The sequence below is a fragment of the Halichoerus grypus genome, chromosome 2, assembly GCF_964656455.1.
Source record: "Halichoerus grypus chromosome 2, mHalGry1.hap1.1, whole genome shotgun sequence".
Taxonomy (NCBI): domain Eukaryota; kingdom Metazoa; phylum Chordata; class Mammalia; order Carnivora; family Phocidae; genus Halichoerus; species Halichoerus grypus.
This window is the reverse complement of record NC_135713.1, coordinates 34,163,542-34,235,630: the sequence shown is the minus strand read 5'-3', so window position 1 is coordinate 34,235,630 and position 72,089 is coordinate 34,163,542. Positions and strand designations below refer to the sequence as shown.

Here is a 72,089-nt window from a genome sequence, read left to right as displayed (position 1 = left end):
CCCTAAGGTCAGGAACACGGCAGGGATGTCCACTATCACCACTGCTATTCAACATAGTATTGGAAGTCCTAGCCACAGCAATCAGACAACAAAAAGAAATAAAAGGCATCCAAATCAGCAAAGAAGAAGTCAAACTCTCACTCTTTGCAGATGATATGATACTTTATGTGGAAAATCCCAAAGACTCCACCCCAAAACTGCTAGAACTCATACAGGAATTCAGTCAAGTGGCAGGATATAAAATCAATGCACAGAAGTCAGTGGCATTCCTATACACCAACAACAAGTCAGAAGAAAGAGAAATTAAGGAGTCGATCCCATTTACAATTGCACCCAAAACCATAAGATACCTAGGAATAAATCTAACCAAAGAGGCAAAGGATCTGTACTCAGAAAACTATAAAATACTCATGAAAGAAATTGAGGAAGACACAAAGAAATGGAAAAACGTTCCATGCTCATGGATTGGAAGAACAAATATTGTGAAGATGTCAATCCTACCTAGAGCAATCTACACATTCAATGCAATCCCCATCAAAATACCATCCACTTTTTTCAAAGAAATGGAACAAATAATCCTAAAATTTGTATGGAACCAGAAAAGACCCCGCATAGCCAGAGGAATGTTGAAAAAGAAAAGCAAAGCTGGCGGCATCACAATTCCGGACTTCCAGCTCTACTACAAAGCTGTCATCATCAAGACAGTATGGTACTGGCACAAAAACAGACACATAGATCAATGGAACAGAATAGAGAGCCCAGAAATGGACCCTCAACTCTATGGTCAACTAATCTTTGACAAAGCAGGAAAGAATGTCCAATGGAAAAAAGACAGTCTCTTCAACAAATGGTGTTGGGAAAATTGGACAGCCACATGCTGAAGAATGAAACTGGACCATTTCCTTACACCACACACAAAAATAGACTCCAAATGGTTGAAAGACCTCAATGTGAGACAGGAGTCCATCAAAATCCTAGAGGAGAACACAGGCAGCAACCTCTTCGACCTCAGCCGCAGCAACTTCTTCCTAGAAACATCGCCAAAGGCAAGGGAAGCAAGGGCAAAAATGAACTATTGGGACTTCATCAAGATAAAAAGCTTTTGCAAAGCAAAGGAAACAGTCAACAAAACCAAAAGACAACTGACAGAATGGGAGAAGATATTTGCAAATGACATATCAGATAAAGGGCTAGTATCCAAAATCTATAAAGAACTCATCAAACTCAACACCAAAAGAACAAAGAATCCAATCAAGAAATGGGCAGAAGACATGAACAGACATTTTTCCAAAGAAGACATCCAAATGGCCAACAGACACATGAAAAAGTGTTCAATATCGCTCGGCATCAGGGAAATCCAAATCAAAACCTCAATGAGATACCACCTCACATTAGTCAGAATGGCTAAAATTAACAAGTCAGGAAATGACAGATGTTGGCGGGGCGGGGATGCGGAGAAAGGGGAACCCTCCTACACTGTTGGTGGGAATGCAAGCTGGTGCAGCCACTCTGGAAAACAGTATGGAGGTTCCTCAAAAAGTTGAAAATAGAGCTACCATATGATCCAGCAATTGCACTACTGGGTATTTACCCCAAAGATACAAAAGTAGGGACCCGAAAGGGTATGTGCACCCCGATGTTTATAGCAGCAATGTCCACAATAGCCAAACTGTGGAAAGAGCCAAGATGTCCATCAACAGATGAATGGATAAAGAAGATGTGGTATATATATACAATGGAATATTATGCAGCCATCAAAAGGAATGAGATCTTGCCATTGGCAACGACGTGGATGGAGCTGGAGGGTATTATGCTGAGCGAAATAAGTCAATCAGAGAAAGACATGTATCATATGACCTCACTGATATGAGGAATTCTTAATCTCAGGAAACAAACTGAGGGTTGCTGGACTGGGGGGTGGGGTGGGAGGGATGGGGTGACTGGGTGATGGACACTGGGGAGGGTATGTGCTCTGGTAAGCGCTGTGAATTGTGCAAGACTGTTGAATCTCAGATCTGTACCTCTGAAACAAATAATGCAATATATGTTAAGAAAGAAAAAAAGGAGAATGTAGCAGGAGGGGAAGAATGAAGGGGGGGAATCGGAGGGGGAGAAGAACCATGAGAGACGATGGACTCTGAAAAACAAACTGAGGGTTCTAGAGGGGAGGGGGGTGGGAGGATGGGTTAGCCTGGTGATGGGTATTGAGGAGGGCACATTCTGCATGGAGCACTGGCTGTTATGCACAAACAATGAATCATTGAACACTATATCTAAAACTAATGATGTAATGTATGGGGATTAACATAACAATAAAAAAATTAAAAAAAAAAACCAGTAATAGACAGGCAAAAAATAAAGAGGAAAGAATCCAAGTACATCACTAAAGAAAGCCAATTTATGGTGAGAGAAGAGAACAAGAGTAGAAAGGAAAAGATCTAAAGACCCATGAAACAGATAACAAAATGTCAATAAATACATACCTGTCAGTGATCACTTTGAATGTAAATGGACTAAATGCTTCAATCAAAAGACACTGGGTGACAGAATGGATAAAAAAAGAAGACCCATCTATATGCTGCCTACAAGAGATTTATTTTAGACCTAAAGACACATGCAGATTGAAAGTGAGGGAATGAAGAAACATTTATCATGCAAATGGATGTGGAAAGAAAGCTGCAGTGACAATACTTATAACAGACAAAGTAGACTTTAAAACAAAGACTGACAAGAGACAAAGAAAGACACTATACTGTCAGAAGGAAACAATCCAACAAGAAGACATAACAATTGTAAATATGCACCCCAATTGGGAACACCCAAATACATAAAAAGTTAATAACAAACATAAAGGAAATAATTGCTAGTAATAAATAATAGTAGGAGACCTTAAAACCCAACTTACATCAATGGATAGGTCATCTAAACAGAAAATCAACAAGGAAACCATGGCTTTGAATGACATACTGGACCAGATGGATTTAATAGATATATTCAGGACATTCCATCCTAAAACAGAAAAATATACATTCTTTTCAAGTGCACATGGAACATTCTCCAGAAGAGATCACATATTAGGCACAAAACAAGTCTCAACAAGTTCAAAAAGATCAAAGTTATACCATACATCTTTTTTTAACCACAACACTATGAAACTAGAAATCAACCACAAGAAAAAATCTGGAACGAGCACAAATATATAGAGATTAAATAACATGCTACTAAACAATGAATGGGTCAACCAAGAAATCAAAGAAGAAGTCAAAAAATACACTGAGACAAATGAAAATGAAAAAAACAATGGTGCAAAATCTTTGGGATGCAGCAAAAGCAGTTCTGAGAAGGAAGTTCATAGCAATACAGGCCTACCTCAAGAAGCAAGAAAAATCTCAAATACACAACCTAACCTTACACCTAAAGGAGTTTGAAAAAGAAGAACAAATAAAACCCCAAACCAGCAGAAGGAAGGAAATAATAAAGATTAGAGCAGAAATAAACAAAGAAACTTAAAAAACAATAGAACAGATCGATGAAACCAGGAGCTGCTGCTTTGGAAAGATCAACAAAATTGATAAACCTCTAGCCAGACTCATCCAAAAAATAAGAGAGAGGACTCAAATAAACAAAATCAGAAATGAAAGAGGAGAAATAACAACTGACATCACAGAAATACAAAAGATTTTAAGAGAATATTATGAAAAATTATATGCCAACAAACTGGACAATCTAGAAGAAATGGATAAATTCCTAGAAACATATAACCTACCAAAACTGAAGCAGGAAGAAATACAAAATTTGAACAGACCCACTACCAGCAATGAAATTGAATCAGTAATCAAAAAACTCCCAACAAACAAAAGTCCAGGATCAGACAGCCACACAAGTGAATTCTACCAAACATTTACTTATTTTTTCTAAGATATTTTTTTATTTGTCAGAGAGAGAGTGACAGTGAACACAAGCAAGGGGAACAGCAGGCAGAGGGAGAAGCAGGCTCCCCACTGAGCAAGGAGCCGGATGCGGGACTCGATCCCAGGACCCTGGGATCATGACCTGAGCTGAAGGCACAAGATCAGGAGCAGATGGGAGGGAAAAGGAGGGCCTCCACATCATCTCACACATCAGACACCTGCTTTCCTACAGGTTGTCCAAAGTGGCACTGGAAGGTTAAGTTACACAACATAAGGTAAGTTCACAGACTATGTCCAATTTCAAGCACCATGAGCAAAACGTGGGATAGCAGAAACATGATGTGGTAATAATAATAACAACAATCAAAATATACTGAGTAAGTACTAGGTGCCAAACACTCTTTTATATATTTAGCATATGTTAATTCATTTAGCATTAAAAGGATAAGAGCCATTTGTAGGCTAAGAGCAGGAAGCAGTGTGGGATCAAAATGGGTTATCTCCTCAAACCTTCATGCCATTTTTAACCTCAATAAACCACAGGCCTTTGTCTCAATATACTTCAATATCTACATGTGTGCCAAAATCATCATTTTGGCAGACAATTTTCATTACTGAGACAAATAATTTGGAAGGAAGGAAGGAAGGAAGGAAGGAAGGAAAGAAGGAAAGAAGGAAAGAAGGAAAGAAGGAAAGAAAAGAGGAAGAGAGTATATTTTGCAGCCAAACTCATGCTGTCCAGCCCTATGGGAAGTTTCCTTTCTAAGCCTCAACCTATTCTTATCAGAATGGAGTTGTCTTTATGAATAGTTATTTCTCCAGTCCAAGCCTATACCAGGGTAACAGGGACCCTCTACTAGGTCGTAATTTATATCAGCCTCATTGATACTAAAAATAAAATATTAACTTTTCTCTATTAATGCCTGATATCTAAACTGTATGCCTTGCTTTGTAAGCAAAAATGTAGAACCCCTGTACTTGGGGGTCTGTCAGTGGCCCTGCCCTCAAACTGACTGCTAATAAAGGACCATATCAGACAAATCAATAAGAAAATGGCACAAGGGGCGCCTGGGTGGCTCAGTTAGTTAAGCGTCTGCCTTCAGCTCGGGTCATGATCCCAGGGTCCTGGGATCGAGCCCTGCGTTGGGCTCCCTGCTCATTGGAAAGCCTGCTTCTCCCTCTCCCTCTGCCTCTCCCCGTTTGTGCTCTGTCTCTCAAATAAATAAATAAAATCTTTAAAAAACAAAACAAAAGCAAAAAAATGGCACAAGATTTGAACAGACATTCAACAAAAGATAACATCCAAATGGCTTAAAAACATAGGAAACAATATTCAATGTCATTGGTCATAAGTGAAATAGAAACTAAAATCACTCTAAGGTGCCACCTGACACTGACCAAAACGGCTACAACGAAAGACTCTCAATACCAAGTACCGGCAAGGATGGGAAGCAGATGGAACTCTCAGACACTGTCTGAAGGGTATAAAATGAAAACCTGCTTGTCAGTATTTATTAAAACTGAGTGTATAGATGCAGTATAATGAAGCAATTCTACTCCTAGATATATACTCAACAAAAATGTATACATACATCACAAACAGACATCTACAGCACTCTTTATAATGGCAACATTATTCATAATTGCCAAAAACTGGAAATTACCCCATCCACAGTGGAATGTACATATAAATTATGTTATATTCCTATAATGAAAAACTACACAATAATGAAAATTGGTGATCTACAACTATACTCAAATACACCACTAAAACTCACAAACATAACATTGAGAGAAAGAAGCTAGACACAGAAGCCCACCTACTGCCTCGTTCCTTCTATATAAAGGAGTAAGCACACAAGCAAAACTAACATACACTGTTAGAATTCACAGTAGTGAGCGCCTGGGTGGCTCAGTTGGTTAAGCGACTGCCTTCGGCTCAGGTCATGATCCCAGAGTTCTGGGATCGAGTCCCGCATCGGGATCCCTCCTCAGCAGGGAGTCTGCTTCTCCATCTGACTGCCCCCCTCATGCTCTCTCTATCTCATTCTCTCTCTCAAATAAATAAATAAAATCTTAAAAAAAAAAAAAAGAATTCACAATAGTGATTATTTGGGGAAAGAGGACTGTGATAGCAAGGGGAACAATAGGGGCTTTGGGGGCTAATGGTTAATATTCTATTTTTTGATGATCTGAAAGCTGGTAATATGGGTGTGTTCACTTTGTGAAAATTCATTGAGCTTTATACTTATGATTTGTGTGTGTGTGCCTTTTCCTGGATATAGGTTACATTCCATTAAAACTTCACCAAACAACCAGGAGGTGGGAAGGCATGTATGGATATTATGTATCAATATGATGAATATTTCTCTGTCTTCAACAAAATTGCTGCTAATATCATTGCCTATAAATAATTCCATGTAGTAAATTCCTCTTAGAATATGTCCTAAAAAAATATTTGTCTTTCTTGAATACCTATTTATGCTTCATTTATTAAGAAGCTCGGAGCTAACCTGAACACTTTGATGCAGTAATTATTTTTAATGAAAGGTTTTTAGCATTTTAAGATCTCCAATTCAATATTTATTTCATGTTCTTTAAACCATTTTGAATGACTCCATCATATTTATGTTTATTCAAGCAACTAGCATCCTCAAAACCTTTCTGGAATTTATAAAAATGCATACTTGAGAGTAGTGAGAATAAATCAGTGATCAAATATAGCCTCTGAAACTCTATGATAAATTAAGAGGTAGGTATTTTATTTAATTTATAGTATACTCTTTATAAATGTTCCTATAATATAACTAATAACTTTTAAGCAAAAATCTACCAATCATCCATCCAAGCAAACAATTTCAATGTATTAAATGCAAATATTAAAATCAAGCAGACTATACCAATCATCTGGTCATTACACTGGGCTGTCTCAAACTAAGTCTATCTCTTATTTGGTAGAGAGGAGAGGAAGTGTACACCATCTTCACCATGAAAGGTTAACATTATAAAACCTACAAAGACATCCTCCAGACAAGAGGAAACTCACTATAACAAATGAATTTGAGTGTGTAGCCAAAAACTCTCATTATATGAAAAATAAAACCAAATGTAACAATACAAGTGGTGGCAAACCAATAAAGATGTTATTTGATGAGTTCACTATAAAATCCAAATAAAGGAAAATGAGAAAGAACTGATGTGGGGCAGAGATAAGTATAAACTGAATAGAGCTTGTTTTCCTGTTGTTTGTAAAAAGCAAATAAATGTCAAATTTTGTAACTAATGAAAATAAGTGAACATCAAATATTTGTGAAGGGGTTGTTTCAAAAAGAAAATCCAAACTGACTTTCAACTATTAATAACTTAAGCTTCCCAAAGGAATTATTTGATTTTAGGTTGCTATTGTTGTTGTTGTTACTGTTGTTTAAAAAGTATTGTGACAGACTTTCTCCATTAAGCAGAACAATCATACATTTTTATTTCCTGTCCTTACTGGTAAATATCCCACAAAATTTTTTTATTGATTCTTTTTATTCTCTTAACTAGGTAGGTTAGGCTTCCTTTTATTCTATTTTCTCTTTCTTTCTCACTAAATAATATTTCTAAATTAATAATAGGTAGATAATAACAGTTAACACATGTTGAGTGGTAACTATAAGTCAGGCACTCTTTCAAACACATTACATATAATAATTTGTTTAATCTTCAAAACAACCTGATGGGGTAAGTGCTATCATCACCACCATTGTAGAGATGAAAAAAACTAAGGCACAGAGGATTTAAGTTATATCCCAAGGTTACCTAGCTAATGTGTTAAAATCCAAACCCAGTAATACAAAAATACTATGCAGGTTAATTATTTACCATATGATGAAATGGATATGTAAAATATAAATATTCAAAGGTTAGGTCTATAGGAAAAACAATTTTCCAACAATGTTGAACTATTTAACTCAGCATCATCTTCTTCCAAATTACCACTCTTCACATAACAACAAACCACCTTCAAGTTAAAACAGAAAAAGTCTCTGTGTTGATACCTTGTAAGTGAATGGGGGCATTTTGTTTTGAAGACTACATCAGCTAAAAGGTTTTCCTGAATCAGAAGTGAATATTGTAAAACTAGGTAAAACTAATACTGCAGAGTATCATGTTCAACATCAGAAGAGTTTGAGAAACCTCTTCAAGGTTCCTCAGGGATCAATTTCAAAAAAAAACCCCACTGTTCAAGGGTCTCCCCATCAGTAGCAGCTTTGTTGGTGATCAAATAAGCAGACAAATAATATAAAAATGGGTAGGTACCCTCTGTCTAAAAAGGAGTAAATACAATAGTATACCTCTTCTTCACAGTCTGAGCAGTGATCTTTGAAATAAACTTGCTAAAGGAGATAGTCAAGTTAACATGTGCAGCACTTCAGGAAGAGATTAGACAAAGTCTGGTAGGAATGACGGTGACTCCTCCTGAAAAATACAGAGACGCACAGTAAGAGGTGATTGTGTATATAGGAAACGCACCCAAAGACAAACAGTGAAAGAAAAGCAAAACACTGCAAGACTGAGCAATTCATTTTAAAAAGAGAATTACGTTTAATTCTTTTAATTAAAATAATAAAAAATGTTGGGGCCCCTGGGTGGCTCAGATGGTTAAGCATCTGCCTTCGGCTCGGGTCATGATCCCGGGGTCCTGGAATGTCGGGCTCCCTGCTCAGTAGGGAGTCTTCTTCTCCCTTTCCCTCTGCCTCTCCCCCTGCTTGTGCACTCTCTCCCTCTCTCTCCCTCTCTCTCTCCCTCCCTCTCTCAAATGAATAAATAAAATCTTTTAAAATAATAATAAATGTTTAAGTAAAATATAAGGTTAAAAGAAATAACTTGTGAAACATATGCCTAAGAAGTAGGAAAATACTATTTGGAAAACTGTGATAACTTAAAAATGCAGACTGTAAACCCTAGAGTAACCACTAAGTTAATAAAAATCAAGAGGTATAGCTAAATAACGCAACAGAGGAGATAAAATGGAACACTGAAAATACACTTAATCCGTAAAAAGACAATAAAGGAGAAAAAGAAAGACAAAAGAACAGACAGCATATAGAACACAAGAAAAAATAATAAAACAGTATATTTAAACCCAACAATATAAAAATCAGATTAAAAGAAAATGGTCTGAATATTTGTATTTAATAGTTAATAATAACTGTCTATTCAAAGACAACATGATCATATACATCAAAAATTACAGGGAATTCACAAAATAACTGCTGGCACTAATAAGTTAGCAACGTGGCAGAATACATGGTCAATCTAGAAAAAACAATATTTGTATTTTCAAATACCAACAAAGAAAGATGAAGAAATAAAATTTGAGGGGTGCCTGAGTGGCTCAGTTGGTTAAGCGTCTACCTTCAGCTCGGGTCATGATGACAAGGTCCTGGGATCGAGCCCCACATCGGGCTCCCTGCTCAGTGGGGGGTCTGCTTCTCCCTCTCCCTCTACCTGCTTCTCTGCCTATCTGTGCTCACTCTCTATGTCTCTGTCAAATAAATAAAATCTTTAAAAAAAAAAGAAAATTTGAATATACACACATTCAATATATGTTCTTTTTTACATATATGATATAATGTATTCTTATATATTATGCATATTTATAAATAAATTATAATAGCACTTAAAACCTGAAATATTTGGAGATAAATTTAAGAAAAGGTGTACAAGACCCGCACACTGAAAGCTACAAAACTTTGCTGAGAGAACTTAAGACCTAAGTAAATGGAGAGATATACCATGCTCATGAACTGAGATACTGAAGACTGCTAAGATATACATTTACAAACTGATCTATAGATAGCACAGTCTCATTCAAAATTCCACAAAGGTTTGGGTTTTGCAGCGCGGGGCGGGGGGGGGTTCTGTTTGTTTTGGTTATTACTTTTAGTTGTTTTTTTTTAATAGCAATTTAAAGTTCATTCTAAAATTTATATAGAAATAAAATGTACTTACATTAACCAAAGCATTTTTGAAAAACAAAGTTGAGGGTTTACATTACCTGATTTCAAGACTTACTGTAGTATCATTTGCAAATATCTTCTCCCATTCCGTGGGTTGCCTCTTTGTTTTGTTGACTGTTTCCTTTGCTGTGGAGATTTTTATCTTGATGAAGTCCCAAAGGTTCATTTTCGCTTTTGTTTCCCTTGCCTTTGGAGACGTGTCTTGAAAGAAGTTGCTGTGTCCAGTGTCAAAGAGGTTACTGCCTATGTTCTCCTCTAGGATTTTGATAGATTCCTGTCTCACATTGAGGTCCTTCTCCCATGTAGAGTTTATCTTTGTGTATGCTGTAAGAGAATGGTCGAGTTTCATTCTTCTGCAGGTGGCTTCCCAATTTTCCCAGCACCATTTATTGAAGAGACTGTCTTTTCTCCATTGCATATTTTTTCCTGCTTTGTCAAAGATTATTTGACCATAGAGTTGAGGGTCCATATCTGGGCTCTCCATTCTGTTCCATTGGTCTGTGTGTCTGTTTTTGTGCCAGGACCATGCTGTCTTGGTGATCACAGCTTTGTAATATAGTTTGAAATCAGGCAACGTGATGCCCCCAGCTTTGTTTTTCTTTTTCAACATTTCCTTGGCGATTCAGGGTCTTTTCTGATTCCATACAAATTTTAGGATTGTTTGTTCCAGCATTTTGGAAGATGCCATTGGTATTTTGATCGGGATGGCATTTAAAGTATAGATTGCTCTGGGCAGCGCAGACATTTTAACATTGACACTACAAAGGGCTGTTATCCAAGATCTATAAAGAACTTCTCAAACTCAACACCCAAAGAACAAATAATCAAGTCAAAAAATGGGCAGAAGACATGAACAGACACTTCTCCAAAGAAGACACACAAATGGCTAACAGACACATGAAAAAATATTCATCATCATTAGCCATCAGGGAAATTCAAATCAAAACACATTGAGATACCACCTTACACCAGTTAGAATGGCAAAAATTGACAAGGCAAGAAACAACAAATGTTGGAGAGGTTGTGGAGAAAGGGGAACCCTCTTACATTGTTGGTGGGAATGCAAGTTGGTACAGCCACTTTGGAGGTTCCTCAAAATATTAAAAATAGAGCCACCCTATGACCCAGCAATTGCACTACTGGGTATTTACCCCAAAGACACAGATGTAGTGAAAAGAGGGGCCATATGCACCCCAGTGTTCATAGCAGCAATGTCCACAATAGCCAAACTGTGGAAAGAGCCGAGATGCCCTTCAACAGATGAATGGATAAAGATGTGATCCATATATACAATGGAATATTACTCAGCCATCAGAAAGGATGAATACCCAACTTTTGCAACAACATGGATGGGACTGGAGGAGATTATGCTAAGTGAAATAAGTCAAGCAGAGAAAGTCAATTATCATATGGTTTCACTAATTTGTGGAACATAAAGAATAACATGGAGGACATTAGGAGAAGGAAGGGAAAAATGAAGGGGGGGGAATCGGAGGGGGAGACGAACCATAAGAGACTATGGACTCTGAGAAATAAACTGAGGGTTTTAGAGGGGAGGGTGGTGGGGGGATGGGTTAGCCCAGTGATGGGTATTAAGGAGGGCATGTATTGCATGGAGCACTGGGTGTTATATACAAACAATGAATCATGGAACACTACATCAAAAACTAATGATGTACTGTATGATGACAAACATAATAAAAAAATAAACTTCAAGACTTACTGTAAAGCTACAGTAATCGGAGCAATACAATAATAAGAAAAAAAAAAAGAAGAAGATAGCAGGAGGGGAAAAATGAAGGGGGGGAATCAGAGGGGGAGAAGAACCATGAGAGACGATGGACTCTGAAAAACAAACTGAGTGTTCTAGAGGGGAGGGGGGGTGGGAGGATGGGTTAGCCTGGTGATGGGTATTAAAGAGGGCACGTTCTGCATGGAGCACTGGGTGTTGTGCACAAACAATGAATCATGGAACACTACATCAAAAACTAATGATGTAATGTATGGTGATTACCATAACAATAAAAAATTTTTAAAAAGATACCACTTCACACCCATTAGGATGTGGATACACACACACATACACACACACAAACTGGCAAGGATAGAGACTGGAACCCTTGTATATTGCTGCAGGTGGGAATATAAAATGGTGCAGTCATTGTGGAAAACAGTTTACTGGTTCCTCAAAAAGTTACCATATGGTCCAGCAACTCCACTTCTAGGTATCTACCCAAAAGAAGTGAAAGTAGGGACTCAGATACTTGTACACCAATGTTCATAGCAACATAAATCATAATAGCCAAAACATGGAAACAACCCAAAGGTCCATCGACAGACAAATGGATCAACAAAATGCGGTATATACCTACAATGGGATATTAGTCAGCTCTTACAAGGAATGAAATTCTGATACATGCTACAACCTGGATGAACCTTGAAAACATTATGCTAAGTGAAATGAGCCAGATGAAAAAGGACAAATGTTGCATGAGTCCATTTATATGAAGTACTTACAACAGGCAAATTCATAGAGACAGAAAGTAGGATAGAGGCTTTCAGAGGCTGGGAAGAGAGGTAAATGGGGAGTTATTGTTTAATGGGTAACAAAGTTTGTTTGGAATGATGAAAAGTTCTGGAAATTAATAGTGATGATGGTTTTACAACACTGTGAAATGTCCTTAATACCACTGAATGTCCACTGAATTGGACACTTAAATGTGGTTAAGATGATAAATTTTATATTACATATATTTCACCACAGTAAAAAAAAATCTAAGAGCTGCTGGAACTATCACTTGAGCTTGGAAAATATGTGTGCTGAAAATTTATGTAAGAATGAAGATCTCACTTTAACTTTTGATGGTACCTATGTGTATAAAACAGTTTAACATTAGTCATGACTGAAACAATATTAGTTGTCATTCAAATGACTTAACCATACTATAATTTTATCATAGAAGTGCTCTTTGACCTTTGTAATTTTAGGTTGAATTTATTCAGAAACATTATGAAGCCTTCAGCAAAAGATAATTTCCAAAGCCACGCAGTGTGCAAAACTACTGGATGAGGGCAGTTCTTCTGAAAAATTTCACTCTTTTCCATAAACTCAAAAAAATCACAGTAAAACTTGACATTGCTAACCCATTACATTGCTATTTGGTAAGGCAAGTGAAAATATTCAACTTTTATTTCTGGCAAAATGCCATAGAACTGAAAACAGTTAAGTCTAAAAGAGTTAATGAAGTTTATCATTGATGACATTGGTTCAAAAACACAAGATAAATTCAAATAACTTCCCCCAAAATGCCTCTGGTAAATAAGAGAATGAATAGCCACAGAGTTTAAACATTTTACATTTTTATAAGCTTTGTCCACTTGTCCAACTATGTCTTTTTCTGCTCCACACATATTTGACCACCATCAGAAATAACACATCTTAGCAAAGTCCACTTCAGGTTGTACCAAATTAGTGTTTTCTCAACTTCTTTTAAAATATTCTCACCTGCAGTTGTTCCACACAGACTAGTCATAGGGGCTAATTTTTTTAGTCAATTTAAACTTGGTATTGACTTCAAATAAACAACAACAGAGCAGTATCAGTAACATCTACTGATTCATCAAGAGCCAAGAAAAACCACATAAAATCATTCGCCTTGTTTTTTGACTGTTGATGTTGCTCCCAAAGTCTTCAACTCTCCAAGCAATTGTTCTTGCCAAAAGGTTAATAGTCTTAAACAAGTTTATTTCCTCTGAATGCATTTCTTTGGTTGCTGCAGTCAAGCACAATTTAATTAACTCACTATTGTTAACAGCTTTCCTTGCTTTGCTAACAAATGAGACACCCAGAGACTCACTTTGATTGCAATCTCACTTTGTTTTTTTATTTTTGTGAACAAATTCTTCTCTGATGAGACAGTCCATTTTAAACTATCTAATTTTTCTGTCCTTCGCATTCTTATGAGTTGGAAATACTGTAAGTACTTAGTCTGGTAAAGCCGACATAATATTGTGTTTTTTAGCACAGGTATAGTGTTATTGCACTAAAAAACACAATGCTTTGCCATCTACTTCAATAAGAAAATAATTCACACTCCACTGTGCCTTGAAAGAGCAACATTCCAAGTCTACTTTTCTTGTTTTGACACAATAGGTATGCACTGGTAATAAAAATATACAAAAGCCACAATTTGCCAATATGTTTGGCACTTGAAACACAGTTGAGTTATAACTGCATCACTAGCATTTGCAGTGTGCCAAGCAGCGGGGCAAAATGATGAGAGTACCACATATGGTCTCTGTTGCTGCTACAACTCTGCCTTTTTAACATGGACACACTCATTGATACGTTCATGAAGAGTGTGTCTGTGTTCCAATAAGACTTTATAGGAACACCAAAATTTGAACCTCATACAATTTCCATATCATAAAATATTATTCTTTTTCTTTTTCTCTACCATTTAAAAACATAAAAAGCACTCTTAACTCAAAAGCTGTACAAAAATAGACAGTAGGTTAGATTTGACAAGTGGGTCATCATTTGCTGATTTATTCCATAAGTCATAGTGGTTATGTCTCACTGACTGAACTTTGATTGACACAATATATATTCAATACCAACTATGTGTGAGACCCCTGCCAGACAAAGAAGATGCAAAGAAGAACATGACAGGGTCTCTCCTTGAAAGGTCTACATACATTCAATAGTTTCTATGATAAAGATTTAACAAAGATTTGCCAGTAACCTACCATATACTTGGCATGGTACTGCCAAGAATACCAACAACTTTACTCTTTATGGCCTTTCCAACCTTGTTTGGGAAATAAAACATCCCTGTATTCATTATCTATTGCTATGTAACAAATTACCACAAATAAGACAACTTAAAACAACACGCATTTATTGTCTCGCAGTTACTGTGAGTCAGGAGTCCAGTTACAGCTTAACTGGGTACTTCTGCCAAGGGTCACCCAACTGTAATCAAGGTGTTAGCGAGGCTGCCTTCTCATCCGGAAGCTCAAATGGGGAAGAATCTGTTCCCAGACTCACTCAGACTGTTGGCAGAGTTAATTTCCTTACGGTTCTCGGAGGAAGGATATTAGCTTCTTGCCTATCATCTGGAGGCGTCCCTCAACTCTTAAAGGCTACACTAAACTCTGTGCCTTCCAACGTGGCCACTTACTTCCTCAAAGCCAGCTAAGGACAATGAGTCTGCAAGCCAGATGGAGCTTAATACAAGCGTAACATAGTCAAAGGACTGACATCCCATCACCTTTGTCATATTCTATTGGTTAGTAGCAAGACATAGTTTCCACCCACACTCAAAAAGAGGAAATTATACAAGAGCATGAACATCAAGAGGCATATACTATGGGGGGGGGGTGCACTCCAGAGACAATCTGCTACAGGCCCAAATAGGAATACAATAAATTATAGAATCAAAAGGGAAATGATGTGATAGAGACCATTGGTTTTCTAGCACCTAAAGAATAAAGAATACAGTATAGGCAAGAATTACTAAGTAAGACCTCATGAAGAAAGGAAGGTCTCAGCTTGTCTTTGAAGATTATATAGACCAAAACATTCATAAAATTCACTGGGAAATGACACCATTCATGAAAATACAGTAATAGCAACATAACTGGAGATTTTCAGTAAAATGCTGAGAATCCCCAGAATTTTTTAATCCTTTTCAGGACAACTAAATATCATTACCAATTTTTTTCTGAATGTTAAAATGTGAAACATTACCAGTACAACTACCAGAAAAACCTCAGCTCGCCCAAATAAAAGCCCTATACAAAACTCATTACCAACTAAAAGAAGAAAATAATAATTGTATTCATTCCAGTCCTACTTTATTTAAGTAATTAGATAAGTTATGTTACTAGCATTCACCATTTCATTTAGTAGATACAGGAGGAGAGAGGGAAAGGAATGGGAGGAGAAAGGGAGATGATTTCTATTTCTCCAACATTCTTACAGAACAATTACACTGCTGCAGAAATGGGTCCAAATATGGAGACTCTGATAAACTATTAACACAGACTACACAATGCAACTGATGATGATAATGCATGTTTACAATTCTTTATAGGCAACAGAACTAGTTTCATAACTAAAGGAAGTTATTCTCATAACTGACTTCTCATATTCAAATGTTATTTTTGATTCAATTCTAGCTTCCTTATTTAAACATTCTTTCTCCCAAATTAGCCAAGAGATTCTTTCTCAATGAGCACAAACCACATGGAAAGTTACAGTTTTTAAGTTGTTCCCATTTCTTAGTTCTCAGTGAGCCAAACAGATTACATTGCTTCAGATCTAGAAATCTAACTTAAAAATTCATATTTGGGTTAAGAAATAGCATGGAGAAAACTTTAAGAGATCCATGTGAATTCTTAAATGCCAAGAATTGACACAAACATGGATCAAATAATCCAAAATGCTAGACACATCCATGTATGGACTTAATGTCACCAATAAGTATATTAAGTGAAAAATAATCATATTAATGAAATAGAAATATGAAGTAAAGATAAGAGATATAACTTGGTCTATAAAAAACTGGAATTTTCTATAACAGAAAATACCATTTAATCTTCCAGATGTGGGTGTCTAGGAAAAGATGTGACTCAGTCTGCTAAGGAAAAAGCTCTAAGGCAAAAAGTGACTTGTTCTGAGTCAAAGTTCCTGACCAGTTGGGTTAGATACAAAGGCTAAGTTCCAAATAACACACACTTGACCACTATCTACATCACTAATTGAAAGAAAGAAAGAAAGAAAAAGAAAGAAAGAAAGAGGGAGGGAGGGAGAGGGAGGGAGAGGGAGAGAAAGAAAAGAAGAAAGAAAGAAAGAGAGAGAGAGAAAGAAAGAAAGAAAGAAAAAAAGAAGCCCACAAAACTTTAATGATGGTATATGCTAAAGATTATTTGACTAACACCATGACTCATCTTATCATATATGCTGTCAGTCCAAACTCATGCCTTGATTTCCTTATTGCCAGTAATTGTAGAACAATTTTCCTTGTTTTAGAAGTATAATTCGTCAGGTTCTTGAACTCACCATTTCCTCATCTATCTATTCAGACATCAAATCCCTGACTATTTTCTTTCTTTTCCAAGCCCACTGCCTCCACACTTGGTTAAAGGACTTCCTACCTCATGTCTAGACTATTAAAATTGTCTCTCAATGGCTTACCCTGCCTGAATTTTCTGTCATGTCCCACCCCCCACATTACTAATGGGATTGATCACTCCCTGACAGAATAGGCAGCAAGAGCTTCCTTTGATCTAAAAGGTACAGGTTTCTTGTCTTTACTTCAGTGGCCTCAGAACTATCCCTCAGGATCCCTCTATGCCTACCCAATTTGAGAACGTGCTACACGAAGCTGATCTTTCACCTTATGCATACTCCACTTTTATTTATGTTGTTCTTTTCTCCTGGGAATCCTACTCTATATCCCGCAACTCAATAGCATGTCTTCCATTAAAATTTCCACAGACATGACATCATCCTTTTTCTGAATGCAAATGCAAATTTCAGTTTTTTATCAAACAATATCTGGTACTGTAACTAGTCTTGAATAAGTTTTATCTCTCTTGCTATAGTGCAGACATAAACGGCTTACTATGTTTTGCTCATAAACAGTTTGAACAAAAAAAATTCTTAAAATTACTTTTGAATGAATGCAATAATCTTCAAAAACCAAATAAACCAAATATTACTATATGTCACTACTCTATAAAAGGAAATTATTTAACCAATATGTAACTAACAGACTCACAGGCTGTAGATGGAAAACTATTTCTCATTTCCATTCTGTAAGTTTGTATAGGATTAGCATTAATGACTGACCATAAATTAATAAACTTGAAGCTACACTGACAACAAAAAGTGGCTGCATTAACAACACAAAACTGAAATAGATGAAGACAATCCAAGAGGCACTCCATTTGATCTTTTTTATGAAACATTTAATGCACAGACTGCAAACTTCAGTCAATCCACACCTCACATTTCACAGAGTGATCATTTAAAATATGACTTCAGAAGTTTTCAACCTAATAATAATCATGGCCTCCAATTATTTAGTACATACTATGTGTTAGATTCTGTGCTAAGAGCTTTACATATATTCTTTTTTAATCCTCACAACAATATTGTGAGATGGGTATTATTCTCATTTTGTAGATGAAGAAACGGAGAATCAGGGAGGTGAAATAACTTTCTTGGGACTTCCTAGATAGAGAAGAGAGAGCCAGAATTAAAACCCATATTTGTCTGACATCAAAGTTTATGCTCTTTTCCACCTCACTTCAATAAAGATCTCTCCTAAATACAAACACAAAAATGTCATTTTAAACCTCATTTCTACCTATTACGGAATTTTGAGGATATTGGTGTGTCATTTTGTCTTTTATAGGCATCAATAAACAAATACTTTCTCGTTCTTTTCAACTAGTGACAATAGTTACAGAGCTTGTATTAGAGTGTTTAGCCCAATTTTTTTAAAAAAATAAAATTCAATGAACTATTCATGATAATTTTTTTTTAAAGATTTTATTTATTTATTTGACAGAGAGACACATAGCAAGAGAGGGAACACAAGCAGGGGGAGTAGGAGAGGGAGAAGCAGGCTTCCCCGCGGTGCAGGGAGCCTGATGTGGGGCTCGATCCCAGGACCCTGGGATCACGACCTGAGCCAAAGGCAGACGCTTAACGACTGAGCCACCCAGGTGCCCCACTATTCATGATAATTTTAAGGTAGGTCTAGAACATGAATTTTGTATCATCGACCTTTTGTGAAAACTACAAGATCACACAAAACTTAAGTGGCACGCAAACAAAATTTAGAATGACTGAATGAAAGTTGATACAAATGCGGAAAATACAATTACGTTATGCCAGTCAGACTCCCTGAAAACAAAATAATTGTGTAAGGAATGTTTCACAAGTACTGCCACTTATGTCATCTTAGAAGAATGATATATATTGGAGAAATACTAATCTAATTTCAGAAATTAGCCACTTTACAGTGGTACTAAAACATATTTAGAAATAGGTTTTTCTATTTTAATGAAATGGAATTCATTGCTATATCAAAGGACTTAATAAAACCATGGCTAAAATAAAGCAACCCAATAAAAAATTAGGATTTTTTAATCAACTCAAGGTAAACTACAAATTTAAAATACAACCCAACTTTCTAAATGCTCTATTTCTTTGTGTACACTGGTTAGGGACTATGGAATTTTTGTTGTCGGAGAGAAAATAGTATTTTTACATGCTTGCTAAATCACTGAAAGATATCTATTCATTCAATCACTCATTCAATAACTAAGCCACTTATTGAGCACGAACTGCATGTCAGCCATTCTTCCATGTACCACGAATAGAGCAGTGAACAAGACAAATAAGATTCCTACTCTCCAGAATTTATCCTCCCATGGAGATCAATAAATAAGTATACAAGTCAGTAAGTAAGGTAATTTTAGATAGTGTCAAGTACTATAAGGGCACTAAGAGACAGTTGTAAGAAAGAACATCTAAAGAGCAACATCAAATTGGGTGGACAGGGAAGGTTATTTTGAGATGATGGCCTCTGAACTAAGAGTTGAATGAAAATAAGGAATAGGCCAATGAAGAACTGGGCAAAGAGGATTCCAGGTGTAAGGAGTGATGCATCCAAAGGCTCTAAGATGGAAAGGAGCTTAACCAGTTCAAGAGAAGATAAGGATGCCAGTGTGACTGAGCGTTGCAAGCAGTGGAAGACAGGAGACAGTGCTGAAGAGGTAAGAAGGCCAACTGCCTTTGTTGACCACGTGAAGACCTTTGTATTTTATGTGAACTGCAATACGAAACAAGGGTATAAGTGAGCAGATGAGTGATGTAACATGATTTATACCACAAAGGAAAGTAGGTTCCATCATATTGTTCAAACAATCCAACAGTTTATCCTCGGGTACAGATGTAGAATTACAATGGATTTAATCCCTGGCTTGGATTTATAAGGTAGCCTTCCCCCATAGAAACTCAATATGCTCTGGAAATCACCATCTATTTGATTCTCCCAGTATAAGTTTTTTCTTCGTTTAACAGCTAGGGATTGAGACAGGGTGCGATTAACTCACTTCTATCCCCTATAAGTAATAATGACCATCACCATGGAAAATGCACCCCAGTAGCAAGTCTGTGGCTGCTGTCTAATCAGGGCAAGTATCTTGTCTTGCTGATTTCATTGAACACTTTTCCCCATCCTTCACTCTGACAGAAGAATTTTTCTGAGTGCTTCTGGAAGACAAAATCATGCTTGCTAAATTACAAGCAGACAGGCAGTACTGCTTTAATTGATGAATGGTATGAGTGTTATGAGTCACTAAGCTCCAAACCAACTCGATTTAGCCACTTGAACTATTCAGTCATATCCGAAAAACGCATGGTAGGGAATGAATGTCTTATTGCTTTTAGGAAATGGAATCCATAAATAAAAATAAGATGGTATTTGGGGTGCTTTGCTGACTCACAGTACAGACAAGTCAAATAAACACTATCTTCCAGTTTTTCAGGCCAGAGATCAGAAGCTTAAAAGAAGTCAATCTTGAAAGTCAACCCATTAACCTCTGCTTCTCCATTATCTTGTGTTAGACTTTTAGAAAAACTTCCGTATAGCTGCAGCTCCTTAAACCTCGTAATCTCGAGAAGAGCTCAGAGGACTTGACGTGTCTTAGGAGCTGTTAAAGTGGGGTTAGGAGATTTAATGAAAATTCAAAAGATCACAGAAACTTTTTTTTGCAAGCAAATGAATGTGTTTCCTTAATCTTTCTGCAAGCCTTTTGTTGTATAATAATAACATTTCTGCAAGAAAGTTGCCAAAATCATCACTCAGAAGTATTATTTCTTTGAATATTTTCTTTGAAATTATTAAGGACAAGAAAGTGTTGATGGAAGAGCCCCTAAGCTGTTCAAGTGTCACTTCATGGCAAAGGATTATGGGGGCAAGTCCCACCGTGGAAGATCCTTTCTCCTAATAAATTGAAAGGGTAATAACTTCCTACTATGGCTGGTCTTTGGGTACATCACCATTCTTTGTTGGTTTCCTTAACCTTGTCCACACCTCTATTCATAGTCCCCTCATTAAATCCAAGTAAACCATTTTGACAGCGCCGTCTGTTTTCGGCTGGGATCCTGACTGATTCTATACCTGACCTCTGATCAAAGACAGACCAGAATCCTTTGAAAGGGTAGTCACTCAAGATCTCTCTGAACCATCAGAACCATCTTGTCCTTTGCCCTTCACTGTCCTTGTTGTAATTATTATGCTGTCACACTGATCCTGGACACCTAGAATTAGTTAAAAAAAAAAAAAATACCCACACACACACACACACACACACACACAAGTGAACAGCTCAGACCAACCAGTACTTCTTGAGCATCTACTACATGCCCAGAACTGTGCTTTAAACTGGAAAAATATAGGTGTAGAAGATATTGTTCCTGCTCCCAAGGATCTCACATTCTATTGAGTAAATATACCTTCTCTAAGCTAAAAACCCTCAAGAAACCTTCTTATAGATGTTTCTCCCACATAAAATCAACCCATGTATAAAGAAATGAAGTGCAGAAGGCTGGCTCTCCAATAATTATCATCCAGAGGCTGCAAATTACTGATGTTTAGAGAGGTTGGCAGGAATTCAGGCGCATGAGGAAGAGTAGTAGATGAGGCTGGGGATTTAGTTAAAACCAGGTAATAGGGGGTGTTGAATGCCATACTAAGTGATTGATTTGGGCATAATTTGATAGGAAATAATATATCTTTAAAAATTCCTAAACAGGAGAGTGAATGATCAAATCTAAATTGTAAAGTAGTCCTCTGGTGCAATAAACCAATGAACTGAAGGATCCTGAAATAAGAGGGAAGGAGACCAGGTATAAAATTACAACAGCCTCAGCAAAAGGCTGAAATAGTGGGCACAAAAAGGAAGAAACAAACAAAAGGCTGCAGAAACTGAAAAACAAATGGAGACAGCTCATTAATTCTAGCAGTAATACTGAGGGGCATAAAATCTTTGGTAAATTGTTGTGAGTTACCTAAGTGTTAACTCAAATTATTGTTGGTCTCAGCTCAAATTTACTGATTTTTCTCCTAACCCATACTACTGCTCTGTGTCAATTACCGGCATATTTTCTACTTAGAAATAATTAACCAAAATGTTCATTTGATCCACTATTGCTCCATTTTAGTGAAGTTTCTGAAATGCATCTGTTTCTTTTTTTTTTTTTTAAGATTTTATTTATTTATTTGACACAGAGAGAGAGAGGGAGAGAGAGCAGCAGAAAGAGAGGGAGAAGCAGACCCCCCGCTGAGTAGGGAGCCCAATGTGGGGCTCGATCCCAGGACCCCGGGGATCATGACCTGAGCCAAAGGCAGACACTTAACCTACTGAATCACCCAGGCACCCTAAAATGCTTCTATTTCAATGAAATAGTGTGGTGGTCATCACTCTGTTAGAAAGAATGTGGTGTGGTTTTTCTGTCTTACATCAGACAATAAGGAAAACATTGGAACCTTTGTAATGAAGAACTGAAGCTATAATCATGGCTCAAACATGAAGATTCCATCACATTTCACTTTCTCCATAAACTCTCTTTGAAATGAATGAGAAAAAGTAGGAAACGTTCCTTCATCTTTTAAAACAAGGGAAGAGAAAGTAACATAATTATGCAAATACAAAATGAACAGGTATCATATGGAGAGGTTGTTTATGATAGCATCAATCACTGGTAAAAACAAAAGTATAAAAAGATTGAATAGCAAACATGTGTCTACCCAAACAGAAGATCACTTATATGCAATGAAGCAATTCTTAAAATTCCTCCTCTACCATTTATTTCTCCATATTGCATCTTCAGAGAAATATTCTAAGACAAAAATCAAAACCATTATAACTTTGGCACCCCTTAAGGCTCAATTCTTAGTCCTTGACTCTTCCCTCTCAGTGTGCACTCTGAGAGCTCATCTAACCCCACAGTTTCCAATACCTTCTCAATATTCTGTAGCTCCAGGCCCGCCATCTCTCCTAAACTGAAGCCCCCTTTTCTCTTTCTGTCTACTGGACATTTCCACATGATGTCTTGCAGTTGCCTCAAATTCAACCTAAACATTAAAAATATAATAAAAAATAAAACTAAACTAAAAACTCTAAAAATCTAAAGCAGAAGTCATCATCTTCTCTCTTCCACCTCTGCATCAATTCACACCATCAACATCACTGTGTTCAAAGGACCACATTCCCCCCAGGTCCTCCAACCTTGAAAATTGACATCGTCTTTTTCTCACTCCTCTATTTCATTCATTCCTATAAATGTTTCCTACCAAATGTGCATTATTCTTCATCTCTAGTACCTTCCCATCTGGATTAATAACCATTTTAGTTGTATATATGATCCTACATACTCCTCCATGGCAAAATGTTAAAAAAAAAAAAAACACTGCCTTGAATTCCAGGACTGACTCTGACCAAAATGTATAGCCTTAAGCAAGTGCAACATCTTTTTTTTTTTTTTAAGAAAGTGAGAGAGACAGAGAGAGAGAAGGAGCAGGGGAAGCGGCAGAGGAATGAGTAGGGAACCCAACTCGGGACTTGATCGCAGGACCCTGACTTCATGACCCAAGCCAAAGGCAGACACTTAACCAACTAAGCCACCCAGGCGCCCCAGCAAGTTCAACTTCTTAATCTCTAATCTTCTCATCCTTAAAATGTGGATAATAATGGTAATGGCTTCACAGGGTTGTCAAGAGGATGAGATGACATAATGTGTACAAAGATATAGCACCATTCTTAGCAGCTAATGAGAACTCAGTAAATTTTAGCTGCTGGTATGATCATTACCTCACTCAAATCCAATGCATCATATATTATAGTCAAGCTAATTTTAATTAAACTTATATCATGACACTGCTCAATTTCCATTAATCAGCCATCTACATCATCAGAATTTATTTATCAAATTTTTCTCTCCTGGAACGTGTTTTATTTGCATTCAAAGTTTTTCTTACTTACGATGATGCTGAAAACACCATACAAGATGACTCCCCACTTTGTCACCAATAACTCCAAGTATCTAGGGACTTGCAAGTTCTCCATTTTTTTGTCCTTTTCTAATTCAAAACCAAAAAAGGAAACACCAGCCATTAACACATTTTTGTCTTTAAACTAAAGCTTCAAAAAAAAAGTCATTCACTTTTGACTTTGAAAAACTGGAGTTCAGTATCAGGAGCAAGTATAATTTCTTTTGGAAAATGTGATGTCTACGCCCGGTCAGGCGGATCATGGGATCTGAATAACTGATTTAATTATGGAGTTTTCACAGACAGGTGGGGTTCTGCAGGGTCCTCCGTCAATATGCTCTGATAAGTAAACACTACAGCACTCAGAGGCTGGGAAATGTTTCAAACCCTTTTACAAAAGTTGAGGACTTGGCATTATTTTTTTCTCCCCATCATTTTTAAACCCTATTGTGTTTCAAAGGAAATTCAATCCATCTGTTTCTGCTTCTTCTAAATGCTGTTGTTTTGTAAGAGGTATTTGATGTCACAAAGCCCAATGAGTCTCAACAAAGCCATTTGCTTCCCAATAGAAGACTATAGATCTCTCCAAGGGATTAATGAAACTAGAACCTCGGGCATCTTAGACCTCACAGACCTCTATCACATTTCTAGAGTTTCTCTAACTTGAGTTTCCTTTTTGAAGAGCATCTCAATAGGAAATTGCTCCCGCACAGTTTCATCAGTCACAGATTTCAAAATGTAGCCTCTCACTCATATTTTATCTTTTCAGAAATTTTAATTCTGACCATTGTGTTGCAAATAGGGAACATGTTATCTGAGGAAACAAAACCCTTGTGATAAGTATTGAAAATTTTTATTTTAATCCTGTAAGAATGATAACTTTTTAAGAAAAAGAAATAGTTGCCTCATGCGGCAGGCCTAAAGATAGACGTTTGAGAAAAATACCTTATATGGAATTAAAAAGGTAACAATAATGAGAGGGCTTCCTTTGCCTAAATTTCCACTCTGGAAATTTCTAAGAAATAAATATAAACTAGTAGACTCAGATCATTTCATAAGAATAAGCTGAACATTATAGCTTTCCTTCTTAGAGTAAGCTACAATTGTATATAGAGTCCTGGGGCTCTGAACTGAAGCAATGAGGGAAATTAAATTTCCAAGTAATTAAGAAAGATGCAATATAAACAAATTATAATTTTGCCTTCCTGATGTCACCAGGCTTTTGTTACTGCTTTCTCAAATAAGACAGTGAATTAAGAAAAGGAAATAACTCAAATTAATGTGTTTTTGAACTCCATCAATCTGGTGGTAGTAAGCTTTTCTATGAAAGATGAATCTAATCAAAACAGGGAAGAGAATTGTTCATGCTAATTTATTAACATATTGTAGTCTGAAAACACCAGGAGTCCAAAATACCTACATAATTAAGTGATATGTGAGAATGTTACTGCATTTCCTTTTATAAGACTTTCCCTCTAAATATATTTACAGTGATGTCTATCTTATAAATATGGAGCCAAGATTGATATGAAGTTTGCTGGGATATCAACTAAACCTCGATGGTCATTTACTGGCCGATTGGGCAAGAGGAGAAATAAATCTCCTAACTGGGTACCAGAAATCTATCAACATATGTGAGTGGGTTTTCACCTTTGGCTAGTCTTTCTCACTTCCCATGGTAATTTTTTGTCGATGGGTCTGGGAGTCTTCCACAAGATAAAATTCTCCAAGTTATTTTCCTTTTGAGTAAGATATCAGAGCCAGTTAAATAATGTTAGCACTAGTCACAGTGTGAAACGTGTGCCTACCTTGAGATACAGCAAAAGAAAGACCAGTCTCAGGTGAGACTGCTGAGAAACAGAACAGATTCCCTTTGCTTCAGATCACACGTGATGGGCGGGCGTGTGCACCCAAGACACTGACATCTTGCACACGTCCCTTTTCCTTTGATACAGACATAATCTTGTTAAAATGGAAATGTATTAGGAAAGTCAAACAATTAATTGATGCAAGAAAGGTTGTTTCATGTTTTGTGTAAATCAAAGCTGAAAATTCATTTGAGGAACAGCGCTGTATTGTAGACTAAACACAATTTGGCCTGAGTATAGGGTTTGGTGTGGGTGTTAAAGTTGTTCTGGGCTACACATGCTCGGTAATCCTCAACAGAAATGTTAACTCAATTTGTCAGTATTATCTTTATGTCAACAGTAATGCTTAAATATTTACAATAGGCATAGTACGCTGAGAGTTAGTAACGCAAGATAAATTGGAAAAATGCTAACAAAATGGATGGTACTAATAGAAAGCCCTGGCACTACAGTCTCTGATTTTATATACAAGAGGCTTGCCCAAAGGTAAGATTTTATTAGGTTCTATGGTTGATATGCTGCTCCAAAAGTTTCCTTAAAAAAATGAAGAGAAAAGATTAAAAGTCTTTTAAAGGAAGCAAAGCAATGAGTTTGCTAAATTTATTCTATATAATAAGTCAACAGTTGAGTCTGAAGTACATGCTAGCTACTATGCTTCTTAAGAAGACATAAATAATATTGCACAACTTGGACTTTTATGCATTCTCCAGATATATTGCATTTTTAAACTCTCTACAGAATTAAACAGCTAACAATGTTAAAATACAGAACAAAGAGCTAGGAAACAAGAGAAAATGCCCTCTCTCTTCTTTCATTTCCCCCCTACTTCTGTTGCTACTGTTTGTTGTGTTAAAGGAGTGCTATGTGTTTAAATTCTTTGTATTCTCAGTTCTTTGAAAAAACAGAGATAGATAAAACTAATAAATACATCTCCTGAAATAAAACAGTCACCGCGCCAAGCCACCTAACAAAAAGTAAATCAATCTTTAAAAATATAAATCCCAGGATACCAAAAGCAAATGACAAAAATTCTTATGTCAAAAAGTGTACATTTTAAGAAGAAAAAGAGGAAAATGAAAGAAACAAATGAAAGACATGTACAGAAGTGGAACAGATAAAATTATGAATTTGTAAAATTGTGTTTTAAGTAAGGAAACAAAAATAGAGTGGAATTCCAAAATTAACTGCTTCCCATAAAGACTAGCATTTGTTATCTACAAAGAAGAGAAAGTGAATTGAAGAGAGCAAAAGGTATTTCCCCTAAAAGTCACTTTTAGTTTTCAACCCTCCTTTAGAATTCATTCATTTAATTGAGTCTGTGTTTAAAGGGGAAAAAGGCCATTTCCTTGAAATACGAACAGCCTACATCTTTATGCTTTGCTCCTTCCTGCCATTCAAGCTGTCCTGTAATAATTTGGTTGTGACTTTTTCAGAAGAATTGATGGGGGATGTTCTAGCACTGAGAAATGTGCCACAAATATTTCTGTGACACCTGTTTCAGGGCCTAATATTTCCTGAAGGATTCGGCACTTCACTGCAGAAAAAGCAGATGAGTACTCTATCCAAAAGAACCTTCACTTTCCTTTCCTATGAGAGACTTTTCAATCCCAAATGGTGGAGGAGAAATCTAGCAGAGATGGTCCTCAAGAGCAGCAGCGTCCATGACCCCTACCATGTAACCCTCTGGTTTTCACTCATTTCTTCCTCTTATGTCACAAGGACTCTGGCACAATTACTAAGCTTCTAAAAACTTTCAAAAAGAGTACTAAATAATCCTTAGGATAGATTGTTCAATCAGATAAGTAATGAAAAGAGAGAACAGACATCAAAACCAGTGACTTTTTAAGAATCCATAACTCACTAGGCCTGTTGCTATTCACTTCCATTTTAATAATACTAATCTTAATTCCTTTATAAGAAATAATTTAAGACCAGGAGCGCCTGGGTGGCTCAGTCAGCTAAGCGTCCAACTCTTGATTTTGGCTCAGGTCATGATCTCAGGGTCGTGAGATCAAGCCCCGCGTCAGGCTCTGTGCTCAGCCCAGAGTCTGCTTGAGATTCTCTCCTTTTCCCTCTGCCCCTCTCCCTGCTCACTCTCTCTCTTTCTCAAATAAATAAATAAATAAAAGCTTTGAAAAAAATAACAAGGAAATATTCGTTAAGAAAAAGAAATAATTTAAGATCACCATACATACTGGATTACAAAGATAAATATAAGTTAACAGATGCAGTAGATGAAGAAAGGATAACCTAGTAGATATTGAAAAGTGAAGATGAAGAGAAGATGACCTCCCAGAAAGCTAGAGTCATGCCTTTTTAAAAATAGTAGTTAATAGACATTTCAGAGATTCTTGAGAAATCATTGTCCCTCAGGGATATTATAAACTGGGGAGGGGACTATTTGTAAGCATTTAGTGTGTAACACTACTACCCAATCAGAGAAGGCCATCTCTTCTTTTCCTCATATGTAAATCTATAACCCTAATACTATTGATTTGGGTTATAATTACTATTTGTAATTTTCAATTGTAACAGCTTTTACTACCAATAATGATGGTAGCAGCAGTGTCCATCACCCCTGCCATATAACCCTCTGGTTTTCATTCATTTCTTCCTCTTATGTCACATGGACTTGTACACAATCATCTGCTTTTTCTGTCCCTTCTACAAAGAAGGTACAAATTGATCACAGTTTACTCAAGGAAATATATAGTGGATGATTCATGAACAATTACAAATAAACATGTGTCCTGGATATTCTAATAGTGAGCTGAATATCAAAAATGCCCAAGACCCATCCCATGTGGACCCAACCAACCTCTCTAGCCCCATCTCCTAAAATTCCTCTTGCTTCTTCCTTTGATATACTTCCCTCCCTTTGTACATACTTTTCCCTCTATCTCAAATGTTCTTCCCTCTGCTCCATAAAGGGAATCCTTTCCCATTCTTCATGAACCTGGTTAAATGTCACCTCCTTTCCCACATTCTCACAGGGTGCCCCTCCTCTTGACTCCCACAGTACTATTATTACTATTATTATTATAGCAGTGATCCCATTGTTGCTGGCTCCCTCACTGGAAAATGAACACCTCAGGGGTAGAGCTACTTATTATTTATATTTGTATCCCCAGCACATATCACAATATCTGGCATGTAGCAGGCTATCCACTGCCACAAGAAGACAAATCACCCCAAACTTAGTGTCTTAAAAAAAACAGTGATTTATTATTGCCCCCAAGTCAGCAGGTCAACTGAGTGGTTTTTCAGGTCACAACTGGATTCACTCCCACATCTGCAGTGAGAAGTGGATTGGGGAGGCTCTGCTGTTTCCTAGCTATTCTGTTATATCTTTGGGGTCACTTGGCCTCAGATCTCCTCTGTGTGCATCTCACATCCCTCCAGCAAGCTAGTTCAGACACCAACTCATGACTGGGCAGAGAAACAAGAGTAAGTAAGCTCAATCACAGAAAGGGCAAGTGAAAATGTACAAGTGCTCCTTAAGCCTGTCTGTGTCATGCATGCTATTGTCTATTGGCCAAAGCAAGTCGAATGGCCATCCCCAGAGTCAGAGTGAGAGGGCATGATCAAAGGGCATGGGTACTGGGAGGTAAGAAAAACACAGTCACTAATGAAAGTGATGTACTGCAGGAAGTAAAAAATGAATCTTGTTAAATGAGGAAAGGACTATAAGAGACAGATTTATTCAGGGAAAGACTTGTAAATTTGTAAAGTAGGCAGAGCTAGTCTTTATAACTCCCTTATGGCTACATAATCTAACAAGCAAAGAAAAGTCTAACATAGCACTTGGCATATTGTAAGCACTCAATAAATATCAGTTCTCTTCCTCTTCCCCTTTCTCTGCTTTATTTTCTTCCGCTTTTTATTTAGGCTATTTCAGCACTATCTTCCTCAATCTCCCATCAGTCTCGCACTCAGAATGATGGAAACTCCTCCCTGAGACAATACCTTCATTTTGCTTCAAAATACATCCTTCCTATATCTCCTCGAGAGGTTGTCAAGATTTAGTTATCAATTCCAGTTAGCTAACTTCCAAGCTTTAATGACTATAATTGCATTTTAAATACCTTAAATTAAAGAGTAATTTCAAGGGGCGCCTGGGTGGCTCAGTCGTTAAGCGTCTGCCTTCGGCTCAGGTCATGGTCCCAGGGTCCTGAGATTGAGCCCAACATCGGGTTCCCTGCTCGGCGGGAAGCCTGCTTCTCCCTCCCCCACTCCTCCTACTTGTGTTCCCTCTCTCACTGTCTCCCTCTCTGTCAAATAAATAAGTAAAATCTTTAAAAAAAAAAAAAAGTAATTTCAGGAACTATAAAGGCAAGTATTGTGTTTGGACACTCCTAAAACCACACCAACTTATTGAGTTCCTATATTCCCATTGTATGTTAGATCTGCTCTGCATTCTGTTACAAGTCCTGAAGACCCAAGGCAGGTGAATCACAGTCATCATAAACCAATAGCCTTCATTCCTAAAAGTGTATCATTAAGTGGATTATATTGTACAATTATTCTTTACATAAGGTATTATGAAAATTAAAAGGGTCACAATCATTTTTCAAAATCAATTAAACTACAATTGGTAATCATATGGCCATAAACTTTCAGTGCCTAAGCCTTTTGTGATTTACTTTCCAGGGATTGAGCTGCTGAATCATTATTAAAGAATCTCCTAAAATTAAAGAGAAATGAGCAATAGGCCAAGAAGGGGAAAAGAAAGCAAGTAAGAAAGACAAGCATATATTTAGTGACTTGTATGGCTATTTATCATCATGACCCAGAAAATTAGTGATCTCAAAATATGGAGCCACCAATGGGCGTTTGGACACCATTAGGAAATGCCTGGTTCTTCTTATAGGTAATAGAGGGAAGAAACAACAAATGTTTATTGAGTGCTACCATAAGCAAAGCACTCAGTAATGGGAACTACAGTTTGTGGAGAACACGGATAAGATATCATACCTTCCCTAAATAATTAAACTTACAATTTAGAGCAACATACAGACTTTCAATCTAACCATTGCATAATCTACCAGATGTGTTTCCAAAACTCTGGGTTTCTTTTAAGGCACTATGAGCCACCAAAGAAGAAGTAATTAATTTCAGGTGAAAGGAAAAAGAAAGTCTTGAGAAAAGAATAAATATTTCTTTCAACCTTAAAAGATTAATTTGATTTTGACAGTGGTAATTGGAAGGGCATTCCAGGCTTAGTGAATAGCACAAAGCAAGGTGGAATGAAAAAGTTCCTAGTGTTCACTGGGGAACAGTGACAGAGGGGCGAGGTATATGTAGTGTGTGCGTATGAGGGATAATCTCAGAGAAAATGTGCCTGGAATGGTGTGATTTGAAATCAGACTGAGTGCACATACAATACCACATTAAACATATAACCTGGATGTTGTCCACAGCTTTCCCTCCTTCATACCCAGCCCATTCATATGGTAGGGTCTGCTTCTTGAAATTACCCATCAGTTTAAGTTAAGGTGTTTAAAATGTAAATATTATAGTCATTAACACTTGGAAATTAACTAACTAGAATTGATAACCAAATCTTGACAACTTCTTGAGGAAATACAACACAGGAGAAGGAAATAAATGAAAGATTATTGTAGCTGCTGTCTGGGAAATGGGTTGGAGATGAGCAAGAAGAAAGCAAAGAGGCCAAATAGGAGGCTAGTGTAATCTGGGCAAGAGGTGATGGTAGCTTCAATCAGGGCAGCAGTAATTGGGGATGAAGAGAAAAGTAACAGATGTGGCAGCTGTTGAAAAGGTAGCTACTACACAAAACACCTTGAATAAATATTTGTTGAATAAATGGATTTATCCCCAGGCCATTGGGCAACAAAATATTTTTGAGGATGGAAATTATGAGATTTGTATTTCATAATTCTGACAGTGTGACAGTATGGTAGTATGGATGACAGTTTAAAGACGGGAATTCTGAAGGTGGCAAAATTAGTTAAGAAACTATGATAAATATGCAGGGGAAAGAGGATTGAGGTACAGAAATAAGACAAGGCAGAATAAAGGGAACTGAAAAGATGGAATTTTAAAGAAAGAGCTAGGCAAAGTTAGAAGCCACTTCAGTAGTGAGTTTAGAGAACAATAAAGAGCTAAAGGCTTCTTACAAGGTAAGATATAATACCATTAACAGAAATAGGGCACAAAGGAAAAAAGTTAAGTTTGAGGAAGGAGAAGTTAGTAAGTCTTTTAAACATACTGATCTTGAAATGAGAGATAACCACATATAAAAGGACCACCGCAGTTCCTGCTGGTCCATTATCAAGACCAAATTTGGGGACTAGGTTCATAGAGCCTATCCACAAGGCAGAGTAGTTGGGTCATGAGGCATGCTGCTCTTCAGCTGTCAACGAAAGTATTTAAGTTTGAAGCTGTGAGGTAGGCTGGTCTTGTGGGCACAAATATATGGTATTAAAAAAGAAAGAGCAGGAGATGAGATATGGCTCCAAATTTGCCCTGGAAAAGGCAATATGCATTAGATAAGGGACTTTGCACTGAGAGAAGCTCAGAGAGCTTTCTTGCCCACACTCCCAAATTGAGACTCTGTACAGGGAGCCCCAGAGCAAGAAGGAAGCCCTGAAAAATCAAGAAAATGCTGCATTCTCGTCAGGCAGAGGGAAGTCCTGCGGTGTGGTTTTCCTCTGCTATCTTTCCATGAAGCACAAATGGGATAAGACCCTAGACAGCTGAATCTGAGTGAGGAATTTGCAGAGATCGGAAGATTGGAAGGCTCTGAATTAATGGCTGCAAAGTACACCATCCAGAAGCGCCCAAAGAGGTCTGTGGGGCCATCATAAAATGGATGTGACTGAATGTGCCTGAGAGTACCAAGAAGTACACCAGTTGCTAACTTCAGCTGTAAATGCGAGCAGAATAAGCACCAACCATCTGACCAAGGGACACTGATGCAGATAAGCAAGAGACACCTCGCCCAAAACGCCTAATTTTCTGCTTGGACCAACCCCCCCTTATCATCTACCACCACCACATATAACAGATATCATCCTAGGAGCTGGGAGGAACAGTAGAAGATAAAAAGAGACTGGGCATTTGATCCTAGACAGATCGAACATTACCCAAGTGAAGTATTTAAATTACAGTTGCTCTAAGGTTTAAACACAATTGAATATTTAGTATAGTTATTTTGGGGGAGGGGATCTCAGGAAGAGAGGTCCCCACTACCTAGAGGGTAAAGTTGAGTACGGAGACTAGATTAACTACTGATAAAATTAATAAATTATATTTCTCTGCAAATGCAAGTTATTATATGAGTTAAATTTATGACCCCGCCATGGTAAATAATAAGGGTAATGGTGATAGTGTTGGTAATATTGGCAGATAGGTTTTTTTAATTGCCCACATTAGTAGGTAACATTCACCTGTCATGGCATTCTCATCACCAGGCACCATTTGACCTAATAAAAGAGGCAGGAAAAACATAGTTCATTGAATGGGCAGTGAGTAGTTAATACCACTGGTACTAGAGTAGATTGTTGATTGATATAAATAGATAGAAATGACCATGAAAATTTGGAAGAAAGATCATGGAAAATCTTAAACATCCAACTAAGGAACTATTTCCTTAGGTACAAAAAGTAAATTCAAAACAATGAATCATGGAACACTACATCAAAAACTAATGATGTAATGTATGGTGATTAACATAACATAATAATAAAAAAAAAGTAAATTCATGTTTTGAAGGACAAGAATGGCATTGGGGAAATCTATGCTTTAAGAAAATTAACCTGACAGTTGTGCATAGGATAGTTTGGGGATCAGCAAATATAGGTATGACAGATGGGGCAAACTTGGAAGTTTGGCGTCCTAAGACATATTTTAACTATGATCATTCTGTAGTTCCCCAATCCAAAAACATCTGGAGCATTTTATGAGATGAACTAAAGTTAAAACAAACACTGGAAGCAGTCTTAACATGGGAAAACATGTCATTTACACTGCTGGAAGCATGAGTGTAGGAATGGGAAGGCAGACTCTGTGTTACAGACGGATGGATGGAAAGAGATGCCAGGAAGACCGTCTACCTTCATCCTCCTACCTCACTGCCAGCTCACTGAGTTTACCTAGAGCACAGCACGGCAGGCCCCCAAATTCTGAAATACACATTCTAGAAATAGCACTAGCCACAGACCACATGAGAGATGGTGAAGACAGGGCAGAGTGATGGCCCATGAAGGCAAGGGCGCAGGTAGATGTGAGTGATACTCTGAAGGAACAACAGTCTCAGCAGGCAGTATGAAGATCCAAGGAACAATCCAGCTCTGCCATTAATTAGCTACATGACCATAAGGAAATTATTTGTTCTCCGAACAAAATGAGGCATAGTAAATGTCTACCAAGGTAACCTCTCACAGCCAATGACTCCAAGATCTCAAAGTTCCTCCTTTCTGCTCTGAAATTCACAAATGCGTATGTACCTAAAGTCATGTCTTGCAAAATCCCCTGCAGTAGTAGCCTTTTTGTGGTAAACCTATGGGTTGCAGATGGGTTTCTTGTTCAGATTCAGTTCCACTCTGGTTCTCTTCAAGGAGAATTCGGGAAGAAACAGAAACGCAAATTTTCTCAGATAAAGTAAAGGCTAGGATTTTCTAGTATGTCACAGAATTGTTCTGTTGAGGTTGTTTCCATTTTAGTACAACTTAAAGGAAAAACCAAAAGACTCTCTGCATAAGTATTTTAAGGATAACACCTCTGATTATATTAATTTTCTATATTATTTTCTCTATTAAAATTTTGTGGTAAACTATATAAGCCACGTTTTCTCATAGTCTAGTTATTTCCCAAAATACCAGAGCTCCCCACTACCTAGAGGGTACTCCGTACTCAAAAATAAAACTTGCCAATTGACTACTCCTCTTCAAATGATTTTTAATTAATGAAAATATTCCTGGCTTTAACTAAGGAAGCATATAAAAAATACACCATAGCATAAATAGATCGATATTCTCATTATTAATACCGCAACATAAAATTCCAATTTAAAACTGACCTTAGCTCCAAACTCCTATGCCACCTTCTACCCAAAACCCACGTTATCTCATTTTATTTATCCATATCATGTGTTAGTTTGATATGTCGCCCCTACAAAAGAATTTAAAAGTCATAATTACTCCAGATTGTACCTTTCAGATTTCTTTCAAACTTGTAGTCTTGTGCCTTATCTCACACCTCTTTTACGTTATTCCTCCAGTGATTTTACTTCTTGATAATGTGATATTTATCTTTCATTCACAAAAACACCACTCAGAATACTACATAATATGTAGATGTGTCTTTGAAATATCCAGTAGTTTTTTTTCTGCTAGTAATATTGCAAGAGTGTCCCAGGTCTCTAAATTGCCCAATTAATATCACTTAGGTGATCACAAATGAGTTTGCTAGAAGAGCACCATTATAAAATAGAAGCATAAAATATTCCTATGAGTATTTTCAAAATTACACAGCTAGAATTACCTATATGTGTTAACATATTAACAGGTGTTTGGATTTCTTGACCTTAGCTTTTAGAGATAGATTATTTTTTTATTATATATGACTATAATATTTCCTCTCCATTTCACAATCCTAGTATTTTCAATAGGTAAAATAAAATCATATTTATAGCATATACATGTAAAGAACTGATCTATAAAATACACCTGAGAATGTGAATCTTGTAAAAAGATCTAGCTGTTGAATGAAATCCAATAAAATACAAATACGTCTACCACCCTTGAGTTAATGGAAGCTCATATATATGCTTGAGCATTGAATATTTACTATCATATGAATTGAAGAAAAGCAGCGGTGCTTTCAAGTTGAGCACAAAAGTAATGTTTTGAAAGTGGGTGAAATCCCATCTTGTCATTTAAGCCCTTAGACTTGGCCCATATATTCTATCCGCTATCCTTGTTCTCAGCCTGTGTTACCTGATTCCCAGTATGGTTATTTCCACCTTTTGTTCACAAGTATTTCCCCTTAACAATACACCATTCAGAAAAAGGTATGTCTTTGAATTGTCAACTAGTACTTTGTTCTGACAAAAGATATCACTCTAGTGTTTCAAGACTATATGTTAGAAATCTTGAAACTAATACCTTTTGTTGACTATTAGAAATGAGTTTATTTGACAAGTGGTACATTAGAAAGTAAAGTCAATAACACTGAAAAACAAAATCCTACATTCTAAAATGTGTAAATATTTAGCACAGTTTAATATGATATCACTTTAAGGAATCTAAAAGGATTATTCTCAGGTCTGATTTCAACATGCGTTTGTTATGACATATTCATCATATAGTAAGGCCTCTGTTCCCCAGACAAGAAGAGGCAAAAGATTGGAGCAAATTTAAGTAATTGAAGGAAAAACTAAATGGTCATAATTTCCTGGTGTTGGTGTAGATCAAATATACAAAACAAAATCTCAATTGCCTAGAATCTGAAAGAAATGTAACTGAACAAGAAAAAGAATTAGAAGAATTGCACTGCACTTTCTTCAAGCACCTGGATAGCCTATTTCTGATGCAATACTATAATAATATGAAAAACGTATATACCTATAAAAAAATCAAAATCTAAGAACAATTTTGGAATATACTATTGAATATAATTTTAGATATAATACATTAGATTAATATATAATTTGCTAAAATATTTTAAAGCACATACCACACATTGTAAAAAATTATAATTTATTACATTTTACTTGAAATTTAAAAGTGACAATATTCTTACTATTGCTTAAAACAATTGTGAAATAGATTGTTTTGATTCATTAATTTTAACATGTATTTTCATTTCTTGATAGATCTAAATTGGTAAGCGGTCTATAATTAAAATTTTTAGCTACTGGTTGATCAAAAGTGTTAAAGTCATAAACATGTCTACTATTTTTTTAATTCTCTTACTTTTTTGTTTTTACAAAAATAAACCTCATCATGAAAAGAGATTATCGTATTATATGAACAATGAACTAGTATAGTGGAATATTCCATGTAATATTATTTAAAATATTTTCTAGATCTTTCCAGAGATATTTAGACATATGCAAACACATATATGAATCATACCTGTATTTTTTCAGAAATGGTAGCAAACTGTACACACTGTTCTATAATTCCCTTTGTTACTTAACAGTACTTCTCAGAGATTTTTTTGTATCAACAGATAAAGGGCTTCTTCATTCCTTTCTTACAGCTATATCCAATTCCATCATTTGGGTGCACCACAATTCACATCATATCAGTTCACATCAGTCCACTACTGCTAAGTACTTATTTTCATCATCTTTTCCTATTAACAAACAGCACTACAGTAAATACTCTGAAATAAATGTCTCCTCCTACATAGGTAATTATATCTATAGAATAAGCTAGCAGTGGAATTTCTGGTACAAGGGATATTGTGCATTTGTAAAGTTGATAAATATTTGCCAAATTTCCCTCCATCCAGGCTGTCCCAATTACACTCCCATTCACCATGTATAAGAATAATGATTTATGCACACTCTTCCAATGCAGGGTGCTATTAAAGTGTTTTTATCTTTGCCGGCCTGACAGATGAAAATGGTACCTCACTGGGCTTCATTTTCTGTTTCTCTTACTCTAAGTGAGAATGAGGGTCTTTCAATATATTGAAGGATGCATTTTTAAAGAAACAATCTGAGAGTACAATTTGGTAAATTGGTTACGAACAATTTGATACTATCAATTTATCGAATCTAATACCATTCCGTTACAAGAGTTGTTTCTGCCAAAAGCCAACTCCACTTGTGCACAACATCCCATCCTCTCTCAAGGGCTCAGTGAGGCTGCTCTTTCAATGCTCCCCTCTCCTGCTCCATAGTGAGTCACTACCATTTACATATAGGCACCCTACATTCCCTCTTCAAAACAAAACAAAATCAAAATCTTCCCTGACCCTTTATCTCCTTCTAGATTTCATCTCACTTTTCTGCTGTCTTTTACAGCAAAACTCCCCAAAAAAAGCACCTAGGGGCACCTGGGTGGCTCAGTTTGTTAAGTGTTTGCATTCGGCTCAGGTCATGCATGATCTCAGGGTCCTGGGATCGAGTCCCGCATCAGGCTCCACAGGAAGCTCAGCAGGGAGTCTGCTTCTCCCTCTCCCTCTCCCTGCTGCTCCCCCTGCTTGTGCTCTCTCTCTCTGTCAAATACATAAATTAATTAAAAAAAAAAAAAGATCTACACTCACTATCTTCTTTTCTCAAAATTCCCTTCTGAACTTTATAGTCCGTAGTCTTTCCTCAACACTCCAAACAAATAACTCTTGTCAAAGTCACCAGTGACCTCTAGGTTGCTAAAGCAAATGGATATTTCCCAAGTCATCTCATCTGACCTAGCGGCACTATCTGAAATTCTTGATCACACTCTCCTCCTTAAAACACTTTTCACTGGGCTCCCGAGACACAACATTTTTGGGTTTTCCTCCTACCTCACTGGCAACACCTTCTGTCTCTTTGCTGATTTCTCATCTCCCCAACCTGCAAATGCTAGGTGTTAGAGCGTGCCAGGGCTCAAACCTCAGATCTTTTTTCTGTCTGTGCTCATGCCCTAACGATTTCATCCAGTTTCTTTCTTTATATACCAACTGTATTACTAATGCCACCAAAATTATATTTCCAGCCTAAATATGTGCCCCGAACTACAGACTTAAATAGTCTACTGTCTACTTGACCTCTTGCCATAGGTGACTATTAGGAATCTCTAAATGCCCCAAACAACTCCTGATTTTCACCTCCCCCCAAATCTGTTCTGATCATATTCTTCCCTATTTCAGTAAACTGCAAATTCATTTTTCCAGTTGCTCAAGCCAAAAATCTTGAAGTCTTCCTAGACTCCTCTCTTTCTCTCACACCCCATATTCAATACATCAGAAAATCCCGTTGGTTTTAATATTCAGAATGCAAGCACTTCTTATCACCTCTACCTCGATCATGCTGGTCCTAGCCAGCATTATCTCTCACCTGGATTATTGCTGTATCCTCCTAACTGGCTTTCATCTCTGTCCCATAAAATCAAATCTCAAATACTAGCCAGAGTGCTCTTTCTAAAATATGAGTCAGATTAAGTCAATTTTCTATTAAAATTCCTCCAATACTGGGGCACCTGGGTGGCTCAGTTGTTTAGGCCTCTGCCTTGGGCTCAGGTCATGATCACAGAATCCTGAGATCAAGCCCCACAGGGAGTCTGCTTCTCCCTCTCCCTATTCCCCTCCTCCCCGCTCGTGCTCTTTCTCTCTCTCTCTCAAATAAATTAAATCTTTAAAAAAAATCCTTCAATATCTTACCATCTCGCTCAAAGTAAAATCCAAAGTTACATAAAGGCACAAGATGCTACATGGTCTGGCATACCGGCATTTCTGAAATTTTTTCCCACATGGCTCTTTGCCCAGTCAATACTGGACTGAGTCTCTTTGCTGTTCCTAGAACACACCAAGCATGCTCCTACTTCATGCTCATGTACCTGATGTTCTCTTTCCCTGGAACACTCTCCTTCCAGATAGCCATAAGCCTTGTTCTCGCCTTTCCTTCAGATATCTACTCAACTCTCACCTTCCTAGAGAAGGCTTCTCTAATCAATTGTGTAAAATAATAACCTCCATCTCCTGATATTCCAAAAAGAGAAAAGGATATTCACTAGTGGCACAACCAAACGGATTTCCAAAACCTCTATGATTGTTTCTCCCCAGTCCAAATTCATTAAGATGTTCTTCTCATCAAGATGCTTAACTTGGGTATGGTTCAGTTTCTCCATCTATAAAATGGGGACAATAGTACCTAACTCAGAGAAGCATTATAAGAGTTATGTAACTCATGTAAAAATATTTAATACAATTCTTGACACAAAATTTAATTAATAAATATTAGCTATTACTATTTTCATTATCATTATTAGTTTTATTTCTAATACCACCAATAACTGAAATCAGGTACTCCTTACACCATGAATATTATCATAGTATTATCATAACTGATCTCCTCTCCAATATTTCTCCATTCAAATAAAACAAAATTAACCTCCATAAAATATTCTCTTTTCTCAAAAACCTCCAGTTACTCTTTAATTGCCTAGACAATAATATCCAAGTTCCTTAGCCTGGCATTCAGCACCCTGCACGACAGGCCTTACCAGGACTTATCTCTATAAATGAATTCCCCACTGTTTTGAATCAAGTCCATGCTCACACCTTGCTCTCAGAGTACCTCACACACACACTCCCACCTGAGCCTTTTGCAAGTATCATTCCCTCTATCTGGAATGCTGTTTCTCCTTTGAGTACCTAAAACTCTAGTTATGTTCTGATATTCCCCCATGCTTTTATGGAATTTTTTCACTTTGAAATATTGTACCATGTATTGCCTATTCCAAATCTATCTAATAGTAATATAATGTGAACCACATGGGTAATTTTAAATTTACCAGTAACAACATTACAAAACTTTAAAAGAAACAGGTGAAATTAAATAAAATAATACATTCAATATATGTAAAATATTATCATTTCAATGTAAAATCAATGTAAAAGAATTATTAGTGAGACATTCTACATTCTTTTTCAATTATTCCAAAATCCAGTGCATATTTTACATATATAACACATCTCAATTCAGACACTAAATTTTCATAGGCAATAATTGCTCTATATTTAGACTTTATAGACTATACAGTTAAAAAGTAAATTGACAGCCTTTTTCGGGCAGCCAGGAAGATGGCGGACTCTCAGACTGAGTGTGCTACCAAAAGTAGCCAACCATCTTTCAAAATAAAAAGAGGGTCCTGCCTGGAGAAACTGGTAAGGAGAAGCTCCCGTGATACTACAAAAACATTAGGCTGGGCTTCAAGATGCCCAAGGAGGCCACTGAGGGCACTATATATACAAGAAATGTCCCTTTACTAGTAATGTCTCCATCAAAGGGTGGATTTTGTCTGGTGTGGTGACCAAGATGAAGATGCAGAGGACCACTGTTATTCTCTTAGACTCCCTCTACTACCTCCAAAAGTACAACCGCTTTGAGAAACACAAGAACATGTCCATGCACCTGTCCCCATGCTTCAAGGATGTCTAGATGGGCAACACTCTCACAGTGGGCAAGTGCCAGCCCCTGAGCAAGACTGTGCGCTTCAACATGCTCACGAAGTCATGAAGGCCACTGGCACCAAGAAACAATTCCAGAAATTCTGAGACTAGACATCTGCCCACACCCTTGAAGAAAATATTTTCCCAGTAAAAAAAAAAAAAGTAAATGACATACCCAAATTGTTTCAAACATTCATAAAAGTTTTTAACTTAATGACATATCAATTTTTAAATTTAAATTCAAAAAATTAAAACTAAATAAAATTTAAAATTCAGTTCCTCATTTGCACTTACCACATATCAATTACTCAGTAGCCACCTCAGGCTAGTCACTATGTATTGGACATCAAAGACTTATACCTCTCATTAGGCTATTAACTAAGTACAGTATCTTGTGTCACTATCTTGTGTATGATTCACCACAATGAAAATTATCTCATTGTTCACCAAACAATTTTCTGCCCCCTATAGAGTACTTACCATTAGTGATAGCTAATTCAAAGGAATGTTTTAGGGGCGCCTGGGTGGCTCAGTCGTTAAGCGTCTGCCTTCGGCTCAGGTCATGATCCCGGGGTCCTGGGATCGAGCCCCGCATCGGGCTCCCTGCTCAGCGGGAAGCCTGTTTCTCCCTCTCCCACTCGCCCTGCTTGTGTTCCCTCTCTCGCTGTGTCTCTCTCTGTCAAATAAATAAATAAAATCTTTAAAAAAAAAAAAAAAGGAATGTTTTAGATGTGAAGTCTTATATGGTCCATTATTTTCTTCTTTGAGTCACTGAAATTCCAAATATATATGTATATATACATTTGTGCAAATGTGTGTGTGAAAGAGAGAGTTTATTTTCCCCCATAACAGTCCTTGACCTCTTGGTGCATCTCCATTGGTCTGGATAACCAAAAATTTATTAGAAAAATTCAAAATAATCTGGTATTCCATTTGATCTTGCCGCAGACATCAATCAAGCAAAAGCTGACTTGAGCAGATGGGTTTACTACTAATGCTTTCTGACCACCAATAGGTCTTGTCTCATTTCCTAAAGATACAAGCTCTCATCTCTAGACCAACAAGGATGGGAGTTCCAGAGACATAAGAATTCTATAGAAACTAGTTCTATTCCATATCCCACAAAATTTAGTTTAGGAACAGCTGACTTTAGATATAACTTTATAGAGGGTAAGTAACCTTAGAGTTTTGAAAATTACTGAGGACCAATATTCACAGACATATCACCTAAATTAATACTTAAGGCCAAAAAATAATCCTGTTACAGATTTTATTATCCTAGACACTAAAAGAAAAAGACATATTTATGAAAATTTTCCCAATCTGGGCATAGCATTTTAGCTTCCAGGAAGTTTTCAAGCATGCATGTGCAGCCTCAAGAAGATCCAAGACAGAGCGGAATATCAGAGCACACTATCAGGAAGAAAAAAAAAAAAAAAGAAAGACATTTCAGATATTTAAGATCCATGAAACCCTCACAAATTCAGATGTGAGTTGCATTATGAACAATAAACACCTACAGAAGAGCTGCTGTGTGCAAAACACACCGCTTGCCCTTGTGATTAAATTAAATCCCCTCTACTTAAGCATCAGAGACCACCCTACTTGTTCTCCAGAAGCTCAAGTCCTTCTGTCAGGCCAAAACATCCCTTCTCATCATAGTACGTGACCCCTTTCAACCTGGTCCTCAACTCAGGAAAGTGCTGGAAAAGTCCAGTGATCACACTCATACAATAACTAACCATATCTATTCTCCTTTTCAATTTTCCCCCAATTACTTCCATCCAAAAGACTTTGAAAGTCTATTTCTAACCAATGGAAAAAAATTTAGTACGAGTCTTTGTCTCTAATTCATCACATTCCTCTATCCTAGTCTATGCCATCTTCCTTAAACATCCTTATAAACTTGCAAAAAGTGTCCCCCTATTTTTCTGATCAGAAAACCTGTATTTCAAAATAAATATTTCATATTCTTAAGTGCATATTTACTTCATATAGACATAGAGATTTCATTCTCATCTGAAATATATTGTTCACCTCTTGAAACTCAGAAACCACATCTACTTTTTCCCTGCTTTCCAGTCCGCAGCTGGGTGTGGATTTATATCAAACTTGCAAGGGCATCACATCACACTGGAATCCTGCTTTCAAAAGGGCAAGCCTAAGAAGATTTTGGTAGACAAGATTTTATTTTCAGAGTAGGAATAAAGGAATAAAATAATCCCCACAGATCCCTCTCTGGACCTCCCCAGCGGGCTGTCGTGGCTCCTCACCTGGCCCTTCTTGGGAAACACAGGAAAAAGAAAAATGAGAGATCAGGACAGAGCCTGGACACTGCCTTAGGCTAGGATTTGCTAGTAAGTAAACAGCTTCTGACCTGAACTTGCTAGCATTCTCTCTCTCTGAGACAGCAAAAGAGACAGGAGGTGCACAATGGGACTCCTAATTTTCAGGAGGCCTTCAAGTCGGATCACCTTACACCCGTACATTTTATCACTTGAGCACACCGCTTTTCCCAAAAGGATGTCATCTGAAGCTGGATATTCAGAGTCAGAAACAAGTCATTGGAATCAAAGCCCACCAGCCACAAAGAACATCCACTTAGGAAAACTATATCCACTCAATTGTCAAATTTGGCCACATGGATCACTATCACTTTGTTTTCTGGTAATGGTTTTACCTGGGGCTAAAGGTATTTTACTCCTATCTTTATACTGTTTTTTGAAAAGGTCCAAAGGTTTATCTTATCTATGAAATGTAAGAGAAAAGAGAAGAAGAATTTCCTTCCAATCAAACTACAATTCTGTATTTAAAGCTACCACATAATATTAAAATAGTAATTATAATACTTTACACTTATATGGTGTTGGTTCTTAGAACAGGCACTATTCTAAGAGCTTCAGGTATATTAATTCATTTAATCATAATTTATCAACTGTAAGAAACTTTTTCCAATGGCCACATTCGAGTCCCACAGAAGCAAAAAAAAAAAAAAATTGAACATCATAATTGTGTCTTCCTGTAGGCCTTTTGCCTTTTCCCGAAAGGGAACTGTCAGGAGGACTGGTAGAATGTGTAAGATGACATAACACTTCCTTGTCCCAACAGTCCTTATTCACTCCTCATATGGAGACACATCTTTATACTAAGAGAGCCCGCATGCCTCTTAACCCTTCAGGAAACCTGACTTGGCCAGCTGCCCTTCCCTGCAGCCAGCAGATGCCAAACAGAGGAAATGCATTTGCTCCGCGCGTCGGCTACTCCCGGGCAGATTCCAGAGCTGTTACTGGCTGCGGGGGCAGGCTTATCTAGGGACGTGTCACATGTTTGTGCTGTTATGTGATCCACCCTGGCTGCCTTGTGCTCCTAAAAGCTTTTTCCATTCAGTGACTTTTACACATTTCTAACAATTGTGAATGAGGTGCCCTGTGACTCCCAATCACAAGGACAGGCTTTTGTGGGTAGGGGAAGGCGATCTCTCACCACCTGAACGCAGCCTAGCTGTGAAGGCAGAGCTTCTTCCCTCAGCACCCTGCACTCGGGCTTCCCACCGCCAGCCCCCACCCCAACAACGCAACAGCTGATCCCCGCCACCACCTCTGGCGCCCATAACCTCTTCACGGAAACTTCCCTTAGCAAACGATTCTTTAACTGCTACATCCGGCGGACACCTCTTGGGCCTCCTTACCCAACTTTGCTGGGGCTGTGATACTGTAGGCCCCCCTGCCCCTGGAACTTTCTTCTCTGGGCAGGACCATGCTGCCCTACCCCTCCCACCACTGTGGCTACAGTTCCTCAGCTCCCTTCCTCGCTTACTTCCCTCCGGGGTCCCCTTACCCGCTGCCATTACCCAGGTGTCCTAGTCAGCTCGGACTGCTAGCTAACAAAGTACCATAGACTGCATGGCTTATAAACAACAGAAATCTATTTCTTACAGTTCTAGAAGCTAGAAGTCCGAAGAGATCAGCCAGCATGGTGGGGCTCTAGTGAGGACCCTCTTCCCGGCTGCAGATGGCCAACCTGTTGTTGTATCCTCACATGGCAGAAAGAGGACATGAGAGCTCTCTGGGGTCTCTTTTATATCCCAAACATGAAGGCTCCGCCCTCGTGACCCAATCACCTCCCAAAGGCCTCACCTCTTAATACCATATTAGTTGTTAGGCTAGCAGCATATGAATGTGAGGGGGGGGGACACAATCAGTCCGTAACACCAGGTCTATGTCCGAGCTTCTCTCCTTCCTTCTCTACCAGTTTGCCCTAGAGAATCATATTTGCGCTTGCAGCATCAACCTATATGATGTCAACTCTAACCCTCATTTTCCAACTCCCACTTCCCTCCTGAGCTCCAGATATACTCTTGTAACTGCCCAGGAACATCCCGACCCACTCCCTCCTACCCAGCAACTCTTTCCTCCTGAGCCCCTTATCTCAATTAGTGGCATCACCCTCCTCAAGCTGCTGTACCATTGTGAAGCATGGCTATAAATTCTTTGACGTACCTGAGATTTCTGAGTTTGGGTCATAAAAAAACTGGCAGTTCTGCCTTGGTTTCTGGAAGCACGTGTTCTTGGAGCCTGGGGCCATGATGCAGAAAGTTCGATGATGCTCAAACAGCCATGCTTGAGAGGTCACATGTAGGGTGCTCTGGCCACTCATGTGAGTGAAGAGGCCGTCTTTGAAGTGGGTCCTCCAGCCCAGCCCTTCCAGCCCCCAGCCATTCTAGGAACCCCCTGCCATTTACATCATCCCACAAAACATCCCAGACATTGTGAAGCAATGGGGGGGTTGTCCTCACTGTGTTCTTGCTGAATTCCAAATCCACAAAAACCATGAATATTAAAAAAAAAAAAGAAAGAAAGAAAGAAAGATTGCTTTATGCCACTAAATTTTGGGGTGGTTTGTAATGCAACAATAAATAACTATTAGCTTCCCAAGCTTCAAACATGGGAGTCATTACCTTCTTCTCTCCCATGTTTTTATTAACAAATAATTTCATTATGGACCTACTATGTGCCAGGCACCATAGCAAGCATTGACAATACCAATAAATTATGGTCCAGTAGAGAGGCAGTGCAAAGAAAATAAAGCACAACAAAATAAAGCAGCATTTCCCAACCTTGTTCCCGAGAAATAAGACAGATGTTTTTCAAAAGAGTTGTTTCATGTCCAGTAAAAACAAGTTTCTTTCCTGAATTACCTCTCAGGACCATTAGTATTCAAATGTATATAATAAATACATAAGAGAAACCTAAAGTACAGAGTTTCTGAAAAAAATTTGACCATAAGACAGATTTGGGGTTTTTATTTGTTTATTTGTTTGTTTTGTTTTGAAGAGAAACTCAAGGAAATACAGTCCTGCAAAACCCTATGGAAAGAATTCATTCAATAATTAGATGTAGAACATGAACTGGGAGTCTAGGAGAAGGGGTGGCAGAGCCGTTCTCAGTCGTCTGGGGACAACTCAAGGAGGAAGTAGCATCTGAAGTGAGACACAAAGAGGAAGAGGAAGGTGCCAGATGGGCACTGTGGGAAGGCAGACAACTAACTTGTGTAGAGGTACTGAGCAGACCTGGCTATTTAGGGAAGTCTAAGGAAATGCTATAGATCTCTAATATTTTTGCCTCTTTCTGAGAAGCAGATGCTCGAATTTCAAATTCAGGTCAGAAGCTGTTTACTTACTAGCAAATCCTAGCCTAAGGCTGTGTCCAGGCTCTGTCCTGATCTCTCATTTTTCTTTTTCCTGTATTTCCCAAGAGGGGCCAGGTGAGGAGCCACGGCAGCTGCCTGGAGTTCTCTCATCCCTTTATTTCTGTATTTACAGTAAATGTTTTCTTACTTTAAAATCTGCTTCTTATGTCTGCACTTTGAAAATAAGAAATCAACTTGATCTAATGTCCCCACAAATTTTATACTGTTGCACATGAGATGCTGTGGTTTAGAGAATCCTGACCATATCCCAGCTGTGATTCCTTCATTTACTAGCCTTGTATTTTTCGGATAAGAATAGTGCTTCTAAGTCTGAGATTATTTAAAATAGTTGTGTCCTGATTCCACATGAGGAATGTTTATTAAAGTGTTGGTATTTTATAGAATAAATGCTGAAAATTTTTACAGAAATTCACAAGGCTATTTTAAGATGATGGGACAAATTACAACAAAATAAAGGTGACCACTGAAGGCTGTAGATACTTTAAGAGTATATATATATATATATATATAGTCTGTCTCTTTCTCTCTATCTCTCTATCTCTCTCTGTCTCTCTCTGTCCCTATCTCTCCCTCCCTCCCCTCCCCCCATATATATATGCTGCCAGACATATAAGGCAAACTTTAAAGTCATTTTTATAAAGGATTACCTCTCTCTCTCTGAACAAGAACAGCTTGGGAAGAGCTCTGGAATCCACTTAAGAAACTTCAGCAACACAGTGGAACAAAAAACCTGAGAATCATCACACAAAAAGGGAAGGAAGAACAGCTTCATTTTGCTGGCATCATCCCATCCTTCGGGCCAGCCCTGCTTAGTGCCAAGAGGAAACTCTCCAGCTAGAAAGAGTTCCCCTGGCTAGGAAAGGGAGAGCAGGGTAGGTGACCAGCTTCCCAGCCTTTCGGGGCACCACACAAAGGAGCCGCTTTGGTTTTACCCCACCCAGAGGCCAGCAAAGCTGAGAGGAATTGAGACATCTAGGATCAAGGAAGAAGAGCAGGGGCTACCAGTATTAGCCACTCAGCAGGGACAACTGTGGTTCCCAGTGTCCTGCTCTGCAGGGGATCCCAGCAGATTCTGCCACTGAATAAACCAATAGCCAGCTGGGCTGCTATGGACGCCCCACAGATTTCACCAAAGTTCACCCCATGGCATTCACATTCACAGACACCAGCCCCCTGAGTCCCTTCACACTCACTGCCTCCTCCCCATGCTGGAGCCTGGAACGCACACCAGCACCAGCCCACAGGCCTCTGCAGCTGCGTGAGTACAAGAAGCCTGCCTGGAGCCTTGAGGCTGACCTCCTGCTGCCGTGTGTGCACTTGGGGCTAACCCCTCCACTGAGTACTAACACACCACTGGCCTAATCTCCCTCACCAGCTTCCACTGTGTGTGCCCACGGTGAGACTCTGCAGCCACAGAAGGGCACACTCACAGCCAGGGCCTGTACGGCCACATGCGGGCCTGGCTCTAGCCCTGTCTCTGTCACCAGCCTGCATCGCTGGGCTTGCTTGCAATTAGCCCCTCCAGTGGTGCACCTGCACCTCACCAGCCCAACTGCCATCATCAGCCTCCCCTGCTATTCTTGCGCCCAAGGGGAGACCCTGCAGCCACAAGAGTACGTGCCAACAGCCACGACCTCCACAATGGCCAACGTGTGTGCAGTTGTACTTGGCCCTCGCTGCTGGTCCCGAGCCCCACCATTACGTGTGTGTCTGCAGCCAGCCCTTGCCACTACACAGGAACCTGCAGCCAAGCAGGTGTACACCATCACTCTGACCACCACCAGTACCTGCCCCGGTATCTAGCCCCTGAACCTGGAGGTGCTGCTGAGGACCTCAACAGAATTTGCAACCACTGCAGAACCCAATACTCACCAAAAAACATACCATTGTTTATGCTATGGACCTTGGCAGCCTGAACAATGAGACATCACATTCCCCCATACCAGAACCACCACACGTCCTTGCACTTGATGTCCTGCTCCACTAGACCCATAATCACAGCACATTTCACTGTGCCCCCCAAAAGATGAAAGTCTTTCCTTACTAAAGTCAGTCCATAAAGCTTGGGAGAGATCACTACTTCTTCAAATGCACAGACATCTACACAAGGCCTTAAGAATCACAAAGTACTAGGGAAACGTGACACCAACAAAAGAACACAGTAAACTTCCAGTAACTGAACACAAAGAAATGGAGATCTGTGAATGTCCAACAAAAATTTCAAAACAATTGTTCTAAAGATGCTCAGAGAGCTATAACAGAACACAGATAAACAAGACTTAATGCAACACCATTAAGAAAAACAATCTACACATCATTTGAGTCCCAGAAAAGGAAGACAGGGAGAAAGGAGTGAAAAGGTTATTTAAAGAAATAATGGCTGAGAACTTCCCAAACCTGGGGAGGGATTTAGACATCCAAGTTCAGGAAGCTAATAGTCATCCCACAATTTCAATCCAAAATTATCTTCTCTAAAACACATTATTTAAAAATTGTCTAAAATCAAAAATAGAGAATTTTAAAAGCAACAACAGGAAAATAAATTCTCTCATACAAGGGATCCCCCATAAGATCATCAGTGGATTTCTCAGCAGAAACCTTGCAGGCCAGGAGAATGTAGAAGGATATATTCAAGATGCTGAAAGAAAAAACTGCCAGCCAAGAATACTTTACCCAGCAAAGCTGTGGTTCAGAAACGAAAGCAAGTAAAGACTTTCCCAAACAAACAAAAGCTGAGGGAGTTCATCACCTCTACACCTGCCTTACAAGAAATGCTAAAATGTTCTTCAAGCTGAAACAAAAGGATACTAGCAAGTAATATGGAAATATGAAAACATACAACACACTGGTAAAGCTAAGTATATGGTCAAATTCAGAATACTCTAATACTGTGATATGGTGGTGTACTGACCCCTTAACTCTAGTATGAAGGTTAAAGGACAAATGTATTAAAAATAATGACAGCAAGAGGTAAAGGATCTGTATTCTGAAAACTACAGAATGTGTATGAAAGAAATTGAAGAGGAGGGCGCCTGGGTGGCTCAGTTGGTTAGACGACTGCCTTCGGCTCAGGTCATGATCCTGGAGTCCCTGGATCGAGTCCCGCATCGGGCTCCCTGCTCAGTGGGGAGTCTGCTTCTCCCTCTGACCCTCCCCCCTCTCATGTGCTCTCTCTCTCATTCTCTCTCTCTCAAATAAAAAAAAAAAAAAAAAGAAATTGAAGAGGACACAAAGAAATGGAAAAACATTCCATGCTCATGGATTTGGAAGAACAAATACTGTTAAAATGTCTATGCTCCCTAGAGCAATCTACACATTCAATGCAATCCCTATCAAAATACTATCAACATTTTTCACAGAGCTGGAATAAATAATCCTAAAATTTGTATGGAATCAGAAAAGACCCCAAATAGCCAGAGGAAAGCTGAAAAAGAAAACAAAGCTTGTGGCATCCCAATTCCAGACTTCAGGCTCTATTACAAAGCCGTCATCATCAAGACAGTATGGTACTCATACAAAAACAGACACAAAGACCAGTGAAACAGGATAAAGAACCTGGAAATGGACCCTCAACTCTATGGTCAACTAATCTTCAACAAAGCAGGAAATATATCCGATGGAAAAAAGACAGTCTCTTCAACAAATGGTGTTGGGAAAATGGGACAGCCACATGCAGAAGAATGAAACTGGACCATTTCCTTACACCACACACAAAAATAGACTCAAAATGGATGAAAGACCTAAATGTGAGACAGGAATCCATCAAAATCCTAAAGGAGAACACAGGCAGGAACCTCTTTGACCTAGGCCACAGCAACTTCTTGCTAGACACATCTCCAAAGGCAAGGGAAACAAGCAAAAATGAACTACTGGGACTTCATCAAGATAAAAAGCTTTTGCAGAGCAAAGGAACAGTAGACAAAACCAAAAGACAACTTACAGAATGGGAGAAGATATTTGCAAATGTCTTATCAGATAAAGGGCTAGTATCCAAAATCTATAAAGAACCTATTAAACTCAACACCCAAAAAAACAAATAATCCAGTCAAGAAATGAGCAGAAGATATGAACAGACATTTCTCCAAAAAAGACATACAAATGGCTAACAGACACATGAAAAATGCTCCACATCACTAGGCATTAGGGAAATACAGATCAACACCACAATGAGATACAACCTCACAATAGTCAGAATGACTAAAATTAACAAGTCAGGAAATGACAAATGTGGGCGAGGATGTGGAGAGAGGGGAACCCTCTTACACTTCTGGTGGGAATGCAAGCTGGTGCAGCCACTCTGGAAAGCAGTATGGAGGTTCCTCAAAAAGTTAAAAATAGACCTACCCTATGACCCAGCAATTGCACTACTAGGTATTTATCCAAAGGATACAAACATAGTGATCCGAAGGGGCACCTTCACCCTAATGTTTATAGCAGCAATGTCCACAATAGCCAAACTGTGGAAAAAGCCCACATGGTCCATCAACAGATGAATGGATAAAAAAGATGTGGTATATTTATAAAATGCAATATTTCTCAGTCATCAAAAAAATGAACTCTTACCATTTGCAACGACATGGATGGAACTAGAGGGTATTATACTAAGCAAAATAAGTCAATCAGAGAAAGACAATTATCCTATGATTTCACTCATTAGTGGAATTTAAGAAACAAAATGGAGGATCATAGAGGAAGGGAGGGAAAAATAAAATAAGACAAAATCAGAGAGGGAGGCACACCATAAGAGACTCTTAACTATCAAAACAAATTGAGGGTTGCTAGAGGGGAGGTATGTGGGGGGATGGGGTAAGTGGGTGTTGGACATTAAGGAGGGCACATGATGTAATGAGCACTGGGTGTTATATGCAACTGAAGAATCACTGAATTCTACTTCTGAAACTAATAATACACTATATGTTAATTAACTGAATTTAAATAAAATAAAAATTTTAAAAAATAAAAATAACTATAGCTACAATCATTTGTTAATGAATACATGGTATAAAATGAGGTAAATTGTGGCATCAAAAAACATAAAAGGCAGGAGTAAAAAGGTAGAGTTTGGGGTTTGTGGAGGGGGGTTGAAGTATACTTAACACAGAAAGTTATATTACTTCCAAGTGTACAAAATAGTGATTTGAAAACTCTATATGTTATTATGCTATGCTCACCACAAGTGTAGCTACCATTTGTCACCATACAACACTATTACAATACCATTAACTATATTCCTTATGCTGTACCTTTCATCCTCATGACTTATTCATTCCAATAATTGAAAGCCTATACCTCCCACTCCCCTTCACCCAAAAAGGTAGAGTTTTTGTATGTGATCAAAGTTAAGTTGTTATCAGTTTAAAATTGACCATTACATCAACAAAATATTTCAAGTAAGCCTCATAGTACCACAAAATAAAACCGATAGTAGATACACACAAGATAAAGAGAAGAGAATCTAAGTATACTACTACAGAAAATCATCAATTCATAAAGGAGGACAGAAGGAAAAAAAGAAAAAAACAAAGAAACTATAAAACAGCCAGAAAACAGTTAATAAAATGGCAACAGTAAATCCTCTCCTATCAATAATTACTTTAAATGTAAATAGAGTATATTCTTCAATTAAAAGGCATGAAGTAGCTGAATGGATTTAAAAAAAACAAAAAACAAAAAACAAAACAAGATCCAATTATCTGCTGCCTACAGGAGACTAAAAATAGCCAAGATACGGAAGGAAGCAACCTAAGTGTCCATTTATGGATGAATTCATAAAGAAAATGTGATATATACACATATGTGTGTGTGTGTGTACAATGAAATATTATTCAGCCATAAAAAAGAAGGAAATCTTGCCATTTGCAATAACATGGGTGGACCTTGTGGACATTATGCTAAGTGAAATAAGTCAGACAGAGAAAGACAAATACTGTATGATTCACTTATTTATATATAAACATATATACATATATAAACACAACACTTAGAAACAAAGAGTAGAATGGTGCTTGCCAAGGGCTGTGTGGTAAGAGAAATGAGATGTCGGTCAAAGGGTACAAAACTTTCACTTAATGAAATGAGTAACTTCCAGGGATTTAAAGTACAGCATAGTGACTATAGTTAATAACACTATACTGTATACTTGAAAGTTGCTATGGGAATAGAGCTTTAATGTTCTCACTATGACAGTAACAAAAATGATAATTATGCGAGATGAAAGATGTGTTAACTAATTTTGTGGCAGTAAACATTTCATGATACATGCATGTATCAAGTCATCACATCGTACACCTTAAGCTTACACAATGCTATATGTCAATTATATCTCAGTAAATCTGGGTGGGGGAAAGAATCAGAAAAACAAATAACACTCGGTAGCATATTTATATGACATTAAAACAGCACCTACTTCTCCACTCACACTGCAGAGAAGAAAAAGATTCTGTCAAAAGTGCAGTTGCTAGTTCAATAAAAACCACTTGCTACATCAAACATGTCTCAGAAAGTAAAGGTGTCAAAACATGATCTTAAACTTATAAGAGCAATTTCAACTTAAAATTTTTCATTTTGATCCCCCATATATTCTGACTTCAGGATTAACTTAAATTTAACTTAAATCTCCAAATCCCCAAATCACCAAAAATCTAGGAAAACCTTCAGCACACTAGCAGTATTTTCAAGCCGGAATCCATCAAGTTTCTTTAAGAAACTTCATTGTGAAAAGCAGAAACTTATAAATGAGTAAGCCATCTTCAGAAGCAATCTTATTTTGGAAAGTATTCCTTTAAAAGGAAGCAAAAAGTGGAGGCGCCTGGGTGGCTCCGTTGGTTAAGTGTCTGCCCTTGGCTCAGGTGATCGAGCCCCACGTTGGACTTCCTGCTCAGCAGGGAGTCTGCTTCTCCTTCTCCCTCTGACCCTCTCCCAGCTCGTTCTCTCTCTCAAATAAATAAATAAAATCTTTTTAAAAAATAAAAAAAAATAAAGGAAGCAAAAAGTGTTGTTTATGAAGGCACAGGGAAAAAGAAGTGTTGTTTATGAAGGACACAGGGAAAGTTAAAAAGAAGCTCAACTTTAACCATAATTAGAGAATCAGAGAACTGAATATTTAAACCACCATGACATACTATTTCACCCACAGACTATCACAACAGTGTAAGCTGGTAGTACCACTTTGGAAAACAATTTGGTGTTAACTGTTAAAGTTGAGAACCTAAAAATAAAATAAAATGAAGAACCTGTGTCCTATTCATTCTACTCCTTACCATGTATACTAGAATAGTAGCTTTCAAAATTTAGGGTTATGACCCCCCAAAAAAATATTTTTATGTCACAATTCAACACATGCGTATGTAACACACACATATACTCATACGTACTGAAGTAAAAGTTTTATGAAACAATCCTCAGCCCCTATATGTAGAATGCACCCTGACATTTTCCAATCTAGTCTAGTCTAGTGTTAAGAATTTTTTTAAATGCTAGTCACAACCCACTAAATTGATTTCATATTCCAATGATGGATCACAAACCATAGTTTGAAAGACACCACCCTAGTGAAACTAACACACACCGCAAGATATGTACAAGAATACTCATAACTACATGATTTACAACAGTAAAAAGAAGGAAACAACTCAATTTTGTATTTTAGATAAATCTAAATATGTTCACAGAGAAACCGTAAGTTCATAGAATCCAATGCTACATAGCAGTAAAAATGAATAAACTACGGTTACACACGTCTTCATGAATGAATCTCAGACACATAGCGTTGAGTGACACAAGCAAGTTACAAAGGTATAACTCCATTTATACAAAATCCCAAATCACGCAAAACTAAATATGGTAAACTGTATAATTCTTAAGGAAAGGAGAAACACAAAATTCAGGATAACAATGGCCTCTGAGAGGCGGCAGAAAAGAAAGGGGATGGAGGGACAGAAGCGCAAAAAGGGACTGCGTATCACCATGGCTGTACTTTCACAGCCAGCTCTCCCGGGCGGCCACTTATGCTCAAAAGACTTCCCACCTCAAAGCCCTCTCAAAATACAGTCCTCCTCCCATCCATTTCCACAGCCCTCTGCTCACTAACAAAACTGTTCAGAAATAGTTGTTAACCTTCACAGGCACAATATTTGTAATGTAAAGACACATGGCGATGATGAGCCACTTGCCCTCACTGAGAACAAAGTTCGGTAATGTAATGTAAAGACATCAAAATGAGCTGATAGTGATACTGACACTTAAAGGACCTAATGGCAGAGGTTCAGTGAATGTCAGCAGGAAAGACATACTGAAATTGGCAGAATTGCAACAGTCAGCAAATTTCATCACCTAAGAATCGCCAATTACACAAGGACCCAGAATAAATTCATCAGATTAGATTTCTACTAAGCAGAAAATTAAATAGAACTACTTGCTCAAAGACAAAAAAGAAACAAAGCCTTTGGATGCAACCCTGTTTAAATGAATTTGCACCATGTAGGAAAGAGAAATAATAGATTTGACTGTGATGTTATTCAGACACCAGAGATAAAGTATCAGTGATATCCAACATTATACAGTGACAACAGGGACAGCGATTTACAAAGTCCAATGTAAACAACCTAAAATTTAAGAGCATTTAGTTGTGTTTGTTTATATGATCATCTTAGCAAAAATTCCAAATAATCTATCTTTCTGGCTGTCAATGTCAACAAGCTGGAAATAGATTGTAAGTTCAGGGTTCAAATAACATCCTCATTTTTCTGTGAATCTATCTGATAATGGTCAAGAACCTTAACAGTTAGATGGTGGACACTGAACCTTTTTAATATTTTCTAAGCAATTATAGAGAAGTTCTTCTTCAAAAAGACAAATAATAAAACAATCATTTATTTGTGTCATGCTTCTAACTCTTTAGCTGACCAGAACACACCATGAACTTGTAAGGCCTCAAACAGGCAAAACATACCAAAAACCCATTCATTTTATTCTTCCAGAGAGGCAGAATTATTCTCAGGTTCTTTCAGGAAAAAAAACAAAAACAAAAACCCTGCAGCTTAGAAATAGTACTATATCATGACAACAATGAGAAATCACATTGATAAGACAGACAAGAGGAAAAAAAAGAGCTATAAATTCTAATTTTTCTAGAAGGAATTTTTTTTTAAATAACCACCTACTGTAGTCCCAACAGTTTATTTTTGCTTTTGTTTCCCTCGCCTAACAAGACATATCTAGAAAAAAGTTGCTGTGGCCAATGTCAAAGAGGTTACTGCCTGTGTTCTCTTCTAAGATTTTTATGGTTTCAGGTCTCATGTTTAGGTCTTTAATCCATTTTGAATTTATTTTTGTGTATGGTATAAGAAAGTGGTCTTGCATGTTGCTGTCCCATTTTCCCAATACCATTTATTGAAGAAACTGTCCTTTTCCCATTGGATATTCTTTCTGCCTTGTCAAAGATTAACTGACCATACAGTTGTGGGTTTATTTCTGCATTTTCTATTCTGTTCCATTGACCTATGTGTCTATTTTTGTGCTAGTACCATACTGTTTTGATTACTACAGCTTTGTAATATAACTTGAAGTCTGGAATTGTGCTGACCCCATCTTTGTTTTTCTTTTTCAAGACTGTTTGACTATTCAGGGTCTTTTGTGGTTCCATACAAAGGATGTAATCAATAAAACTAAAAGGCAATCTATCAAATAGGGGAAGGTATTTAGAAATGGTATATACAATAAAGGGTTAGTATCCAAAATATATAAAGAACTTATAAAACTCAGGGTGCCTGGTTGGCTCAGTCAGTAAAGCATGTGACTCTTGATCTCGGGGTCATGAATTTGAGCCCCATGCTGGTGGTAGAGTTTATTTTTTTAAAAATCTTAAAAAAAAAAAAAAGAACTTCTAAAACTCAACACCCAAAAAAACAAATAATCCAATTAAAAAATGGGCAGGAGACACGAACAGACATATCTCCAAAGAAAACATCCAGATGGCCAAGAGACACAAGAAAAGATGCTTAACATCACTCATCATCAGGGAAATGAAAAATCAAAACTACGAGATATTACCTCACACCTATCAGAACAGCTAAAATCAACAACACAAGAAACAACAGATGTTGGTAAGGATGTAGAGAAAAAAGAACTCTTGTATACTGTTGCTGGGAATGCAAACTGGTGCAAAAGCTCTGGAAAACATATGGAGGTTCCTCAGAAAGTTAAAAATAGAGCTACCCTATAATCCAGGAATTGCACTATTCGGTATTCACCCAAAGAATACAAAAACGCTAATTCAGAAGGATACATTCACCACAATGTTTATAGGAGCATTATTTACAACAGCCAAATTATGGAAGCAGCCCAAATGTCCATCGACTGAAGAACGGATAAAGAAGATATGAATATATATATATACATATATGTATGTATGTATATATGTATGTATGTGTATACACACACACACATGCACAATGGAATATTATTCAGCCATAAAAGAATGAAATCTTGCCATTTACAATGATATGGATGGAGCTAGACAGTATTATGTTAAGTGAAATAAGCTAGACAATGACAAATATCATATGATTTCACTCATATGTGGATTTTAAGAAACAAAACAAACGAGCAAAGGGTAAAAAAGAAAGAGAGAGAGACAAATCAAGAAACAGACTTTTAATTATAGAGAACAAACTGATGGTTACCAGAGTGGAGGTGGGAAGGGGGGGATGGGTCAAATAGATGATGGGGATTAAGGAGTACGCCTGTAGTGATGGGCACCAGGTGATGTATGGAAGTACTAAATCACTATATTGTACACCTGAAACTAATATAACACTGTATGTTAACTAACTAGAATTAAAATGAAAAAATTTTTAAATTAAAAAATTTTAAAAATACCTACTTCAGTAGTTTCTCACTGCATTGTTTCTATACAAAGTAATATGTGCGATTCACATTTGTGACTCCAAGTGATCAAAAAGAACTAAATCATCCTTCAAATGCTTTGTATTTAAAATCCCTAGTTAGGTATGTGATACATAATAATAAAAATGCCTAAAGTTTAGCAGAACCTTGGTGGCTCAGTCGGTTGAGCGTCCAACTGTTGATTTTGGCTCCAGTAGTGATCTCGGGGTCCTGGGATTGGGCCTCACATCAGGCTCCGCACTCAGCATGGAGTCTGCTTGAGATTCTCTCCCTCTGCCTCTGCCTCTCCCACTGCTTGCTCTCTCTCTCTCTAAAATAAATAAACAAATCTTTTTTTTAAATGCCTAAAGTTTAAAGCATTAATATGTTAAAATTAACTTATATGGGGCACTGCCTCAATTCTACATATCTCATTCCATATAAACGAGCTATTCACATACCAGATGTCAACTAGTCAGAAAATGAACTTTTTATCTAAAATATCTTACTTATTCTTTGCAAACTTTCATCTTGAAGGCGACTTTGATATTGCTCATTAGAGCTCTTTGTAGGCATCTCATCTTGAATCATTTTGGCACTCCTAAAAGTCATCATTTCTTCAGTGGTTGGAAGTGGTTTAATTTAGATTTCAAGTTCCCAAGACAATGCTTTTATTCAGAACTCATGCAGTGTCGGTAATAATAAATGTTAAACATCAGTGAAATGCCATATAAGCTTGGCAGCCACCAAGAAGTTTTACCATCCAAGAAGAGTGCTTTGATGATGTCCACATTTTGTGGAAGAACTGCCTCATCTTCTCCCAACAAATTACTCCTTCCCTGCATCCATGTAATTTTCCCTTTAGATAGTTGTGAGGCAATATTTTTTCTGTGGCTTACATTAAAAAAAAAAAAAACTCTCAACGATGGAAAAGAAAAAAGTTAAAATTCATATATATATTTTACTTTATCAAATAATATATTATATCCAACACAAACTGCCCTCAAATTTCTTGCCTCAAAGGAAAGAATCAATAATCCTTGGAGCATTAATAGTAAAACTCAACAAGCTAACTCTCAGTGGTTTTGCCTGGCAAAGTGTTTTCTCCCCAAATGGAACAATAAAACCTCAGTTTGAGACTCTTTACAACTATGCTGACCCACCGGGAAAGAGACTTAGTCAACATAGAAAAAAATGGGCATTACATTAGGGAACCTACCAGAATGATCTGTGTCATTATCTCATGGTGACCCTTGTCACATGATTGCTTCTCAGACAGTATGGGCTTTCTAGATCATTATACACCATGTCTTAGTTAATAAGTTTATCACTTGATAGAATTCTCTGAGTACACTACAATTCTGTTGACATTTAGTTCACTGTTACCAGAACTGTTCTACAATTTATATAGGCCTTCTTTATTTTGGATTATAAATAATTTTAATCCACTAACTCCATAAATAATCTAATTCAATAATGTAGCCATAAGTCAGTCTTAATATTCTCCAAAGTTGCCCATATGTATGCACATCTGTGTGAAATTCCTGTATAAACCCTCAATATTCAAATGTCTGATATTATTTTGAAGTCCAAAACTATCAACAAAAATCTAATTAAGAAGTGTGTGTGTGTATATATATATATATATGTATGTATACAAATACATTTGTGTGTATATGTGTACACTTTTTTCTAGAAAGAAAAAAGACCTATGGAAAAATACTACTTCTGTTTTAACCTCTTCTTTTATGTTACCTGATTTTTTTCAATTTTTCTACACAGTGTTATTACCTTTGTAACATAAAAATACAAGTTTTTTACGTCTAAAAAAAGCTAAAAACTCAGTTGTGCCTATTATAGAGCTAAGCAATATACAAGCAGAGTACAATAATTAGATCATATATAAAAAGGCAATACAATATTTTCCACACCTCTAACCTCATATGTTTAGAAAGGAATAGGGATAACTTGTCTCCTGCAGGTGACCTCCCAGAGAGAAGTTTGGCCTCCCACAAACTGTGTTGGAAACTGACTATGGCCAAGTGCTTAAAACAATTAAAACTGGTCAATAGCAAGATTTGGACTCCAGCTCCCCAAGAGGTCAGGAAAAGGACTGGTGCTTCCTTCAGTGATGATGATGCTAATCTGCCTGAGAGCTGACCACTTCACACAGCTGCAACTTCACTGCATGGACCCCAGAACCCAGATCACCCGGGAGAGCCTGGTGCCCTGCCCCGATAGCCCCTAATGTGAGCTGGCAGCTGAGAGCTGGAGATAGGTCCTGCAATATCATACTGCTACACCTTCCCAGCTCCCAATCACAGGGAAGGTGTCTGTGCTTCCCTAACCACACAAGTCAATAACCCTATAAGATCAGGGTCCCCCTCCCAGAAGATGTTTATAGGTACTTTTGAGGAAACGAAGGAAATATAATGTAGGTAATTTATGTTTATCATGCATGCAGACTGGGAGTGAAAACTGGAACATGAAGGCAGCCTTACAAATATATTTCTCTAGCTTAACCCCGACCTGTTTCACAAAAACTCTAATCTCCTTCCAAATCCTCCCCCAACAGATCTGGGAATCCACAGATCTTGTCTAGTAGGCTCTCTGCTAGTCCTCTTGTCTACACTAGAGCATTACAATAGCAAAAGAGTAGCCTGCAACCCCAGGGTACGATTGCTGCTGGTGTGGGTTCTATTCTCCACTGAGGTCAGAGGAGTGACGTTCAGGCCAGCTCTCAGTATACCAACAATGCTGCAAGTACACTCAGAATTGAGAAAAGGAGGAAGATCCCCAAAGTCCAACATCTGGATTGCATGAGGTTGAATGTTTCCAAACTGTAATGGATTCACTGGAGATGGATATGAACCAAACAAACGTCATATTTGTTCTTAGACAATTGCTATCAGAGATAAACAGATGAATAAGACAAACTCTTGTCCTCAAGACATGATCTGGCAGACAGCTAAGATATGCCATAAACATAAGAAAAACTATGGGTAAAGCCTCATTAAAGGAGGTACACAGAGCTGTGGGAGTTCACAACAGGAAGAGGGCATTTCCCAACCATGAAATCTAGGAAAGTTGAATAGAGAACAGAGACTTTGGAGATGGATGAAAGAGGACATTCCTCAAAGAGCGACAGCCCATGGTCGATAGCGTGGGAGCCCTAGAGCATATACTGATCAATGGTAGAAATATATCCCAGGAAAGTATGTCGGACCAGATCCTTGAATCTGATGTCAGATTATTCCTATGTGCCCTCACCATTAGATCCTATCTCTTCCCCTTGGCTTACAACCTATCAGCCCTCTGCTTCCAACCTCTCCCTTCCCCTCACACTCTATGTAACAGCCAGACCATTTGGTTCCCTCAATGTGTCCTGTTCTCCCTGAGCAGCAGACCTGTACCCATGCTATCCTCTCTCCTCCTGTCACACATTCCATCCTTTTCCTTCTCCCAGTCCCCTCCACTTCTATCCTGGCCAACTCACACTGGTTTCTCAGGCCCAGCTTGGTCTGGTGTTTCTCAGGAAGTCTTGTCTGATCACTACTTCTTATCACACTGTTCTACTTGTACCTATGTGTTCTGCCAATCTGCAACCCCCTGAGAGCAATGAGTGCATCTTTCACATGCATCATTTTATCCCCGGTGCCTAACACAACGTCTGACATACAGTAACTGCTCAATAAATAATTCCTGATGGAATGAGTAAATGGATAATAAATGACAAAATAATATTTTGACCAATCAAACTATTTTAAAAATACACAGAGACTGGAGTAATTGACAGCAACAGATATTTCAGTTCTTATTCAACAATATCTCAACAGTATGAAACATTTTCTTGATGATGTGTGTTTCATGAGTAGATGGTTATGTAACAAATATTATTTGCTAGAGGGAAAATTCCATGCAGTTGCCAAGTTACTTAACTCCATGCATCCTATCTCAGGGCTTTAATAAGCTTTTCATCTCTGACAATGTGGTAGTGACTGCGAAAGATAAAATTCTGCCTGTGATTTCATATTTCAGAAATCCTCAGTGAGGTGTCATGGTTAAAATTCCTCTCCTCCAGCTCCCAAGGAGGATCAAAATTCTACCATCTCCCAGGGCTAATACAATTATATTGGAAAGTGAACTTAAAATTTATGAATGTTTATACTGAGTGAAATGTGGAAGAACTATACTAATGATTTAAAGGAGAGAGTGTAATGATAAAGTAAAATATAGGCTTTTTGGAGAGAAATTTCAAAAACATGAAGAACTTGAAGAATAACAAACAAATTTGACGTGGTGCATAGAGAAATCTGGATATGCATGATAGTTTTAAAACTGATGTCATGATACTTTGTCATGACACTTTTTAAACTGGAGAACAGAATGAAATCTGAAAAACAAAGGAAAAAACTCAGAATGATTTCTGCCAAGAGGGAGAAAATGTACAGCTATTCAACTATCAAAGAATAGCTTATAGTTCAGAAAAAGAAGCTTGCTGCTTTAGAAAGGAAGGCTGGATATATATAAGGTTGAAATGCCTACAGAGAAAGCTATTTCCACTTGGAATCGAATGGTACACCTGAGGCCAAGAAAGAAAAACTAAATGACTAGAGAGTTAAGTCTACCATACTCATACTCAGAGATAAACCAAAAGCCACATACTGCCATAGAAGAGTCTATGTAAGTGAAGCTGTGTATTGGATGAGGCTGTGTATTGGATGAGGCTGTGTATTTGAATGAGGCTGTGTAGTGGATGAGGCTTTGTATTTGAAACTTACACAGGTTGCGCATAGTTTATATCTTAAGATCTCCACAAATAACAGTGAAGGATCATTATACATAGGGATCAGTATAACTTCTCATTCAAACTGGGACACTTTTAAGAGTATAAGGGGGTGATACTAATAATTAAACCAGTGCTTAATTAAATTGAAACTGTCACAGTCAAACTGAGATGTAAAGTCAACTGAATTACACATAAAACCCCTGTAGTATGCCAGAGAAACATTTTGAAGAAAGGACACCAAAGGTGAAATCTTCAGAGGAAAAATCCGACTTCTCTGAGGAGGTGGACAAAAGTTACCCAAGCAGAAGAGAATCAGAGAGCCTTCTGCTTAGGGGTTGACCTGGATGAAACGTGGTTGCATGCGTTATATCCTATGTTACCGGGCACACACAATATTTGCACAACTTATAAATAATTTGCATCTGAAATGTCTTGATGTTTATATGCCCTTTCATCATTTCTCCTAAGTTGATGATGTCTATGAAATTTTAAGACCCTAATTGTCAGGAATTTTGTTCAGCTTCCTATAGACAGGCTTAGCCTATGTTGCTACTGCATAATGCATCCAGGGGGAGTATGCAGATTACTTCCATCTCTGAAGAAATCTCTTGTTACAGCTCATGGATTAACCACCATCATTTTCTTACGTGTGGCATATCATGCATGGTGATGCAGCACAAATGTCTTTGGAACATGTATAGGTCAGAGTCCCGCAGGATTCAAGGCACACTCAAAAGTAGTGAATGATCTGAGTGTAAGGGCCATTTTCAAAGATGGGCAAGGTGAAAGGCAACCAGAGGTATGACAAAAACACCCTAAGACCAAGTGAAATAAGTCAGACAGAGAACCCTCCCCTTTGGCAGCCCCCAGAGTCTGTTTCTGTTTTGTTCTGTTTGTTTGTTTTTTAAGATCTACATAGAAGTGAAATCATACTATATTTGTGGTTCTCTGTGAAGGGAATTAAGAGGTACAAACTTCCAGTTATAAACTAGGTAAGTTACAAGGATGTAAAGTACAGCAAAGGGAATATACTTAATAATATTGTAATGACTCTGTATGCTAATAGATGGTAACTAGACGTATCATGGTGATCATTCTGTAATGTATATAAATGTCGAATCATGCAGCACCTAGGTGGCTCGGCTCCGGTCATGATCCTGGAGTCCCAGGATGGAGTCCCACATCGGGTTCCCTGCTCAGCGGGGAGTCTGCTTCTCCCTCTGACCCCCCCCCCATGTGCTCTCTCTCAAATAAATAAATAAAATCTTTTTTAAAAAAATAAATAAATGTCAAATCATTATGCTATACACCTAAAACTAATGTAATATTGTATGCCAACTATACTTCAATTAAAAAAAAAAAGAAAAAACCTGAGACCACTGCCATCCCTAAGCTTGAAAGGATAAGGAGAAAGAGACATTACGGGAACCTGGAAAAAGCTGTAACTATAGGAGAGACCTACCAGATAGGAGCCATGGCCTTTGGTAGAGGAATACAGCCTCTGCTGACCCCCAACCTTATAGGGAAGAAGCTGTGGAATAAATATCCCGAATTCCCCTTCCTCCAGCCATCCAGTCCCTTGTTTGGTCCTTCTCTTAGGCATAACCCATAGGTCAAGGGTGTCCAGCTGATAAAAATCCACAGAGATCAGCCTCCTGGGTAACAGGAGAGTGAAGATGGAAGAATGGATCTAGAGAGACAAATGGAGACTATTCAGCGGAATTTAACTGAATACTATAAAAGACTATTTCTAAAGTCTAGATAGGTCATATACATCCTTTAAGTTTGTAAGCAAAAACTAAGAACATTTTGATCTTCACAGCGATACCAGAAATAGAGCAGGTATTATTAGTATACTTATTTTACAGATGAAGAAATACTAGACAGAGAAATTACTTGCCTAAATCATCCAAAAAATAATCAGTGAATGCCATTGTGTCCACGAACTTGTCAGAGAACCGATTATTTCCTAAGTTTGGCTTCTACTTCTAAACCCAGAGATCTTTCCACTTGTCCTTAACAACATAATCTTGTATATTCCCCATTGTATCGTAGAAGAAGACTAAAAATGAATTATACAAGCATATACCAAAAGAGATTTACAAAATGAAGGCACTGTCTTTGCCTTCCTGGGGCTCCTAGCTTATGGACAGGAAAAGAACATCACTCAGAAAAATGTGGGAACGGAGGCGCCTGGGTGGCTCAGTCGTTGAGCGTCTGCCTTCGGCTCAGGTCATGATCCCAGGGTCCTGGGATCGAGCCCCACATCGGGCTCCCTGCTCCGCGGGAAGCCTGCTTCTCCCTCTCCCACTCCCCCTGCTTGTGTTCCCTCTCTAGCTCTCTCTCATTCTGTGTCAAATAAATAAATAAAATCTTTAAAAAAAAAAAAAAAGAAAGAAAAATGTGGGAAGACTATCAGTCAGTCAATGAGCGTTTCTCCAGCACCTACTATGTACTAAATGCCAAGTACATAAAACTTGTGTGGATGCAATTAGCCACTTTATTTTTGTGGCCATTTTCTATTATGATTTGTGGCTTATGATCCTCAAAACTAAGGGCAAGTTGTCACAACTCTGACTCACAAAGAAATAATGGTTGACATTGTATCTCATATTTCATTATGAGTGGGCCAATGTAACATTAGAAAGTTCATCCTAGGTGAGTATCCACCATAGGTCCCTTCATCTAGAGAATCCTGTTGTCAGTCTCAAGATCTGGTGGCGGCAACAGTAATAGAATCACCACAAAATCAAGTGATGATATATGTGGCTTTCTGCCTTAAGCACAGACACAGAAATCCAGTGAACACTTATAAACAGAGTAAAGCATGCAAATGAGTATACATATTACCCTGGATCTTACATGAGAAAGAGACTGCTCTGTGTTTACCAAAATCCATTTCCTTTTTCTCCTGGGCACACAAGCAGACAACACTAACTACTCTTCCTACAATGAGATGAGGCCATAGAACTGAGTTCTGGCCAACGTGGCAGAAGTGATTTGCTCCACTTTTAGCCTGGCCCAGAAAACCTCTAGAGATCTTGTACTCTCCTTCTGTTCCCATCTGCCAGTTCATTATCAATGTCCAGGGGACACTGGAAACCCCAATTAAAGATGGTGGAAACAATGTCACCCTGAATCCTTGATTTGACTATATGGAATAGCCACACCCCACCCTCTCCACCCCCACACAGCAACGGATCCAGTAAAATTAATGAGGTTACTACAATAACCTCAGGAATACACCATCTCTCAAGTATAAGCACTCTTAACATTTTTATGTGCAAATATGGATATATGTTTCCAAAAAGTATACCCTATTTTACACATTGTCTTGTAGTCTTTTTACTTGATTCTATATTGTGAACAATTCCTCATGTTCATAGAATTCTTTACTATTACAATTTTTAATGACTCTATAGTATTTCAAGTTGTAGCTATATCATGTTTTCAATTTTTTGCTTTTACATATAACTTCTGTTTTTCAACACTGATAGACCTTTGTGACCCTATTATCATGAAAAAGATCATTTCTTCATCTTAGTTATTTGCTGACCTACAGCTACCATTCAGGGTAATGGACCACTGATTTTGTGCTGTTCAACCCCATACAAGTTAATATCTTTCTTTGAGTTTGTTCCATATGATAAACCTTTCTCCCAGCCCATAGAAAGATACCCTGTGAAAGTTAATAAATGTCCTTTAAAAGGTTACAAAATAAAAGGACTGGTGTGAATCATCAGACATTGGTATCCAGTCACTGGCTGCTCTGTGACCACTATTATCATAGAAAATTAATTTTTTTGCCATAAATTGACGATGGTAAAGTCATAAATAAAATATAAATCTATCCATCAGGAGGCTTATCTAATTTTCCCCTTCCAAAAGGGAAGTCCATATAATTAAATAAGTTAATTGAACACTATGCACTTTTTCACTTTCTCTACTAAAAGGATCTCCTTTTAGGAAACTTGTGAGGGTAGGAGTTAGGAAATGTCTCCATGCGTACAGGAATAAATTCAAAAGAAAGTGAATATTGTTGCACTATATTTTATATAGTGCATAACTGGAACAGCACAGAAAATAGAGGCACTCTCAAAAATGTATAAGGTGATGCAACCTTTGAAAATTATTTCAGTCAGGAAGATAAAAGTTTTTCTACAGCTTCAAAAAGCACTTCCAAATTATAGTTAATATTTCAGTGTAATTTCGCTTGATACAACAGTATAACCTTGAGATGGTTTTCCCAAAAAGAATTCCTAAAATAAAAAATAATTATGACACTTAATTAAAAATCTGGTCATTATTTTTTTGTAAATATGGTCCAGATCCTGCTATATGTGATTATTTTAAGATACAAATATTTTTAAGAAGCTCTGGGGGGCGGAAAAGATCTAAATTCAATGACATCCATCAGAGGAAGCTGTGACGCCAATAAGCCAAGTCAGTGTCTCTTGGCCTTTCTCTGCCTCTTTGTGAGAAGCAGGATTAACACAGAAAGCTTATACCTGGACTCACTATTAGCTTTGCAATCTGTCTCTTCTACTTATTAACCATGTGAACTTCAGCTATTCATTTTACTCCTCTTGGTTACTGTTGCTATAAAATCACTGAATACCCATGTCACAGGAATTACTGTTAATATTTAATTTGATACTATATATAAAGAAACTAGCATAGTCCCTGGAACTGAGTAGTCAACATTTACTCAATATTACCCACATTACATATCTCTCTAACGCTGTCACTTAGGGCTTTCTCTTAAACTTAGATGACTTTCTGTCACTGAATAATTTGTATGATATCCAGTTACAATTTTCGTATTCATTTATCCATCTAATATATATCTGTCCTATATCTACTATGTTCCCGGAACCGTTCTAGTGCTAAGGATACAGCAGTGAACAAAATACACACAAAATGTGACCTTTATGAAACGTATATGTTCATAGAGGAATATAGATTTTTTTAAAGTAAAACATACGGTGTAACATCTGGGTATAAGCGGTATGGAAAAAAGCACAGCAAGAAGGAATGACAAAGAATTCTGGGACTCACTGAGGTTGCAATTTTAAATAAGATGGCCAAAGCAGGCTTCACTGAGAAGGATATAGTTCTACAAATGCTTGAATAAAATGAGGGAGAGACACTGGACTATCTGGAACTATATTCCGGGTAGAGGAAAGAGCAAGTATAAAAGGCCTTAAGACAGGAGCATGTCAGGCATGTGGGACAAACAGCAAGACCAGAGATGGTGTGTCATGAATGGGTGGAAGACTGGTAGGCCAGAACAGGGGCTACATCATCTATAGCCTTCTAGACCATTTTAAGAGCTCTGGATTTTACTCTGAGTTAAATGGGAGTATCTGAAAATTGACTAGATTGCGTCAGGAGTAGAAGAAAGGTGACAGACTTAAACTGGACTGGGTCAAGTGTGAGGCCTCCAGTGAATGAAATTTTAAGTCTGAACAAGCAGATTAATTTTACCAAAGAGAATCCTGAATTACGGTGGCCACAGTGGAGAACTTCTCACCTAGATAAATTTATCCATTGACAAGGTTACCTAGAACAAAAGCTGTCTCAGCCAAGCACTCACCAACAAAGGCAAAAGGGAGAATTATTTTTCCTCCTTGACAGTTTCTGGTGACCAGGATGAGACCCGCTGGGACACCCCATTCACTCCAGAGCCTGGAGACAGAATCCTGGGAAAACAGGCAGAAAGCCGGCAAATGGTGAGAATTCCTACCAAACTCAGCTCTCCCAGATGCCTATCTGTGGTGACTGCTTGAGAGAAGAAGGTGAAATTTCACATTGTGCCTTCAGAATTTGCTTTCAGGTACCCATTGGTTGTTGATCTTTTCTCTTCCAGGGACAGCTTTTGCCTTCTCATTTGTCTTGTCTGTGTCCTGAGAATCTGGCTCGGCAACTCTCAGGTTGGGGGCCTCAAAAATACCGTCAGACAGCAATGTGGGCTGCACCTCATCTGTAGCTAGGGTTCTGCTGCCTGTTGCCAGCTCTCAAGGGAATTATCTGAGTCTTTCTTTCGCTTATCTTTGGAAGTGGCTCTGGATCTTGGGAGGGAAATATTTTTGCACCCTCTTTGGGAATGCCTCTTGTGTCCGAGGGGTTATTCAATACTGCCAGGAATATTTACTGTTGATTCAGGCTGAAACCTGACAAGATATTTGAAAGGATTTTCTGAGTACCTCTGTTAGGAGTTACCTGGACACATAGGTAGTCAGGGCCTGGGTCCCCAACAAGAAAACAGGGAGCAGGACAGCTAGGACAAAACCACACTAGCATCCTGTTTTACAGCTTAGACAAGACCACCTGTCTAGCAGCCTCTGCAGAAGTGACTTTTGCAAAACATCCTGCAACAAAACAATTAACCATAAAACACTGGTCACTATCACAAGCTGAAGCAGTTAGTCTCCAGATGTCAGCCCAAAAGATCATCAACACCTGAATAATAACCTGAGAGGGAGACAGGTGCATGATCAAAGCCCTGACCGGCACACCTTAGCAGCCAATCCACAGGGGGTCCACACTCAGGATGCTCAAGATAGTTCCACAAAAGAGCTTATAAAGACCCCTAGATTTGAATGCCAAAACAGCAACCCTCTCGGGTCCCCTCCCTCGCTGGAAGCTTTGTCCTATTATCGCTCAACACACTTTGCTTTGCTGCCTACCGCTCTTTGTCTGGTCTACCTCTTCATTCTTCGCAGTGGCGTGACCAAGAATGGCGGGCACTAAAGGAACAAAAATCCTGTAACAGCTCTATGGTCAGAAGTTGACCAAATTAGAAACTGATATTCAGAGCCTGATGGGAACTTTTTTTGAGCCTTTCTCCCCCAAGCTACAATGAACTATGTAGGAAGAGGGAAAGAAAAACATTCTGAAGCCTTTGGAGAAGGATTTATTGAAACATTCCAAAGACACACAGCTCTATCTAGAACATAGTTATCTTTTGATTTTCATCTTGGTTGACGATGTTCTCCCTGATATACAAACGTAAACTGAGCATAATCTAGTTGGACGCGTGGAGCAGCCTCTTGATATTATTCAGGTTGCAACCCAGTTCTTTGAAGAATTAAAAACAACTGTACTTACCCTACAAATCTAGTTTTCACAAAAACAGAAATAAGGCTCTACAAACAATTCAAAGTCCACATCCCTGTTTTCCCAATCCCACAACCTCCCTATTCATCTCAAAAGGCTTGCGGATATTGTAAAAAACCCGGATTTAGGGATTAAAAGTCTTTTTGGTAGAACTTGCATTCTTTCTCTGTGTCTTTTGAGATGTAAGTGTTCTACCTGCTCTTCTCTAGGAACCAAGGTAATTCTTATCATAATGAGGGGGGAAAAAAGCTACTTTGAAAACTATGAAAAATCTTAAAGTCTCTTCTACAAATATTAGTAAAAGCTTTAGCCATCTGAACAGGTAACTTATTCCATCTGCCAGAGACACGATTTGGATCCAACTCTTCTTTAATAAACTAGTGAGTTCTGCATTACTGTACCTGTCTCATAGCTAAAATTTTAAAAGAGAAACTATCCATATATATATATATGTGTGTGTGTGTATGTATGTATATATATATATATATATATATATATATATATGTTTATGTATGTCTATGTATGTGTGTTATAGATCTGTGATTTTTTTTCTACCTCCAGATGGTATTACCAAAATCAATTTGTAAAGAGCTCTATCTAATTGGCTAAAACAAACAAGCATTTATATAAATCAAGTATACTCTCAGAAATGTAGGTAATCTAGGATAATCTTCAGTAAATAAAAGCTAGTTTAAGTTTGTTGGTTTCATTAAAACAGGCATGTCTTTATCAGCTTTAAAATAATACTTTTACCTGTGTCTAGGTTTACTAAAAGTCAAATAACTTTATCTCTGTCACAGAATTTGTCAGTAAGAGATAACTTAAAATAATGGTTAGCTATTTAATATCTCATAAAATTTCCAAGACTAATCCAAACAAAATTGTTAAGAACAAGAAAATTTAATAGATATAAAAGTTTATAAATGTATTTTTAACAATGATTATGCTTTATGATATGTGTACTTAAAAATAGTTTCCAGGGATGCCTAGGTAGCTCAGTCAGCTAAGCGTCTGCCTTCGGCCCAGGGTCCTGGGATCGAGTCCCTCAACTGGCTCCTTGCTCAGCAGGGAGCCCGCTTCTCCCTCTCCCTCTGCCTGCCACTCCCCCTGCTTGTGCTCTCTCTCTCTCTCTCTCTCTCTCTGACAAATAAATAAATAAATAAATCTTAAAAAAAAAATAGCTTCCAAAAATCTTTTTGGTAATTTGAAACCTTAAAGTTACACTGAGATGAGTTAAATGATGAATATTTATTGAATAGCTAGATCACTTCCAAATAAGATAAAATACTAAAATTATTGAACATAAGTTTATCCACTTTTGACTTCCTTCGACAGAGGACCTAAAGATATTTAAGTCTATAAGTAAATATGTTTTGCCACACTGAAAAATTTACTATGAGGAAGAATATACTTCTAGAAATTATGAGATGTGTTTATAAATTTGGCTAGGATCTAGGGCCATCGTCCTATACCCACTTCAGCTTCTATTTGTATTAAAACAGTCAAGATACTCTGCTGGGTCAGGATACAGGCACTTTCCCAGTGCTAGGTTCTAGCATCATCCAGCATTATTGTTGAGTCTGCCTGATCTACTTTGCTAAAGCCTCATCTTCGAGGCTGACTTCCATCCTTTGCCTTCCTCCTAAAGAGAACTCCCTCTCATCTGCTTATTCTAGCTAATAAATCCTTTTCCTCTGAACACTGCCCCTCATTAAAAGTAAATTCCGTTTGTCCCGAGATACCTAGACTGGCACCTATTTCCACAGAAGCCCTTTTCTGTCTTAGGGGCCAATGCTGCTTAATTCCCCATGCACGTTGTCGTCATTAGGTACTAATGGCCTGAGTGCAGTGAGTATGCATGTTTTGCACCCAAAAATGTCTGGTCTCCCATACTAGAGTTAGATGAGTGGTATTCACACCTACATGCAATTTAGTTTGAGTGCCATGAGGCCTCTTACAACCTTCGTCATCTCAATGTGGGGCCGTTACCCACGAGAATAGGCTCTACACACGATGCTCACTGCTTTAATCCCATCAGGAACCTACTCTTTATCCCTCTTTTACTTAATAGCTTTCCATCCAGAGAACAAGACTGATGTGCAAGCATGGTGAGCATGCTGCCATTACATTTTGTTCATTATAACCAGGGACCTTTCTAAGGATTTTATCACACCAAGGTTTATAGTTACACAGTGATCTGCTGGCTGCCATACACCACACATTTTGAAATACCGGTAGGAAGCAGTTCTCAGAAATTCCTTCTCAAATGACATCAGCTGTATTAGATATAACCTGAAAAATGGAAATCAAAAGATTAACATTTCCGCCGTCGGAAGGGACATTGGGTTTAGAGCTTCTGCTGTTCCACATTGCTAGCAGCAATACTAATATAGCAAACGCTTTCCTCTCAGCTCACTCCCATTCACACAGGGTAGGGTTACACAGGTACAGAACTAGTGGGCTATCCAAACCGCTAGGCAACACAGTAGTATTCGACTGTCAGCCTGAACTTTGCCAGGTGGCATGAAGACACAATCCATCCCCCCACCCCACCACCACCACCATCAGTCCTTTAGGAATTCTGGCATAAAGGTTCAAAG

At 37.9% G+C, this 72,089-nt stretch overlaps 1 non-coding gene and 1 pseudogene across 1 annotated transcript; both read left to right on the top strand.

The window, feature by feature from the left end:
* Nucleotides 1-40,619: 40,619 nt before the first annotated feature.
* On the top strand, nucleotides 40,620-41,093 carry LOC118542673 (small ribosomal subunit protein uS17 pseudogene; annotated as a pseudogene).
* Nucleotides 41,094-54,846: 13,753 nt separating this feature from the next.
* On the top strand, nucleotides 54,847-54,923 carry LOC118542687 (small nucleolar RNA SNORD103/SNORD85). Its single transcript, XR_004920725.1, has one exon. It is a non-coding gene; the product is annotated as a small nucleolar RNA SNORD103/SNORD85 (small nucleolar RNA).
* The last annotated feature ends 17,166 nt before the right edge of the window (nucleotides 54,924-72,089 follow it).